At 38.2% G+C, this 72,089-nt stretch overlaps 1 protein-coding gene and 1 long non-coding RNA gene across 2 annotated transcripts; one reads left to right on the plus strand and one right to left on the minus strand.

Annotated features, from left to right (window-relative positions):
• Nucleotides 1-27,624: 27,624 nt before the first annotated feature.
• On the minus strand, nucleotides 27,625-28,236 carry LOC110880485 (trigger factor-like). The gene has a single exon (XM_022129006.1). It carries the CDS (start codon nucleotides 28,234-28,236, stop codon nucleotides 27,625-27,627), a length of 612 nt encoding a protein of 203 aa, XP_021984698.1.
• An 18,123-nt stretch (nucleotides 28,237-46,359) lies between these two features.
• Nucleotides 46,360-46,903, plus strand: LOC110880656. Its single transcript, XR_002559404.1, has 3 exons — nucleotides 46,360-46,452; nucleotides 46,565-46,634; nucleotides 46,864-46,903. It is a non-coding gene; the product is annotated as an uncharacterized LOC110880656 (long non-coding RNA).
• Nucleotides 46,904-72,089: the final 25,186 nt, after the last annotated feature.

Raw genomic sequence — 72,089 nt, forward strand, 5'->3', positions numbered from 1 at the left:
CGCGACACGAACTGAAGAGGTGCAAGGTTGATTCTTCCGCCTTATTACATAGTTTACACCAAGTGTTTTGCACCATGACGTTTCTTCTTGCTAGGGCCGCAACCGTAGGAACTTTATCTTGTATAACCCTCCATAATAGGAAATTTACCTTAACTGGAGCCCAATTATTCCATACATTCTCTATACCCAGATCTGAACATGCTTGTTTGTGAAGCAAATTTCTGATACTTCTGACTGAAAAAGAACCGAGTAAATGTATGAACCAAGTATGTATGAATTGTGACATGCGTAACCATGTAACTATAAGTATAGCATTTTTAAGGTCATGCATTCATGATGATTATTTGTAGATTAGACACGCCTTTACGAGACGCATGAATATGTACCGAATGATTATACGAATTTAAATGTATCTGCATAAATAAATATATAGGTAAGCATAACTTAGATAAGATGGTCACGTTTATTACGAATCACTTTACGAATTGTGAAACGGAAGCGGAATACAAGTATGATACGGATGTAAGTTTAAAAAAAATAGGCACCTGAATAATCTTTCTAGTTAAAGTAAGTTTTGAAAAGCGAGGCGTTACAGTCTCCCCTCCTTTAGAAAATTTCGTCCCGAAATTTATTTAAGAGAAAGATTTTGGGAAAATACTTTGGCTAAAAAGAACGATTGACTAAAATTGAGATTTTGAAGTGTGTAGCGTTTTGAAAATGTAAGAAACTTTGGGGAAGGAAAGGATAGGTTTTTAAAAAGAATTCATTTATCTAAGGTGAATTGAGGCATTAATCGTGAGTAAAACATGCAAGTATGTGTATAGACTAGGTGAGTTTGATTAAGTTTGAATAGACCGATGGGAGTAGTATTTCGAAAGATGTTTAAAGAAGAAAAGTTTTCGTATAAAATGGTTTGTATTTTGATGAAAAGTGTGGCCCCCATCGTAAGTTGTAAGAAAGTTTTATCGGTTTTGAGGAGCATTTGTAAAATCACATGTTTGTAGAAAATCGTTCATTGGTGAGAAATGGGAAAGTTAAGTATTCATTAAAAAGTTTTGAGATTAACGTGTCGTCTAAGTATGTTTGCGCGTAAATAAAGAATGGAAGATAGTTTAAAAAAAACAGGGAAGTATTTTAGGATTTGAATGTTTAAATCGATTGATTGCAATTAAGTTTTTGTATAAAAGTCAAAGTATAACTGGGAACAGTAGAGGTATGAGAGTGAACGATCGATCTAGTAGATAATTGCAAGGATAGGAATGGTATGATTATTCACGTATAATGTGAATGTTAAGTGTTGAGGATGTGGTTTCGTCATGGATAATCGGATATCGCGCGCTTTACCAATGCGTGTTTGAGTTGTTTAAAGTTTATGTATCGGGTCTAAATAGGTTCTGCAAAACACCGATTTTTTCATGGCACGTTTTACGAAATTTTGGTAATGTGGTGAAAACACTTATATATAGCAAGTACCAGCGGCGTATCCACCATGTTTTGACCCCATTACGTCCATTTCGTATTCGGTGTCATGTTACGTTCCGTGTCTGGCCGTACACAGTAGTACACTCTATGGTTTTCATACGCCTATCACTATAATCTCGTGTGCACCCGTGATTATATTGATAGTCGCATGATCCGCATAGCTTGTACTAGTTGTGTATGAATTTGGTAGGTACACAAAAAAAAATAAGAATGTGTGCATATAAGAATAAAGTATGTAAGCAAGTCCATGCTTAAGTATGTATAGGACCCACGTAAGCGAATCCCTCGGATTCCGCTCTCGTACGTGCACGAATGTATGAATCATGAGTATGTATGAAAGATAAGTATGAGTATAAGTGTAAGTTATGAATGTGCATGTGAATGTATGTATAAACATATGACGTATGAGTATGATATGAACATGAGTATAAGCATAAATGTATTGTCATGAATATGAATATTAGTGTAAACGTGAGTGTAAGTATAATTCTAAGAATATGAATATAAATTTGAATATAAGTGTAACATATGAGTACAACGTAAAATGTATAAATCACGACTATTAGTGTATGAGTTAATGATTTTATATATGGTATGAATTTAAATACGTATAAGATCAAGAGGTTTGAGTATAAAAGAAACAAAACTGAGTAGTACATGTGAAGTAGTCGTGAGGTATAAACTAGAACACGTGAAATGATGTGCATGTATAGTTGTTTGAGTTTATCGAATCAAAATAGATTGAGTTGATTGGGAAGGTAGAGTATAATTTGTAAATGTAAAGGAACATAAAGTACTTATTGGTTATGCATAACGTATTTTGTAATGATTGAAATTTGGGAAATAAAACGTTTTAAGACATGATTTAGAATCCCGTGTATATGAGTTGAGTGAAAAACAGATTGTATGATAGAAAGTACGCTTGATAAAACAATGTATTTTGAAATCGATATAAGTAGGTATTTTGAATAATGATAACAATTTATGTACAAAATATGATCGAGTTTGCATAATAAGATATTTTGAATAGGCATTTTGGTAACGATCACCTAGGTAAGGGAATCACCCCTAACTCGTTGGTGAGGTCGTTTTTAAGAAAAAAAAGGGAAGTGGAGTCAATCGTCAAGGTAAGGAAATCACTCCTATCTCGATGATATGTCTCCACTTGTCATTACAAGGAATATGGATTTTAAATTACATGAACTCATGCATATGTATAAATGTATGGAAAAGATTCAATATGTTGTGTGTGTGAAAAGAGAATATCGGAAGTGAATTTTGAATTTGAAAGTTTGCATCGTATAAGATAAATAATAGAAACACATGTTTGATTAAAATTTGGATGGTTCCAAAATGGAACTTTGACTAACCAAAGTGATCGAAAAGTCTTTCGAATTTGAGGAGCATGCTTTGGCCTAATAGGTGGAATACTCTCGCCGACAAGTCGGTTAACGGTATTTACCCTTCCAGTTACTACATGTCCCAAATCAATTGAAATTTCGAGACTTGGCGGGATTTATGAAAATGAAGGAGTGGAACTAGTCGACAAGGTGCGGGTTTCACCCCTAACTCGGCGATTTAGTATCCTAAGTGTGGTTGGTATTCGTTGGGTCAAAATTTGATTTAAACACTTTGATGAGGGTCCACTAGAATTCAAAATTTGAATTTCTCCATCAAGGTGAGGATTTCACTCCTAACTTGGTGGTGAATTTCGTGTAAGAAAAGAAAAGTAGAAGGATTGAGAGTCATTCACCAAATTGTGGGTTTCACGCCTATTTTGGTAAGGTCCTCTCGTTTGTGTATTATGAGTGGTTTGTGAATTTAGAATAGTCGAGTAAAATATATGAGGAAAAGAGTATGTTGAAGATCATATAAACAAGTATAAACATGTCAAGAATGGCACATAAAGAATGACATATTAAAACAAATGTTAACACATAATGAAACATGTATTAACACATAAGAATAGCATGTCAAGTATGTTACATAAGGATAAATGACATATATGTTTAAAAGACTCAAAGAGAACGTATAAGAAGCACATAAAGTGGCATGCATGTAGTTTCAAACAAACATAAGAATAAGGCTCTAAACTATAGACTAGGTAAAAGCATTCCTACTTTTTCCTTATTCCCTATAGTTATGGCTCTGATACCAATCTGTCACACCCCAACCAATGGCAAAAACATCGGGATGATACGAAGTGTGAAGATTGCTAGAGACATCATAACGCTATTTGTGACAATATTTAATAAACCGATTTCATTTCATAATTCATTTGTCAACATTACAAAGAAATCAAATAACACCAAGTTCAAGTAAAGACAATACAACATAATCAAAATTTATACAACGATTAAACCTAAACGTCTATATGTGTATCTAGGCATCAACGCTACTTCATTTCATAGCTTCATCATCCTCAACCTGTAACATGTTTAAAATAAAGTTCAATGCAAAAGCAAAGGCGAGTATACAAGTTTGGTACATACGTATCAAAAGATAAGTTTAAACAATTCCATGTGGCAAGCTCTTGATACGAGATAAACTATAAAATTGGCACGTGTCAAACATATCAAACCAATAATGAAACAGAATATGCTCATGACATAACCACAAGTCTATGGGCGGGTCGTTAATCCTATAGCGCTATATATGTCATGGTTTGGCTCGTACGAAGTTAATGATAAGTCTAACACATAATGTCCTCAACCCAAGTTTAAAGTATCAAGTAATCAAATAAGCATGCGTGTAATAGGAATGTTTATGTATTATGATAAAGTTTGTGTGTAAGTTTATAAACAACATGTTACACCCCAAAAAGTGGTAAACAAAAATGGGTTCAAGTATACTCACAAAGTTTGCATATGCTTTCCGATTATCCAATTGTTGACGAGTAGAGATTTAGAGTCCGAATGTATAAGGGTTAAAGTTCAATTATGCTTAGAGTCGAGATTCGGAATAAAATAACATGAAAATAACATATGAGAATAACACGTGAAAATACTCATCTAATACATATGATACTTGTTCTTGACACTATGTACTCCAAGGAGTTTATATGGTTTCATGGAACAAGGTTCCATTAGAATCGTAACAAGTTATCATACTATAGGATGATATAATCTAGTACTTTGACATATGAACACTAATTCATCATCTAAGATTCGATTATTTGGATTATGTGCTTATATAGTACATATATTTTATATATATTATTAAGTCCAATATTTCAAGCATGAGGTAGAAGATTAAGATCTTCGTTTAGGTACCTCTAAATATCATGGAAATCATGTAGGAGGTAGGAAGAACAAGCTTCCATTTAGGTACCTCTAAGTGTTCACCACTACACTTGATGTAAAAACAACCAAGGAGAGTCATGAACATACAATAAAGAATGAATAAATACAACTAATCTAATGAAAACATCAAGTAATGTGTGGATTTACAAGTAGGATAGCCCAAGCTAGTCCTATAATCACACAAACATCAAGCATTAGGCTTGTTCATTACTTGTGGGATAAAACCCAAACAAAACAGAAAGTATGTGAGGTTTACACCTCTGATTTCACTTGTCTCAACCTTGTTTTTAAGCCTAACCTACCATAAGATAGGTTGTAAGCATTAGGACATAGGTTTGAGTAAGTTAAACTCAAGTTTAAGTAAGTATTGATAAAGATTAATGAAAACAAATTTTGAACAGTGGACTTTGAAGCCTATTTGTCGAAGTTCCAGGGTTTACTCATTGAGAAACACCCATGGAATCGAAGATAAGGTCAAGCCAAGCGTTCTGGAAAAAGAATGAGCTAAAACGGATGAGAAATGAAGAAGTTATGCCCATTTTCGTAAAGCTCGATGAATCTGTCCGAACTCTGATTTGCAGCAACGTTTTTGAGTGATTGAGAGAGTTGTGAGGGTGTTTCTAAAGTGTAAAAGACTTGAGAGGCCTTGGGTATTTATAGGGGAAAGAGTTAGGTTAGGTTGGTGAGTTTTAAATATGAGTAGTTGGGTGTTGAACAATAAAAAGGAGCAACCAATAACAATAAAATGGAGCCTTCACGGCTGCGAAGAGATGTGGCGCCATTTAAATCACGTATAATGCATTTCACAGTTGAAAAATATATTGCTTTTCATATCAAAATATATATTACCAAATCTATTTAGAAAACTAAATGGCATATTATATGACAAAGAAATAAATTAATAGTCTGACAAAAGTTATTGATTGATTAACTGTGTATTCTTGATGTCATATTTCTTCCTTAATAATTATTAGGTCAACATTATTTATTTTATTGAATTAAACTAACAGAAAACTCCAAACAAAAGATCTCTCACATAAATTAAATGCATTACAAATAAATATGTACTTTCCACTCAACTAACTTAAAATAAAAATTATTTTGGTAATTAAACAAGGAACTAAGGATTCAGCTTATTAATGTTTCCAATGTTTTATAATATATCAAAATTCTACCACTTATGAAATAAATCAATATGTGTTGGCCAATTAAGGCTGCCTTGTTGGCGTGAATGTGGCATCTTTTTATATATATATATATATATATATATATATATTTTTTTTTGATTAGTCAACTACATTGGTATCACAAGTAATATTTACTAATGCTAATTTAATTAACATATAATTTAGGTAACAATTACATGACATATTTTAAGTATCAATCCTACGTAAGAAGCGAGTAAATGTATGAACCAAGTATGTATGAATTGTGACATGCGTAACCATGTAACTATAAGTATAGCATTTTTAAGGTCATGCATTCATGATGATTATTTGTAGATTAGACATGCCTTTACGAGACGCATGAATATGTACCGAATGATTATACGAATTTAAATGTATCTGCATAAATAAATATATAGGTAAGCATAATTTAGATAAGATGGTCACGTTTATTACGAATCACTTTACGAATTGTGAAACGGAATCGGAATACAAGTATGATACGGATATAAGTTTAAAAAAAATAGGCACCTGAATAATCTTTCTAGTTAAAGTAAGTTTTGAAAAGCAAGGCGTTACACAAAAAGTTTGCACCCTGATTATTGATGGAGGTAGCTGCACTAATGCTGCTTCTCAAACCCTTGTATCTAAACTAAATCTAATCACTCAACCACATCCCTCCCCTTATATGATTCAATGGCTCAACCAAGGTAAAGGAATACGTGTTTCCCAGCGAGTTCTTTTATCTTTAAGTATTGGCAGGTCATATGTGGATGAGATTTGGTGCGATGTTATTCCGATGGATGCTTGCCATGTACTCTTGGGCCGCCCTTGGTTATTCGATCGCCGGGTCATGCATGACGGCTACCAAAACACTTACTCTTTCAATTGCAAGGATCGCCGCATCGTACTCACCCCAATGCCCCCAACCACCCCCTCTACTAAACCTTCCCAGTCTTTGAACACACTGCTTAAAGCTGAACAACATGAATATTCCTCTATCAAAGACTTCCTGCTCGTGGGCTTTGATGAGGAAGAATCCAACCAACCAACCGAACCACACCCTTATGTCCAACCTCTCTTACAAACTTTTAACGGGGTTTTTCCTGTGGAGATTCCTCCTAGCTTACCCCCGCTACGCACCATCCAACATACGCACCATCCAACATAAGATCGACTTCATCCCCAGATCCGTACTACCTAACAAAGCTGTATATCGCTCAAACCCACAAGAAACAGATGAGATGAGAAGGCAAGTTGAAGGGCTGATGCAAAAGGGACTTATACGCGAGTCACTCAGCCCGTGTGCAGTCCCCACCATTCTCGTGCCAAAAAAGAATGGAGAATGGCGAATGTGTATGGATAGTAGGTCAATTAATAAAATCACTATCAAATACCGTTTCCCCATTCCCCGTTTGAATGACCTGTTGGATGAACTACATGGTGCCACTGTATTTTCTAAAGTTGATTTGAGAAGTGGATATCATCAGATTAGGATTTATGAGGGAGATGAATGGAAGACGGCTTTTAAAACGAAGAGGGGCTATATGAGTGGTTAGTCATGCCCTTCGGATTGTCGAACGCCCCAAGTACTTTCATGCGCTTGATGAATCAAGTCTTAAAACCTTTTTTGTGCAGGTTTGTTGTTGTGTATTTTGACGACATATTGGTCTTCAGCAGAACTGAGACAGATCACAAATCACACCTTCAGCAGCTGTTTGAAGTGCTGGAATATGAAAAACTCTATGGGAACTTAGAAAAATGTGAATTTTTTACTAATCAAGTGACGTTTCTTGGTTATTTAGTTTCTGGCCAGGGCATTCAAGTTGAGGAAAGGAACGTTCAAGCCATTCGGGATTGGCTGGTCCCTCAATCTATCCAGCAAGTTCGAAGTTTCCATGGTTTGGCCTCTTTTTATCGTCGTTTTGTGAAGAATTTTAGTACTCTTGTGGCACCCATGACTGAAATCACCAAGCTTAAACAGGTTGCTTGGAACCCTCAAGCACAAGCAGTGTTCGAAGAACTCAAGAAACTATTATCTTCTGCTCCTTTGTTGGCATTACCGTGTTTTGATGAAGTTTTTGAGGTTGAATGTGATGCATCATGAGTAGGAATTGGGGCTGTTATGTCACAGTTGGGTCGTCCAATTGCCTACTTTAGTGAGAAACTTAATGATGCGAAACGGCGCTACTCAACGTATGACAAAGAATTTTATGCCATCATCAGGGCTTTAAATCATTGGTAGCATTATTTGATACCTAAGGAGTTTATATTGCATTCTGATCATGAAGCACTTAAGTATATTTAGGGTCAGCACAAATTGCAACCTCGACATGCTAAATGGGTGGAATATTTGCAAGCCTTTACTTTCACCATTAAACATAAATCAGGGAAACTGAACAAGGGGGCTGATGTTTTATCACGTAAGTATGCTTTATTTAATTCCTTACAGCCGAGAGTTATTGGTCTTGAAATCCTCTAACAAGCCTATTCTTCACATCCTAATTTTGGAGAGTTATTTGCTAGCTGTCAAAATCACGCTTCTGGTGAATATCATCTATCCAATGGATTTCTTTTCAAGAGGCAACGATTATGTATTCCTCGGCATAGTATTCGATTGTTGTTGATTAAAGAGACCCATTAAGGAGGCTTAGTGTCACGACCCCCGTGCCCGGTTTAACCCGGTCTAGGAGCCGCGGGACAGAAAACCCGTGGTATTTATATTTACAGTGGAAGTCTTTAACATGATCGTTTTAAACTTGAAAATGCCCGAGTATTATTTATTTACAATTCGGGATAAACCCCGTAATTTACAGCAGAGGAATTTCATAATTCCTTTATTTTACAAAACATGTTTATTTATTTATTCAAGCCACTACTTTAAGCTTTGGGAGTGCTCCGTAGCACTTGTACTTGATTCACAATAGGTCACCTGAAACATGTTGTAAAATATTTTGTCAGCGGGGAATTACTAAGTGAATCATTCATTTTAAATAAAAAGACACATTGTTATTATTAAGGGAGATTACACTGTTTCTATCAACCAATTACCCCAAATCGGTATTAGTCACTCGACTCGTTTCAGTGACTATGGTCAGATCACCCATTGGCTAACTCGTTGTCCAATGATGACGGGAAATAAGTAATGTATACAAAACCCCACATATTGGCAGTAATTGAAGATTACATAAACTTAATCCCTGTAATTATAACTTTGGAAACAAACATGATTTTGAAAGTAAATTTTGTAAAAAGAGAATAACTCACATTGCAAGTTTAACGGGCAGAGTTTTAGCCTACTGATTAGCCTGATTAACCTAATTCAAATAACAATGCACGCGAAAACTAGGTCAGTAACTAATACATCATTTACAATAACACACGAGATACAACCCTCACAACGAATGTCAAAGTGCGATACTTAAATATCCAGCGGATTCGCAACGAATGACAGAGTATAGCCCAGATTTAGGCGACACCCAAACATCCTGTTGGAATCACGACGAATAACAAAGTATAACCCTAATGCGGGCAGCACTTAAATATCCTGTTGGATAGTTTCAATCGATCGGATATCTAATCGTAGCAGCGATCGAGTTATTACCCTGTTTGTCGCGGCAGCGTTTCGTGATCGTGTGTGTTTTTATAGTAAACAGTGTATAACTCAACGTATATTTCGAATTTTTACGTCGAACGAACAGCAGAATGCAAGTCCCAGGCCCCCCTATTTATACCCGAAATTTGCACTTCCCGCGTGTCGCGGAAGAATACGCGGCCCGTGACGCGTGTCGCCTGGGGTGTCAAAGTAGGGTAGGGTAGGTTAGTCACTGGTATAGGCCTGGTGAGTCAACGTACAACGAAATTTCGATTTAGACAGGAGTTCTGGAGATAAATATCAATTAGGGTTTAGCCCCCTTGAGTTTTAGGGGCCCTGATCCTGATTCTGAATGTTCTAATAATTTTAGGGTTTATGCAGAATTACTTGGGTGTTTCAATTACGGTTTCCTATTGGACAAATAAAATAATAATTTATAGTTTTGGTGAGAGTTGTTACATCCTCCCCACCTTAATAAAAATCTCGTCCTCGAGATTTACTGGAATAAGTGAGGATATTTCCGCTTCATTTCCGATTCCAGTTCCCAGGTGTACTCGGGTCCTCTTTTTGAATCCCATTTGACTTTAACTAACACAAGTCGTTTGCGTTTGAGAAACTTGACTTTTCTGTCCTCTATCTGTAGGGGTTTCTCTACGAATTTCAGTTTTTCATTCACCTCTACATCTTGAAGAGGTTTTACCAGGGATTCGTCAGACATACATTTCTTGAGGCTGGATACATGAAATACATCATGTACCCCAGTAATTCTTCTAGTAGTTGTAGGCGATAGGCAACTGGTCCTATTCGTTGGATTACTTTGAAAGGTCCTACATACCTTGGACTTAGCTTTCCTTTCTTTCCGAATCGTACTACTCCTTTCCAAGGAGAAACTTTCAAGAGTACTTTGTCTCCGACTTGAAATTCTAGTGGCTTGCGTCGATTGTCTGCATAACTCTTTTGGTGATCTCGAGCTATTTTTAATCTTTCCTTGATTTGAGTTATCTTGTCTGTGGTTTCTTACACAATTTCAGGTCCTGATAATTGGCTTTCTCCTATTTCTGCCCAACAAACTGGAGTTCTACACTTTCGTCCATACAGTGCTTCGAACGGGGCAGCTTCAATGCTTGCATGATAACTATTTGTGACACTTCAGGTTTCCCGAGCAACCATCTCTGTATTTAATCAACGTGTTTATATATTATATTGAATGAAAGTTTGTGATTCTAGTTGTGATTCTCCCTGACGTGCTAATTATCGATAACATGTATGTATTATATATATTTATATAGATAAAGTGTGTGAGGTGAGCCGAAACCATGACCCAACTCGAGACCCCTTGGTCTCGAGTGAACAGTAAGACATATTAGGGGCCGGTTTGGTTTGGGCCATGTGAGAGCCCAAGTCGCACCACCCGCTCGAAATCTTATATAAACCAACCCTCCCCTCCCTTAACCATTTTTACAACACTCTCCCTCACTCACTCCTTCTTCCTCACTAAAACCCTAAAAACCTAAGAACTCTAGCAACCAAAACCACCTCCTTCTCCCTCTTCCTCTCTCGGATCAAGTAGACAAACGACAAGGAGGATCGGCCGGACCAATCTTCACCCGAACACCCCCTTTCTTACACCTCGAGTTAGCCGGTTAGTGTTTTCTTTTGGCTTGAATGGGATCTTCATTATTTTGTGCTTGATTATGCTTGTTTGTTGATGATGAACATGTTTTAGCTAGTAAATGTCCATTCATGTCATCACTTTTGCCGGTTAGTTAGCCGTGTATGTTTATGTTATCCTTTACTTGGTTGAATGGTTAGTATCCATTTATGCTTAGGAACCGAGAATGATAATACCTTTTATGTCCATGTTGTGAGGTTTAATGATAAAATGTGTTCTTTTTCTCTAATATTTCTATGAGGGATTTGATGACTTTGTTATCCGAATGATATTAAAATGATTTTTGGATTGAATGTTCATAAATGATGTTTGAATGTTATTTGAATATGATGAACAGCATGAATGTCTTATAAATATTTGAAAATGCCTGTTTTGATCCGATTTAGACACAAAATGGACAAACAGACATGTTTAGTGGGAATAGTACACAATTTACATGAAAATGCAATATCATTGGTTAGTACATGTCAGGTTCTAGAAGACCTTCTGGTGCACGTAATCACGGTTGCGAGTCGCAACCTTTGGTTGCGACTCGAGACCACATCAAGTCTTGTCGAGATCTTCCAGTTGCGAGTCGCAATCAGCACGAGTCGAATCCGGTTGCGAGTCGTAATCACTGCTGTCAAGTCGGAACCGCCGGTTGCGAGTCGGAACCTCTGGTTGCGAGTCGTAAGCAAAACGTGATGAACCGAGACCTCGGTTGCGAGTCGTAACCTCGGTTGCGAGTCGCAACCACCCTTGTCTCGACTGGGCTACTTTGTTGTTATTGGGCTTTTGACTGTTGGGCTTACTGTTGACTGGACTGCATGTTTGTTACTACTGATTATATGTTAGGGCTGACCCAATAACCCAACTGTTGTGTATTCGCATGTTATACGTGTTTGCTATTGCTATATGTATTGCCATACGTGTTCGCTATGTGTTTACTTGTACCCGACTTGACCCATATCTGGTAACCATGCTAGGACGTGGTGACCAACATACTTAACCAAGTAACGTATCATACCGAGCAACCCAAGGTGAGTTCACAACTTAAAAGCATGTGTCCCGGTGGTTTGGGACACGAGACTAAAACAACCCTATCCCCTTGTAAAGGGGATACCATTTACATTCCTTCCCTAGTTATTGGGAACAAACTTACTTTTCCTTCCCTTGTCATTGGGAAACCTTTTAGTTAATTACTGTTTATACGGAATGCAACCAACGGCACTAAACGCAACTCTATCACTCAAGTCCCTACTACATAATACCGATTAGTCGCCGGGGCCAGGCGAACGGGTTATTAGTTGATAGCGCTATTTAGGTTTTACCAACCTCACACCGTGCCATGGTATGGGATCGGTCGTGAACTAATGTACTCAGGCATCCGTCAATGATGATAGAACATTGACATCGGGGCATCCTGCGGAAACGCAAACGGTTACCTAGTGTTCGGTATTGGAAAAACAGTTTAGTCGCTAACTTTTGGGGTAGCTCCCCATGGCATGTATAAACGGATAAATTAACTGGTGAAACAAGTTTTTGTTAATTAAAACTGGACAACTAGTGAACTCACTCAGCATTATTGTTGACCCCCTTACTGCATGCTTTGCAGGTGGCCAGTGACTGGAGCAGCTGCTTGGGATGTGTAGTGGTCGTCTGCCCGTGTGTTGGGCATTTATCATGCTTACCTTATGAACACCGTTTAAAACTGTTTATTTATGCTTCCGCTACTTATTACTGTTTGAACTTGAAACTTTAAACTCTGAACTTGATATTTGCTAATCTTATGGTTAGTAAGTATTACCTTTTGTTATCAATTTAATTAGTCAGTATAATTGGTGGCTGGATCCTGGTCAGTCACGCCCTCGAAGCGGGTGTTATCCGCAGGTGGAATTTGGGGGTGTGACAGATTGGTATCAGAGCCATTGGTTATAGTGAACTTGGTTTTAAAAAGGGGAAATCTTTTTGAGAAAAACCAGACTATAACCCGTGACTCGTGACGACACTACACTCCAAGTGCAAGGCTCGACTTATCTAACCTCATAGCTCGGACCCATATTTGCTTGTTTGTCTTATGCTTCTGCTTTACTATACGTACTAGTTTGCCTGATTAGATAGATACACCTTCTCTCTTCTATCTCATTCTCGCTATGTTACGACATCACGCTCATACTATGTTTTCTGGTTATGAAGACAATGAGTGGACGCGGACGAGGAAACGTCAACATGACTCAGGCTCAGTTCACTAACCTGCTCAACACGGTGGCTGCAGCTTTCGCGGCTCACCCTATAGGTAAGCTCGTTGTTTTAGGATGTTTAGATCCTACCGCCACATCGTCTTTTCGCCTCTAAACCTATTTCGCTTCACTCCTCACAACAGGTCAGCCTGCGCCTGTGCAACCACGTGTTTGTACCTTCAAGACCTTCATGGATTGCAAACCTCTTCCGTTCAGTGGCACTGAGGGTGCCATAGGTCTCCTGCACTGGATCGAGAAGGTCGAAGCTGTCTTCGCTGTCTGCGAGTGTCCCCCTGCTAATTGGGTGAAGTTTGCTACTGGTACTCTTGAGGGAAGCGCACTTTCATGGTGGAAGGCGCAAATTCAAATGCTTGGTTTGGAGACTGCAAACGCTACTGCATGGGAAGATTTCAAGGATATGATCAAGGAAGAGTACTGTCACAGGGATGACATCCACAAACTCGAGGACGAGTACTATGAACTCAAGATGGTTGGGCCCGAGATTGAGACCTACACCAAGCTGTCCAACGACTATGCTGCTCTATGTCCAAACATGTCCCGACCCATGTACCGAAGGATCGAATTGTACATCAAGGGCTTAGTCCCAGAAATCAGGAGCCATGTAACCTCGGCCAACCTCACTGCCATACAGCCTGTGGTTCGTCTTGCCCACAAACTCACTAACCAGGCTGTGGAGGAGGGCAGATTGCCCAAAAGAATCAGTGCTGCAGAAGGAACTTCTAGTGATGGCAAACGAAAGTGGGATGGAAATCAGGGCAAAGATGCTAACCCTACTCAAGCCCCAGCTCAGCAAAGGAAAACTGACAACAACAAAGGCACTCAGCAACAGGGTGGCTACCGGGGAAGCTACCCTAAGTGCAACAAGTGTAACAGGCACCACAATGGGGCATGCAACAAGGGCCAGTGTCAGCGATGCCACAAGATGGGGCACGGAGCCAAAGATTGTAGGAGTCAGTTCCCAGCAAGGCAGAATCAGCAACAACCCCAACAGCAACAGCAGCAGGGAAACAACCGGGCATGTTTTAAATGTGGGGCAACAGGGCACATGCGTAAGGATCGCCCTGAACTGAATCAGAATCGCAACAACAATCAGGGAGCTGGGAACAATGAGCAAAACAACAATGCTGGGAATGGTGCAAGGGGAAGAGCTTTCGTGATTGGAGCTGGTGAAGCAAGGAACGACCCCAACGTCGTGGCGGGTAAGTTCCTCCTTGATGATCGTTATGTTTCTGTGTTATTTGATTCCGGTGCCGATGCCAGTTACGTATCCCTTCGCATTAGTAAGAAACTTAAGCACCCGCCCGCATTATTAAGTTCTAAGCACATCGTCGAGATAGCTAATGGTAAGAACATTGAGGCCACGCACATGATCCACAACTGCACGCTAAAATTGTCTGGCCACACGTTTAGTATCGATCTTTTCCCCGTCAAACTTGGAAGCTTCGATGTTGTCATTAGTATGGATTGGTTATCCAAACATCGCGCTGAGATCCTCTGTCAAGAGAAAGCGGTTCGTATACCTCGCCGTTCTGGCCAACCCCTCATCGTCCAAGGCAACAAAGGTGGAGAAGTCACAGGCATTATCTCGCTTTTAAAAGCCCAGAAGTTTTTACAAAAAGGGCACACCGCTATCCTAGCACTCGTCACCAACACCCACGATAAGGAAAAGAGGATTGAAGATTTTCCTGTAGTACGTGATTATCCCGAGGTATTCCCTGAGGAACTACCTGGACTCCCTCCCCACCGTCAGGTCGAATTCCAAATTGAGCTAGCTCCCGGAGCAGCACCCATAGCTCGTGCACCGTACCGTTTAGCCCTTGCAGAACTGAAGGAACTCTCCACGCAACTACAAGAACTTTTGGATAAAGGATTTATCCGTCCTAGTTCATCACCCTGGGGAGCACCAGTACTCTTTGTTAAGAAGAAGGATGGCACATTCCGAATGTGCATCGACTATCGTGAGTTGAACAAGGTTACCATCAAGAATCGTTACCCTCTCCCGCGCATCGACGACTTATTCGATCAGCTGCAAGGATCGAGCTACTATTCTAAGATTGACCTACGATCAGGTTATCATCAGCTGAGAGTTCGTAATGAAGACATCTCCAAGACTGCGTTTAGGACCCGTTATGGTCACTATGAATTTCTCGTTATGCCTTTCGGAATGACCAACGCGCCGGCAGTGTTCATGGATCTTATGAACCGCGTATGTAAGCCTTACCTCGACAAATTCGTGATCGTGTTCATCGATGACATCCTGATTTATTCGAAGAGCCAAGAGGAGCATGAACAACACCTACGCCTTATTCTGGAACTCCTTCGCAACGAGCAGCTGTACGCCAAATTCTCTAAATGTGACTTCTAGCTTCGAGAAGTCCATTTCCTCGGCCATGTAGTTAATGAGAACGGAATTCATGTTGACCCAGCTAAGATCGAATCGATAAAGAACTGGCCTACGCCTAAGACTCCCACTGAAGTCCGCCAATTCTTGGGATTGGCAGGTTACTACCGCAGATTCATTCAGGGATTCTCAAAGATTGTACAACCCCTCACTATACTCACTCAGAAAGGCATCGCCTACAAGTGGAAGGAAGCACAGGAATCTGCTTTTCAGAGGCTTAAGGATAACCTCTGTAGCGCTCCTATTCTCTCGTTGCCGGAAGGTACTGACGACTTTGTGGTTTACTGCGATGCGTCTATTCATGGGCTCGGTTGCGTGTTAATGCAACGCGAGAAAGTTATTGCCTACGCCTCACGACAACTCAAGACGCATGAAAGAAACTACACTACGCACGATTTGGAACTGGGAGCAGTGATCTTTGCTCTGAAGATATGGAGACATTACCTGTACGGTACCAAGTGCACTATCTACACCGATCACAGGAGCCTCGAGCATATCTTTAGGCAAAAGGAATTGAACATGCGACAACGTCGATGGGTCGAACTCTTGAATGACTACGAATGCGCCATCAAGTACCATCCGGGCAAGGCCAATGTCGTGGCAGACGCCCTCAGCCGAAAGGACACCATACCAAAGCGCGTGCGAGCATTGCAACTTACCATCCAGTCTAACCTCCCTACCCAGATCCGAAATGCTCAAGTTGAAGCATTGAAACCGGAAAACATCAGGGCTGAGTCTCTGCGAGGGTCGAGGCAGCGGCTAGAACAGAAAGAAGATGGTGCTTACTATGTAACAGGGCGCATCTGGGTTCCACTCTTTGGAGGTTTACGTGAACTCGTGATGGACGAAGCCCACAAGTCCCGCTACTCAGTACATCCTGGTTCGGACAAGATGTACCACGACTTGAAGACTACATATTGGTGGCCTGGTATGAAGGCCCACATAGCAACATACGTCAGCAAATGTTTGACTTGCGCAAGAGTCAAGACAGAATACCAGAAGCCAGCGGGTCTACTCCAACAACCAGAAATCCCGAAATGGAAATGGGAGCAAATTTCCATGGATTTTGTTACAGGGTTACCTAGGTCCCAACGCGGAAATGATACTATTTGGGTAATAGTGGATCGACTGACCAAGTCCGCGCACTTTCTGGCTATTAAGGAAACAGACAAGTTTTCTACCTTGGCGGAGATTTACTTAAAGGAAGTAGTTTCGAGGCACGGAGTGCCAACCTCAATTATTTCCGACCGAGACGCTCGTTTTACTTCGGAATTGTGGCAAGCTATGCACAAATCCTTTGGCTCACGTTTGGACATGAGCACCGCTTATCACCCGCAAACGGATGGGCAGTCCGAACGCACCATCCAAACCCTAGAAGACATGCTTAGAGCATGTGTGATCGATTTTGGCAAGAACTGGGAGAAGCATCTACCGCTAGTAGAGTTCTCCTACAACAACAGCTACCATACTAGTATTCAGGCAGCACCTTTTGAGGCATTGTACGGTCGTAAATGTCGGTCACCTCTCTACTGGGCGGAAGTCGGTGATAGTCAAATCACGGGCCCAGAGATGGTGGTAGACACAACGGAAAAGATTGCCCAGATCAGACAACGCATGGCGGCAGCTCGTGACCGTCAGAAAAGTTACGATGACAAGCGTAGGAAACCATTGGAATTCCAGGTCGGTGACCGGGTTCTACTCAAAGTCTCACCCTGGAAGGGTGTGGTTCGCTTTGGTAAACGGGGCAAGCTTAATCCGCGATACATTGGACCATTCGAAATTACCGAGAAGATCGGTAAGGTTGCTTATAGATTGAACCTGCCTGAGGAACTGAGTGCGGTACACAACGTCTTTCATGTATCTAATCTGAAGAAGTGTCTGTCAGATGAAACACTCGTGATTCCTTTCAAGGAACTAACTATCGATGAACAGCTACACTTTACTGAGTAACCAATTGAAATCACTGATCGAGAGATCAAAACCCTCAAATGTAGCCAGATACCTCTTGTACGAGTCCGTTGGAACTCGCGACGCGGCCCAGAGTATACCTGGGAGCGGGAAGACCAGATGAAGCACAAGTATCCCCAGTTGTTCCCAAACGAAAACCCCAGCACTGAAGCCACAACTGAATTTCGGGACGAAATTCCAAACTAACGGGGGGATGATGTGACACCCCGTTGAAACGCTTTCACTTACGCTAGCTTGACAGTGGCTGCCTTAACTTTCGGGACGAAAGTTCCTAAAACTTGGGGATAATGTGACACTTCGGGTTTCCCGAGCAACCATCTCTGTATTTAATCAACGTGTTTATATATTATATTGAATGAAAGTTTGTGATTCTAGTTGTGATTCTCCGTGACGTGCTAATTATCGATAACATGTATGTATTATATATATTTATATAGACAAAATGTGTGAGGTGAGCCGAAACCATGACCCAACTCGAGACCCCTTGGTCTCGAGTGAACAGTAAGACATATTAGGGGCCGGTTTGGTTTGGGCCATGTGAGAGCCCAAGTCGCAACACCCACTCGAAATCTTATATAAACCAACCCTCCCCTCCCTTAACCATTTTTACAACACTCTCCCTCACTCACTCCTTCTTCCTCACTAAAACCCTAAAAACCTAAGAACTCTAGCAACCAAAACCACCTCCTTCTCCCTCTTCCTCTCTCGGATCAAGTAGACAAACAACAAGGAGGATCGGCCGGACCAATCTTCACCCGAACACCCCCTTTCTTACACCTCGAGTTAGCCGGTTAGTGTTTTCTTTTGGCTTGAATGGGATCTTCATTATTTTGTGCTTGATTATGCTTGTTTGTTGATGATGAACATGTTTTAGCTAGTAAATGTCCATTCATGTCATCACTTTTGCCGGTTAGTTAGCCGTGTATGTTTATGTTATCCTTTACTTGGTTGAATGGTTAGTATCCATTTATGCTTAGGAACCGAGAATGATAATACCTTTTATGTCCATGTTGTGAGGTTTAATGATAAAATGTGTTCTTTTTCTCTAATATTTCTATGAGGGATTTGATGACTTTGTTATCCGAATGATATTAAAATGATTTTTGGATTGAATGTTCATAAATGATGTTTGAATGTTATTTGAATATGATGAACAGCATGAATGTCTTATAAATATTTGAAAATGCCTGTTTTGATCCGATTTAGACACAAAATGGACAAACAGACATGTTTAGTGGGAATAGTACACAATTTACATGAAAATGCAATATCATTGGTTAGTACATGTCAGGTTCTAGAAGACCTTCTGGTGCACGTAATCACGGTTGCGAGTCGCAACCTTTGGTTGCGACTCGAGACCACATCAAGTCTTGTCGAGATCTTCCAGTTGCGAGTCGCAATCAGCACGAGTCGAATCCGGTTGCGAGTCGTAATCACTGCTGTCAAGTCGGAACCGCCGGTTGCGAGTCGGAACCTCTGGTTGCGAGTCGTAACCAAAACGTGATGAACCGAGACCTCGGTTGCGAGTCGTAACCTCGGTTGCGAGTCGCAACCACCCTTGTCTCGACTGGGCTACTTTGTTGTTATTGGGCTTTTGACTGTTGGGCTTACTGTTGACTGGACTGCATGTTTGTTACTACTGATTATATGTTAGGGCTGACCCAATAACCCAACTGTTGTGTATTCGCATGTTATACGTGTTTGCTATTGCTATATGTATTGCCATACGTGTTCGCTATGTGTTTACTTGTACCCGACTTGACCCATATCTGGTAACCATGCTAGGACGTGGTGACCAACATACTTAACCAAGTAACGTATCATACCGAGCAACCCAAGGTGAGTTCACAACTTAAAAGCATGCGTCCCGGTGGTTTGGGACACGAGACTAAAACAACCCTATCCCCTTGTAAAGGGGATACCATTTACATTCCTTCCCTAGTTATTGGGAACAAACTTACTTTTCCTTCCCTTGTCATTGGGAAACCTTTTAGTTAATTACTGTTTATACGGAATGCAACCAACGGCACTAAACGCAACTCTATCACTCAAGTCCCTACTACATAATACCGATTAGTCGCCGGGGCCAGGCGAACGGGTTATTAGTTGATAGCGCTATTTAGGTTTTACCAACCTCACACCGTGCCATGGTATGGGATCGGTCGTGAACTAATGTACTCAGGCATCCGTCAATGATGATAGAACATTGACATCGGGGCATCCTGCGGAAACGCAAACGGTTACCTAGTGTTCGGTATTGGAAAAACAGTTTAGTCGCTAACTTTTGGGGTAGCTCCCCATGGCATGTATAAACGGATAAATTAACTGGTGAAACAAGTTTTTGGTAATTAAAACTGGACAACTAGTGAACTCACTCAGCATTATTGTTGACCCCCTTACTGCATGCTTTGTAGGTGGCCAGTGACTGGAGCAGCTGCTTGGGATGTGTAGTGGTCGTCTGCCCGTGTGTTGGGCATTTATCATGCTTACCTTATGAACACCGTTTAAAACTGTTTATTTATGCTTCCGCTACTTATTACTGTTTGAACTTGAAACTTTAAACTCTGAACTTGATATTTGCTAATCTTATGGTTAGTAAGTATTACCTTTTGTTATCAATTTAATTAGTCAGTATAATTGGTGGCTGGATCCTGGTCAGTCACGCCCTCGAAGTGGGTGTTATCCGCAGGTGGAATTTGGGGGTGTGACACTATTGTTATCGGAGAATTCAATTAAGGGTAAATGATCATCCCAGTTTCCACCAAAATCTATTACACATGCCCTGAGCATGTCTTCCAAGGTTTGAATGGTTCTTTCACTTTGCCCGTCTGTTTGGGGATGATAAGCTGTACTTAAATTTAATCGTGTCCCCATGGCTTCTTGGAAACTTGTCCAGAAATGTGAGGTAAAACGACTATCCCTATCCGATACAATGGAGAGTGGAAATCCTTGTAGGGATACTACTTCATCTACGTATAATTTTGCTAATCTTGCCATGCTGAAAGTTTCTTTCATGGGTAGAAAATGAGCTGACTTGGTTAATCGATCCACAATTACCCAAATCGCATCATTACCTTTTCTAGTTTTTGGTAACTTAGTAATAAAATCCATAGTTATTAGTTCCCATTTCCAAACAAGCATTTCTAACTGTTGAAGTAACCCTGAAGGTTTCTGGTGTTCTGCCTTAACTTGTGAACAAGTAAGACACTTAGATACATAACTAGTTATGTCCTTTTTCATACCTATCCACCAGAAATTATTTCTTAAATCTTGATACATCTTATTATTTCCAGGGTGCATAGTATATCTAGATTTATGAGCTTCCTCAAAAATCTTATTCCTTAAATCTCCGTGTCTAGGTACCCAAATTCTTTTCTTATGGAATCTCCAAATTCCATCAGTCCCTTGTTCCAGTTCTTTTATTCGTCCTTTCATTTCTTCAGCATCGTCCTTGATTGCTGTTGTTTGAACATTCTTTAATTGCTCCATTAAATCTAATTGTAGATTTAATCTAAGAGCACGAACTCGCTTTTGTTTCTCATGATACTTACGACTTAAGGCATCTGCAACTACATTTGCTTTTCCTTGGTGATACTGAATATCACAGTCGTAATCACTTAGAATTTCCATTCATCTTCTTTGCCTCATGTTTAATTCTTTTTGCCCAAATATGTACTTTAACCTTTTATGATCTGTATAAACTGTAAACTTACTTCCATATAGATAATGTCTCCAAATCTTAAGGGCAAAAATTACCGCTCCAAATTCTAAGTCATGAGTCGTGTAGTTTTCTTCGTGCTTTTTCAATTGCCTTGAGGCATACGCAATTACCTTTTTGCGTTGCATTAACACACATCCTAATCCTAGCATAGAAGCATCGCAATAGACTTCAAAGTCTTCTGTTCCTTCTGGTAATGCTAAGATTGGGGCATTTGTTAACGTTTGCTTTAAAATCCTAAAGGCTTCCTCTTGTCTGGGTCCCCATTCAAATTTTACGGCTTTACAGGTTAGCTTAGTTAATGGAACTGCTATTTTAGAAAAATCCTTAATAAAGCGTCTATAGTATCCAGCTAATCCTAGGAAACTTCTAACTTCTGTAGCTGATTGCGGGGCCTTCCATTTGGTGATCGCTTCTATCTTGGAGGGATCTACGTGAATACCTTCGTGATTCACCATGTGTCCTAAAAATTGCACTTCTTGAAGCCAAAATTCACACTTTGAGAATTTTGCATAAAGCTTCTCCTTTCTTAACAGAGTTAAGAGTGCATGCAGATGCTCACAATGTTCATCCTGGCTTTTGGAATAAATAAGTATATCGTCAATGAAAACTATTACAAATTTATCCAAATACGGTTTACAGATTCTATTCATCATGTCCATAAATGCTGCTGGAGCATTTGTTAATCCGAAGGGCATGACTGTAAACTCGTAATGTCCATACCTAGTTCTGAAAGGAGTCTTAGGTATGTCTTCTTCTTGTACCTTCAATTGATGATATCCGGAGCGCAAGTCTATCTTACAAAAATACCTAGCTCCTTGCAATTGATCAAAAAGATCATCAATCCTAGGTAATGGGTATCGATTCTCAATTATAACCTTGTTTAATTCCCTATAGTCGATACATATTCTCATCAATCCGTCCTTCTTCTTTACAAACAACACTAGAGCTCCCCATGGAGAGGAACTTGGTTGTATAAATCCTTTACTTAGTAATTCATCTAACTGTTTCTTTAATTCTAGCATTTCAGTAGGTGCTAACCGATAGGGTGCCTTGGCTATCGGTATAGTTCATGGAATTAGATGAATTCTAAATTCTACCTCCCTATCGGGTGGTAATCCTGGTAGGTCTTCTGGAAAGACATCTGGGTATTCTGATACTATCGGGATGTCTTCCAGTTTCTTACTTTTGGTGTTAAAAACTACAGAAACCATATATGCTATTCCTTGTTTTCTTGAGTAATTGGCCAACTTCATTACTGAAATAAATTTCAGTGGCTTTTGTGGCTTATCTCCGGTAATTATTACTAATTCTCCTGTGGGGGTATGGATTTCTATTGAATTTGCATCACAAAGAATTCGAGCATGGTTGGCTACTAACCAATCCATTCCTAACACAACATCGAATCCGGCTAGATTCATAGGTAACAGGTTTGAAGAAAATCTATGGCCTAAGAGTTCTATCTTTCCTTCTTACAAAATCTTATTTATTTTAACAGAATTCCCATCTGCCGTTTCGACTGTGAAAGTCTGCTTAAGGTTGGTTAAAGGTAAATTAAGAGCTTGGCAGAACGAAGTATTTATAAAAATTTGGTTTGCACCAGAGTCAAATAATACTTTTGCATAAACGTCGTGAACTAAAAACGTACCAGCTATGACGGTCAGGAATTAGTTCGGCTTCCTGAGTAGTCAACTGAAAGGCTCTTGCGTTCTTCTTAGTAGTTCCTTCTGCAGGTTTAGCCTTGTTGTCTGCTGGTTTAACCAGTTTAGGGCAGTCTGGTCTAAAATGTCCAGTTTCTCCGCAATTGAAACAGACTGTTGTTTTCTTTCTGCAATTCTCTTCACGATGTCCTACAGCTTTGCAAAAGTTGCAGATTTCCTTACTCCTTCCAAAATGCTTCTTCTTACAGTTTCTGCAAAACGGCGGAACAGAAAATTGCCTTGTTCCTCTTTTCCTAAAGTTACTGCTATTACCCACACGAAATCCTTGGGTAATCTTTTGGGCTACTTCCTTCCTTCTATTTTCTTCTCGAGTGCGCACCAGTCCGTCAGTCAGGGTGTTGGCTAACTCCACCGCATCGTCAATCGTGCGGGGTCTCGCAGCTTTAACAATGTCACGAATCTCGCTAATCAAACCCCAAATATAGCGAGAGATAAGTACCGGTTCTGGCAAAGCCAGAGTAGGTACAATTCTGGCATACTCAAAGAATTTTGAAGTATACCCTCGACAATCTACATCCACCATTCGGTGGCTCAGAAACTTATTCGCCATCTGCTCTTTTTTGTATTCAGGGCAGAATTTTCTTTCTATTAAGTGCTTAAATTCTTCCCAACTCATGGCATAGGCCACGTCACTTCCCTTGGCTTGTAAGACAGTATTCCACCATTCTAACGCTTCTTCCTTGAAAAGGTGTGAAGCGTACATGACCTTATCTTCCTCGGCACATTTACTTATTTTAATCACTGCCTCGGTTTTCTCTAACCAACGCAGTACCGCAGTCGCCCCTTCATTGCCTGCGAACTCCACAGGTTTACAAGCAATGAATTCCTTATAGGTGCAACCAGGTGTTGCAGCTTTCATCCTTTTATGTATCGGGGCTTGAATTCCGTTATTATTATTAACGCCTCCGTTGATACTATTACTAGCAGTATCGTCGTGCGTAAGCTTACTAGGGTGAGCTTGCGAAGGCTCAACGGGACTTTTTACTACAGCGACGATAGCTGGAATACCATTAACTATTCCCTGAGCAACGATGTTTTCTATATCCTGTCGGTTTAGGAAGTAATCCTCATTATTGTGTTCCGATTGGTTAACTTCATTAACTGGTTCATTAACAGCGTTTTCCATCTGGATGTGTATCAATCACAAACTATTATTTAGTACAAATACTTGGGTACATTGTACAATCAATTTTATTTATTTTAACAAACACACCAAATTTATTACAACTGAAAAACATACTACTATTTTAACTACGACCGTTACATCCTGCATTTATTTTATTCCCTCGTACTTTATTTATTTACCATGATCGGTCTTGGTTTGGCCACTTATGTTAATTAAGGATCAAGATTCCCTGCAGTAGTGGCTAACATATAAAGGTCTGACCATTTTTCATCTAATTCGTCTTCCCATGGCGGGTTTTTATCTATTTCCTTATTAACTACCACTTCTTTTGATTTGGAAGTTCCTACTTTCTCTTGGATTTTTCTAATAATCCAATCTCTCTTCTTGGGAGTAAGTGGGTTTTCATAGGATGCTTTACGAATAAATATTCCTTCATTGGTATTCACTGAATATCTTGAGGAATTGGATTGAGACGAGGTTCTCTTATCCTTTTGGGCACTATCTAGTTGATGGTAAATATCCGAAAGCTTTTGCTTACCCATTCTATACATTAACAAGTAGTCAATTAACACGAAAAGACAAGTGAAGAAACAAATAATCACACAAATATGTACAACCAAAACTGTCGACTTTGCGACTATTCGATTTTATATAGTTTTAATAGTATGCCTCCGTACACACTGATTATCTTACAACGTTTTATTTTTAACTATTTTACAAGATTTATATTTTACTATTACTTATTATTATACATTACAACCACACCACCCCATGCACTCCCTGTTAACTGGTTTTTTTTAAGAAACGACGTTCCCTCTCATCGTATTTCCAGGAGATCTGCTCTCCTACCTCCCGAATCCTATTTCCGGCATCTACCAGCTCCTCGCCATAGTGGCGGAGTTTAGCTAAGTTTCCGTTACTCATTGGTGGGTTCGGTGCAGGTTCCGGGTCGAATTGAGGGAGAAAAGTGTTAGGGCTATTCATAATATTCTGAAATTGCGAGTCGGCAGTCCACCAATCTTCTAGTGTTCCTGGTAAAGGTCTAGGGTGCATAATAGGGTCTGGAATGGCTGGTTGTAGGTTAACAGGCAGTAGGGCTTCTGTTGGGTAGTTAAAGAGAGTTTCATCGGCAGGTCCGATGATATCCCCTAGTGACAGTTTACGCTCCAACTCTTCTTCCCAAGATAGTGGTTCCTAGTTTTGCCTGGAACTCTCCCCAGTTTCTATACCTTTCCCTTTGTCTTTTGGGTCGTCCTTTTTCATGGTCTTTTAAGTTGCTGGCTTCTTCCTGCGTACACGCCTCCAACCTGCCCACCTATGTCTCTTTTTCACTACTTTAGGTTTTTCTTGGGGTTGGGCTTTAAATACCATAGGCTCCTCCACATCTACCTGGTATCCAGTAGTAATACTGGTGATATCCATATCTGTACTATGGATTGAAATATTTTGTAGGGCTTCTGATAGTTCGTTCATGCTGTTAGCACACACGAAGACGCACACAATCCTAAGTTAAAATTTTATAAACTAAATTTTCACAAAATCACAGAATGGCAATCAGATAAATTGTTGGTCCCTCTGATGGGATCTTCCTGTTTGTAAACGTAGTTGAATCGTAAAGTGATCAATGCGCGGAATTCATGTAATCACATAGCAGATATACAAAGACAATATTCTACTCTGAATCACCGTCTGAGATCTTATTGAATGATGTGAAAGTATACTGGAACCAGAAAGAAACTCAGACATACAAAAGGTAGGTGGCAAGTGAACGTGTCAAAAAGGTTCTAAATAAACTAACCTACCAGCTATTTATAGGCAAGGACAGAATAAGAGAGTGCTGGCCGATCGGCTGGACTAGCCGATCGGCTGAACATCCTAACCAATCGAGTAGTCTGCTCGATCGGCCGGGCTGTCCGATCGGCTAGTCTAGCCGATCGGCTGGCATCAACAGCACATAACAAAAACTTCACCGATTCTGTCCTGCTTTACATACACACAAACATAACATATACACAACTATACAAAATACGACTACTTGTTGACGGAAGCTACAGACGTTATTGCACTAACAGACTCCCCCTCGGATGTAGCTGTAGTTCCTTCCAACATAGTCTCTATTTCCTCCTGTTGCGTCTTCTCTCCTTTGCCTTTTGTCTTCTTTGTTCAGCTCGTTCCTCTAACATTCTCCTTCTTTTATGCCTGCCCTCATTTATCCACCACTTTCGATATTCTGGGTCGCCATCACGCTTTCGATCCCATTTTGGAATTTTGTTCTCTTCAGATTCGATAGGCGTTTGATCTGTAGGCGGCACAAACCCAAGATTTCTTCTTCCCCTCTCTGCAGCTTTTCTAGCTATCTCTTTCTGTCTTTGACTTCGCTTGTATACCTTCAGAAATTCATCAACTTCAAGATCTCTCCATTTTGTCTTCCAATTTTTCCCTGAGTTGATTTCTTTTGCGAAGCAAACATCTATCACACCTTGATAATGCATGGCTATCTCTTTGTCTTTCTTATCATAGATTATCTTGTTGACAAACAAACAATCTATGTCTTTCTTCGAACAGTTGACCAACCACATAGGATCCAAGATACTTATTCTTCGTCCTTCTCCAGTTGTCTTGTCAAACAAAGAAATTACTGCTTCAGCTGTAGAGGGATTGTATAGCCAAGCTTGAAATAGATCATAGAAATCTTGTTCAATGGCTCTGAGTGGCATATTCTTCAAACATCTTGGAGGTTTCACATCTAGCGTAATGTCTTTTTCACCATTCTCCAAATAAGTAACAATCTGCTTCGGATATTGTGGCTTCCAATCTGGATAATTGTTCTTTGCTTGCCATTTAATGTAATTCCACAAATCCTGATCACGTTCTCGAACTTCTGGACCGTAGTAGAATTGCTTGATATTCTTTGTAACCACCAACTCATCTACGTCCCACCAGGGTAAAGTAGCTATATCAGCTAAGAATTCAAAGTATTGTACACCCTGCTCCCTTCTGATTGCATAGACTTTCAAATCTTCCAGATATCCCCAAGATAAAATATCTCCCCAAGAAAGGTCTTTGTTATGAGTAAAGTATTGAAGAGCCCTGAGAGTCTTTCTTTCTTTTGGCATATTCTTGAACCATCGTTTTCTTTCTTCAGCTGTTATTTCTCTAGGAACTGGTTCAGGAATATCTGTTATAGCAACCCTTTCTTCAATCCTTCTTCTTAACTCGTCTTCATTCTTTTCCTAGAATAACTCTGTGAAAGTAGGAAATGCAACATCTTCACCTTCATAATGAAAATCCACCCTATTTTCTTCTGAATCAGATGCGCTTTCAACAATCACTTCATCATAATGATCAGCTTCATGAGGGTATCTAGGCTCAAAATCTTTTGCAGGTGAGTGAGGAATTTCGTCTTCAATATCAAATTTAAATTTTCCATCCTCCAAACCCAACTCCTCTAACATTTCAGCCCGAGTTCTTTTAACCTCTACCTCTCCTTGTTGTTTACCAGATAAGAAAATGACAGTAGGGTTAGACAGAAATACCTGATCAACAGATTGTTTTCCAGACGATGATGCTTCATGGTCAACTTCATCCTCCTGCTCATTTAGCTCATTATTCATCAGCTCATCTACTCTTTCTTGAATATTTGGTTCACTGATTAATAAACCTGAAGCACCCTGATCATTGTCGTCATCACCTTTGTCATCTTTATCAGACTTATCATCAGCTTTATCATCTTTTTCATCAGAATCATCTTCATCTTCTTCTTCATCATCACCGAACAACTCTCTATCAGAATCTTCATCCACAACCTCTCCACGTGCTATTCTTCCTTTTCTTTTTAGATCCATGAACTTTAGCAACTTTGCCACTTCTTTAGAATTATATGGCACAGGGTAAGCATTTCCTACTAACACAAATTTGTCAGTTGTATACTCAAGCAGTAGTACTTCCTTGCTCTTCTTCTTCTTTGAATAATTTCCACTCTTCGAAGGACATTTTCTGCAATGAGAGGTTCAATAGGTTCACCAACAATCAAGTATTCTGGTTCATGACGCTCTTGAGCTTCTGCTTCAACCATTTCTTGATCATCGTCAACAACCTCGTGTTCTTGAATCTCAATCATTTCAATATCAGGTTGTGAAGACGAACCTCCAACCTCTGGTTGACTTGAAGATGCATCGACTATCTCAACCTCTTCAACTATTCCTTTATTCTTTAGATTTGCTTCTTCAGCCATTTGACGTTCACGCTCCAATCTTCTTTCGTTTGCTCTTATCACATCAATTTCGTCATACGCAACATGAATGTTCTTCTTCAAATGACTTTCAACCACAGCAATCAGCATCTCAAGTTGTTGATCTTTCATTACTTTATCAGCTTTCATGGCCTCCATCTCTAATTTCATGGCCTTCATTTCATTAGACGAAGCTTCACTAATCTCATCAAGAAGCTGATTTAACGTTTGATTCACATTCTCCAGATCCTTTGACTTGGCATTCAAAGAAGATATCTCTTGTGTCAATGACTCAATCACTTTAGAATTACCTTCTGCCTCATCCTTCATCTGATTCATTCTATTCTCTTTCTCAACCAACGCTGCAACTATTTTATTGTGAGCTTCCATTAATTCATCAATTTCTCCTCTCAGCATGTTACGTTCTTCCTCAGCTATTGTTTTCTCTTTTTCTAGTTCTTTAATTCTCTTAGTTAAATCTTTAACCGCTTGATCATTAAACATGTCACTTTCACCTTCAGGCATATCTTCAGAGAAAATACCAGTAGCTGACCCGATATTATCAAAATCAAAGTTAAAGTCTTCTTTCTGTCGTGATGACTGAAGAATCTCTTGTTGAGCAGGTTTTGGACTAGCAGCTCTGAATCCAGTTATCTCTACATAATCATCATCATCTGTCTTCTTTTCTGTTTCCACAATTGGAACTTCTTTCGTTTTCACCTCCCGTTCTTTTGGAACATCAATACTTGGTGATTTTTCTTTCTGAACATGTTTAGCTGCCTTTCCTTCCTTATCTTTCTGGGACTCAGCTCCTGATTTCTTTGATCTGACATTTCTGGGAATTACACCCACTGGAGCTGCCTTTCGTTTCTTTCTCTGTCTCTTTGACTTTTCAGGATCGTAAGGAGAATCTTCTTCTTCTGAACCCTTCTGTTTCTTTGAAGGTCTTTTCTTCAACTGAGCCTTACCTTTACCAACATTTTCAGGAATTAATTCGGATTCAGATAGAGTAGCTTCAGAATCTCCATCACTTGAACTCCTTAAAACTTCTGAATCTGGTTGAACCCTTGTAATCTTTTCAGCATGAGCACTTGTTCCTTGAGTTTGTTTAGCTGCAACTTCTTCATTCTTTTTCAGAAAGCTCTCCAAAGATTGCTTTAACAAATCAGCACCTTGTTCTATCACCACAGATGGCTCTAGAACTGTTTCATCCACTAGCTTCTTCTGCGGCTCTCCAGAAGACCCTACAAGACAACATAGACAATAACATTAGTAACATTTAAATCATATGTGATCTAATTGTCTTAATGCTCCCCCTTTCACTATACCCTTTTCTCCTTCTTTAGGAATAACAACCGCAGGGGATGACTTAGGTGTCCTTTTCCTTTTTCCATCTCTAACATGCCACCACCTAGTCTTTTTCTCAACCATCTCATTCATCCTTGAATCTTCATTGTCTGAGTTGCTGTCTTCATGTCTCCATCTATCATTCTCAGGAGCAACATATGTTTTATTTTTTATTCTACAAATCAACTCCTTAGTTTTCTCATCCTTATCCTTTGTAATTCTTCCTATTGTTGTCTTATTTACAACACTCATCTCCATCACATCCTCACAGTCCTTCGGAAGATCTTTGATTTTGTCATTTAGTAGCATCATGATGAATCTGGGATACATAATGTACTTATCAGCTCCAGCTTGGCAATTTTCTTTCATGTACTCAAAAATCACTTGTGAAATATTATATCTTCTGTTCAGCACCAAGCTTGTAACCATATTCATGATATAATCTGCAACCTCATCGTATGCACCCTTTCTATGTCCCATTGAGTGTATCATACAGTGCATCAAGTACCTATATGCTTTGGAGAAACTTCTCTTATACATCTTTCCATTTATATGCCCTGTGAATCCCATTCTACACCACAAACCTTTTACAAGTCGTTCAGACATGATTGTTGGATCATTGTCAGAATCTTGTAAGTCAAGAACTCTCCTCACATCTCCTACATCAAACTTAAACTCCACATCAACATCTTTTCCAGCTTGATCCTTCTTTCTTAAAACTGCATGTATCATCTTGTCTGAATCATCATATCTAGCAGTGTTCAAGAATGTCCTAACATGTGATTCATAAATCACAGTTTTATCAGACTTTGCTTTGGCTACTCTGCTTTCTCTCAAAAATGTTGCCATTCTTTCTACCACAGTACGAGTGGTTGTTCCAGAATCAATTTCACAGGAAATGTTATGACTCTTGTCTTTCTCTTTTCCTCGTCCCTGTAAAAATTATTCAGTTGAAAATTATTCAAACAAGAACATGAAAATTCTGAAAATTTTTCTAACACATTGACATTCCTATGTGACAACACTATAGAATCGACTGGTCTGGTCGATCAAAGAGCATTACTATTCCATCGGCTGAGGATGATTATAGAGACAGTTCCTGGTCGATCGGCTGGTCCAGCCGATCGGCTGAGAATGAAGAAGTGACAATGCCAGGTCGATCGGCTGGTCTAGCCGATCGGCTGACAAAATGTAACAAGGAAGTTTTTATAAATGATGTCCGATCGGCTAGCAAATGCTCTTCGATCGGCTGACAAACTTATGCACAGAAATCTAAGTATGTGAAGAATATTAATTTTTCAACAAATAATGCTACCCTATTGATTAACATATGTTTTTCAATAGGTTAACATTTCCTGTTCGATCGGCTGGTCCAGCCGATCGGCTGGCACATTGCTGTTCGATCGGCTGGTCCAGCCGATCGGCTGACAATGTTGTGACCCAAAAAAATATTCTTCAAAGAATTTCGAACACATAGATTTCATAGCAAACAGTTAGCACACTTTACAAGACAACAATATTGAACTACCAACTATCTCAACACTAACACATGATCTATATTGCTATTCGATCGGCTGGTGTAGCCGATCGGCTAGCATATTGCTATTCAATCGGCTGGTCTAGCCGATCGGCTAGCACAATGCAAAACCTCATTTCAATCACTTAACACAATCAAGGAACATTTTTCAAGACATGAACTACCTAATGCAACAAAAACTAAAACACATTATGAATGCTGTCCGATCGGCTGGTCCAGCCGATCGGCTGACATCTTTGATGAAGAACAGATCTAACAGTTTCAAAAATTTATGCTAATTATCACAAATCAAACACAGATCCATGTTCCTAATGTTGTCGCGATCAAAACCCTATGTTCATTCTTGTCTAAAACATCCTAAACAGAGTTTAATTTAACCATGAACATGCCGACAGCCGTAATACTTTAATCCTAGATCTATCAAATTTAAGCATGATTGTTAGAAATTGATCCGGTAAACTTGTAGATCCTTGCATTCCGAACAAAACCCTATAACTAGATTTCATCAAAACATCTTAAAACTTCCTAAATCTGAGTTTGAATGCACCGACAGATATGAACATGAAGAACACTTAAGAAATTTAAAGATTTTGATGTTTGAGAAACATACCTTTGGCATTTGAGATGATGAGTAAGCCAACAAATCAAAAATATTGTTGCAAAGAGATGAAGATCAATATAAAATAGTGAATCGACTGAGAAAGCTTTTGGTTCGAGCGGAGAGTGAAAAGGAACAAATGAAGCAGTTGACTCCTATTTATAGTATGTCATTGAATCGGCTAGGCACTACGATCGGTTGGTCCAGCCGATCGGCTGGCCTGTTCGATCAAAGGCACTTTGACTTTCAAATAGAATTGACATTTTGATCTTTTTCACATTATCAGTGTTCGAGAAATCCACTTAAGTATCTAGGTCCAAACTAATGACCCTAGGTAATTAATTTGTCGACCAAGTTCAACTTAATGACCTTGGTTGACTCCAAGCAAAAGCACATTGACATTTTAAACATTTTCTTGACAATTTTACAAGTTTCAACTTAATGAACTTGCATTTTAACTTTTATTTTCTTTGTTCATATCAAGATTAGCTCCCAACTTGTTTTTCAGCTCAGAACAACTTCCTGCATCTTGCATCAGACTGTGAATCTGAAGATCAATCTTCCACTTTGGTTTGTCAAAAATAAAACAGAAGAGTAAAATCTTTTTGAATTTTTAATGCAGATTCTAAACTATAAACATATAACTGAAACTGAAAGACAGAATATAAAGAAAGAAATCTATATACAAACAAATTTTTGTTGAGCGTGTCAGGGAATCATATCAGCTTTTTAGACATGTTACAAGTACCGTTAAGCTTCATTTCATATTCAGGATTAAACAATTCACCTCGATTGTCGATATACTGATCCATTTTAAGTTTTCTCACAGAATTCAATCTATTCAGGATACGATTTAGATGTCTTAATAACTTGACTCATTTATGTGTCCCACCTTTTGAATATACTCCCGTATCAAGTTCCCAATATTCAGTCTTACAGGTGAGTATACCACAGATGATATCTGTAAGGGGTTAAATGCGAGGGCCGTGAGAGCTCAGGTCGATACTTCCGTATACGCAGAGAGATGACGGCTTCGACTTTTCGGTGTGTCCCCTTTAGAGGATCTTTTGATTTCAACAGCAGCGACTATCAATTTTATTGTTTCATCAGCTTGCTGAGGGCGATGCTATGTTTCAAGCATTTTGCGTAAAGTATTATTCGGGGACTAGGTCAGAACTTCCATTCAGCAGAAGTCCCGGAATAATACCCCAGATATCACTGAGTATAAAGACCTAGTATCTCAGAATAAGGGACCTATCAAACGAGATTTCAGGGGTTACCTATATATCCAAATAGTGTTCCCCACAAATTAAGTCTCGTTTTATGTTTTTAAGTTTATATCCCGAAAAAATCTAATAACTGTGCAAAAACCTATCGACACATCATTAGTGATACTGTTTAAACCTTTTAAAACGTTACAAATTTTTAGCATACCGTAACAGTCTAGCTAATGTACTATCATTTTCCCTTTTTATACAAACTCTTTTACTCATTTTTTATTGTTTTTGGATTTTGGATTTTTATCATGTTTTTGGCTTTTTGATTTTTAATGTTTTTTGCTTTTTGATTTTTTAATGTTTTTGGATTTTCTAAAAAGTATATACAAATATATCTATCTCCCCCTAAAGACCAAAACAGGTAAAAAATCGACAAACCATTGCAGATAGATTGTCAACATCATCTACAGTGGTATCCTCATCAACGCCAACGATTCCATCCTTCACCGACAAAAGCATCATACCATTAAGTTTTAAAAGATATTTAAAACGTGTTCTATCAAATGCCTTGGTATGTAAATCAGCTTTTTGCTCGTCAGTGTGGATTTTCTCAATTCGTATCAACTTTTTCTCGAAACAATCGCGAATAAAGTGATGACGAATTTCTATATGTTTGGTTTTAGCGTGATGTACCGGATTTTTTGTTATATTAATTGCGGCCTCATTATCAACAAAAAGAGGAGTGTTAAGAAACTGCAAACCGTAATCGCGCATCTGTTGCTGTATCCACAGGATCTGAGAACAGCAACTGCTGGCAGAAATGTACTCTGCTTCACATGTGGATAGCGCCACAGACGTTTGTTTCTTACACTGCCAGGTGACCAAGCGAGGTCCAAAGAACTGGCATCCTGCAGCTGTTGATTTGGCATTGACTTTGCAGCATCCGAAATCCGAGTCGGAATACCCTTCGAGCGTAAAATCACCTTTTTCTAGGATACCACAACCCCAACGTTGGAGTTCCCTTCAGGTAGCGTAATATCCTTTTCACAATGATCAAGTGCGAAGCTCTTGGGTTAGATTGAAATCTTGCTGCGAGGCACGTCGGATACATAATGTCGGGTCTTGAAGCAGTTAGATACAACAAAGAACCAATCATGGAATGATAGAGAGTTTCATCTGCCTTATCTCCGGTGAGATCTAGGTGAATTCCATGATTTGTTGCCAATGGAGTTGCCGCAGGAGTAGAACCTGACATTCCAAATTTCTCTAGAATATCATGCACGTACTTTGTCTGGTGTATGAAAATTCCTTCATGAAGTTGATGAACTTGGAGTCCCAAAAAGAATTTCATTTCTCCCATTGATGACATTTCGAACTTTTGCTTCATCACTTGTTCAAAATCTTTGCACAAGTCCTCATTTGTTGACCCAAAAATTATGTCATCCACATAAATTTGTACTATCAGCAGATGACCGTCGACTATCTTTGTGAAGAGGGTGGCGTCTATTGTTCCCCGGATGAAGTGATTGGCTAGCAAATGCTGAGATAACGTCTCATACCAGGCTCTCGGGGCCTGGTGTAAGCCATATAACGCTTTATCCAAGAGATACACTTTATTCTTGTGGTGTGGATCGACAAAACCCGGTGGCTGTCCCACATACACTTCTTCCTTCACTTTGCCGTAGAGAAAAGCCGACTTTACATCAAGCTGGTAGACTTTAAAGTTTTTCCATGATGCAAACGCTAGGAAAATCTTGATTGCTTCTAGTCGTGCCACATGAGCGTATACTTCGGTAAAGTCAATTCCCTCCTGTTGACTGAAGCCCTGAATAACAAGTCGAGCTTTATTTCTGACCACTACACCTCTGTCGTCCCTCTTACACTTGAACACCCATTTGGTGTTGATTTTCCTGTGACCCTCTGGTAAATCTACCAATTTCCAAACACCTAGTTTCTCAAACTGGTTCAACTCTTCTTGCATCGCGTTAAAACCAAGAATCTTCAGTAAGTGCCTCTTTATACGTTCGAGGTTCAATCTGCGAGATAAAACAACATAGTGAAAATTCAGATTGTAAAGGTGCTACTAATGAATAAAAACTAGTAAGTCCTTGGTCAATTTGATGTCTGGTGCGAACTCCTGATTGAAGTTCTCCAATGATCAATTCCTCCGGATGATATGAAAGAGTTCTAGGCATTACTTCACTCGGAACATCCACATTGCTTTCCAGATTAGTGACATTTTGATTTGCACCTTCTTCACTGATAGGATCTGCTTGATCTAAGATCTGGATTTGCTCCCCCTCAGATTCAGAATCGCCATGATTGATCAAAAGTTGGACCAATATCAGATGTTGTGTCATCATTTGTTGTTGTCTGATTCTCTGGAGTATCATCTTGTTCACCAACATTACCAGGACCTGCTTCATCATCATTTGAAGTTTTCTGAGGTTTCCTAGAATATTGTGCTGGAAATCTTTCTTCTGATGACTCATAGTTTCTAAGAATGTCCAGCTCATTAAAGAAGTCTTCTTCATCTTCAGGTTCTTCCATCACATCAAAGGAATCCTACAGTGTGTCATAATGATAACGCCATGAATCTCCTGGGTTCTGAGGTGGCATCGTGTTACCTTGACATTCAACATTTGCAGCTTCAATAATCCGCTTTTCACTTGGCACAAAGACACGTCGCAGAGGACTTGCATATCCAACAAAAATACCCTCGATGCACTTCGGACCAAATTTTCCAAAAGGTTCTATCACCGTACATGGTGACCCAAACGGTTCAAGATACTTCAAGTTAGGCTTGCGGTTATTGATCAATTCAAAACATGTTTTGTTGAATTTCTTCACGGTGAGAACTCTGTTGAGAGTATAGCATGCGGCAGAAACAGCTTCAGCCTAGAAATTTGTTGGAAGTTTTGAATCTGTGAGCATAGTTCTGGCTGTCTCGATTAGCGTCCGGTTCTTGCGTTCTGCTACTCCATTTTGCTGTGGAGTGTACGGAGCACTAAACTCATGCAATATACCTCTTTCTTCACAAAATTCTTCCATCTTGTGGTTTTTTAATTTAGTACCATTATCACTTCTAATTCTTCGGATACGCCTCTGGAACAAATTTTCAATCTTTTTGAATAGCGCCATCAGACTGTCAAATGTTTCATTCTTTGTTTTCAAGAAATATACCCAAGAAAATCTAGAGTAATCATCAGTGACGACCAAGCAATAATAATCTCCTGTAATGCTTTTGACATTCACTGGACCAAATAAATCCATGTGAAGTCTTTCCAACGGCCGTGAAACTGAATTGACTTGCTTTTTGGGGTGCGACTTTTTCTTCTGTTTGCCTTTAATACAGCTTATACACTCCCCATCTAGATGAAAACCTTTTATGTGAACTCCTGTAACTAGATCATTATGCACCAAGTGATTCATTTTTCGAAGATGTATATGTCCCATCTTTCGGTGCCACAATCTTGACTCCTTCTCAGTTGCCTTTGACACGAAACAGTGAGCCTGACCTGTCGTTGTAGTAGCTATGCTCATATCAAACACATACAGATCGTTGACTCTTGGTGCTCTCATGATGACCCACTCTTCAGGAACAACAAATCCCGGTTTTAGAATCAAACATTCTTTGTCAGTGAAATGAGTGGTGTACTTTCTGTCACAGATCTGAGAAATACTTAGTAGATTGTTCTGCAACTCAGCAATATAATTTACTCTTTCAAACGTTATAATTCCATTCGACAACGTTCCTTCACCAACTATACGACCACCTTGATTGCCCGCAAATCCGACATATCCTCCATTTATATTTCTCACATCGTACAATAATGCAGTCTTCCCTGTCATATGTCTGGAAGCTCCACTGTCCATGATCCATCTTGAAACAATTTGTGGAAGATCCTGCACATACACAACCATGATTAAAACATTTCAATAAAGGATGCCGATACATGCTTCGCGATCAAGGAAGCTCCGGCAAATCAGATTGTTCAGTCAAACATCGAGTCCACCCAGGCCTCATCAGCCTTAGGTGTAACTTTGACTCTTGCAATTTGAATTTTGAAATTTCCAGCCTTGAGAGGTGGAAAATTTGCATCATAATCAACCGTAATTGATTCTTCAGACTTTTTAACCTCGGAAGTTGAAATTTTATTCTCACTTTTTGGTTTCCAAACTTGTTGAGATAATGGAATCTTTTTCTTTTCAGGAACACTCATCTTTACCGATATGGTAGAAGATGATTGTTTTTCTATTACAGAAACCTTTGATTTTGAACCACTTGCATTCATTTCTGCAACTTTTGGCTTCCATGTTTGTTGAGTTGTTGCGACCCGTTTGTAAAATTTACCATTTTTAATTTCCATCTTCTTTACAGGTTCAGTTTTGACTTTTGTGTTGTTATTTTTCAAATCCTTTTTCTCAACAATCAATGGAGCCTTTTTTATCTCATTTTTCTTCTTTTGATTTTCAACAACATCAGTCTTAGACTTCAAGTTGGTGCATTTTCGTGCAATATACCCAGCTTGATTGCATCTGAAGCATGTTCGGGTGTCAACAGCCCGACTAGTGCCTTCAGACTGAGGTTGTGAAGCTTTTTCTTCAAAGAACTCTTTGTTCGATTTTGAAAAGATTTTAGGTTCTTCATTAGAAAATGAATTCGAACTGTTCACAAAAATTTTATTTTCAACAAATTTCTTGTTTTGAACATTTTTCTTCTGATAATACTTACCTCCCTGAAATCCACTCGACCAATTGTTTCGATTGTTATTAGAAAAACGTGGAGGAATAACGGGTTTCTTGTAGTAAGCTTTATCTTTTTCAAAGTTCATTTGACTTTTTATTTGGTTCAAACTCTTCACTTCTGTCAGCTCAACTTTGATTAATTTGTAAACATTTTTCAATTTGTTGACATTTACATTCTCAATTGGAAACTCAGTATCCGAAAACAACTTATCTGAACCCAACATCTTGTACATGACAAGATTTGGTTCTTCATTTAAGTTGTTCTTGGATTTTTGTTTCGGAATGTATTTATCCAAGTAACAACCATCATCTTCATTTGAATCAGACTCTAAGACACTTTCTGCCATGCTTTTGACAATATCAATCTGAACACTATCATCAGATGATGATGCTGAGAATGTAACATCAATCGACTCTGGAAGTTTTATTTCATCTGAATTTTCATCATCATTAACCAGTCCGGACTTTTTCTTTGAGAAATTGTTTAAAACAGGTGGTGGGACTTGATGATATCCCACTCCAGTTCCGTCCGAAAATACATCTTCGCTAGCTTTGTTTTTCCCGATTGGTTTGGGAACAATGTGCTGCAGAACAAAGCTCGCGGAGTTGTAACTGGTTAATTTTAATTGGATGCGTTCATTTTAGATTTTTGCTTCTTGGTATTGAAGCTTCAGATTAGCAATTTCATCCAATTGTTTGTTTATTAACTCTTCTTTAAACCTTAACACACCCGTCAGTTGAACATTTTCTTTTGTTGTTTTCCCATTTCGATCATCCGAATCTTTAACCGTTCGCTTAAGCTTCTCAAAATTTTCAGTGATGTGACGATTTTCAAGAATGAGTTTCTCATTTTCTTTCTTAGTTCTTTCTATGTCACTTTTATCACTTTCAGTTTTTTCTGTTAATTCTTTTGCATGATCATTTGAAGCTTTTAGCAATTTATCTCGGTTTAAGATTTGGTTTTCAACCTCTCTGACTCTTTTAGTCAGATCTTCAACCTTTTTGTTGTTGAGATAAGCGATAGTACTACAATCTTTGCAATTTTTCATGCAATTCTTGCCGTTACTTTCGCTTTTGTCTTTCTTACCTGACACTACATTCATGCTTATCTGACTGACCTTGGCGTTTGACTCAGTTCCAGAACTAGAATCTACCTCCAGTTCTTTCGCAGCTAGAACTTTGTCTGCCATCTTCATCAGATTTTCGGCTGTAAGCTCCTGGGATGTATATCACTCCATCATCAATCTTCTTTTCTGCCGATTTCGCCTTTTCTTCTTTCTCTTTCACTTTCTTTTCACCTTCACCCCACCATTCTCTTTGTCTAGCTTCCTCTTCTTCAGCATATTGCTGAATGATTCCATCAATACTGAGTGAACTTGGATCGATTGCGATATTACCTTGAGGATCAAGGTAACATTCCCTGTCTGGATCCCACCTTTTAGCCCTTTTTGCTTCTTTGTAAATGGTATAGATTCTGCTTACTTTCGTTTGGGCCTTTATTCTTCTGTTCACAAACTTTTCTTCTTCTATTCTTGTATCTTTGAACGGAACAATCTTTCCTGCTGTGAATGCGTAACCAACCGCATCTTCTTCCGGCAATAACTCACTCCAGTCGTATCCCTCATCATCATGAATGACCGCTAGAGCTCTTGACTTTTCTTTTTCTTTTTCTTCGATCTGCTTCAGCCTTGGAGGTTCCGATTTGTTCTGATGATAAACGGCTTTCTTATAATAATCTTCTCGAAACGGATTAGCCGATTCATCAACATACTCATTTCTGCATTCTCGTTTAACGTGACCTTTTTGTTTGCATTTGAAACATGTCACTTTAGACTTATCGAAACCCAATTTGGTAGATGGACCACCAATTGTTTTCCTGCCAGTTATTTCCATGAAGCGTTGTGCTCGACGAACAGCACTGGCCATAGCCCAACGAATATCAATTAGCTCCATTTCTTCAGGATCTATTTGATCGTAGTCTTCCTTCGTCAGGTTGGTGTTACCTATATTCCCAGCAACTAACCCCTCATATGACTCCAATACAGATGCCAAGAAAATCATCTGTTGTTTCGCCGACTCCTCACTAAAATTCTGACCATTTTTCAAGTCAACTGCAATGTTACATTGAAAAACATTCTTTGGTGCAGTTTGCTGTTGGCTTGATGTGCTTGAAGAAGGTCCTTGACTTGTGGTGTTAGAAGACATTCCTCCATGAAAACCACTGTGTGAGGTTTCTTGAGTTGTGGGTTGTGAACTTTCTGCAGTGAAGGCTGTTTTTGGGGATCCTGTCTTTTGAATCAAGCTCTTTGGATAATAGAGTTCCACATTTTGATGATATAACGAGTGATTGACTTTATGTGTTTTCTTTATTTCGAGCTCATGGCTCTCAAGTTTCTCTATCAGCAAATCAACTGTCAGATCACTTGGTTGGATTGTATTCTTGATCATCATTGCGAAATATTGCCAATCCATCTCGTCTGGTAAAGAATCAAATAACTTGTCTACAAGCTCCTCTTGAGTAAAAACAATTCCATGCCTGGCCAACTCTAGCTTTAGATGCCCGAAACGTTCAATCATTTTTGGAACAGACTCATTTTTAAGACAACCAAACAGATCAAATTCCTTTTTTAGCAGTTTCTTTTTGTTTTTAATGATTTCTGCAGTACCGACACATTTCTTTTGTAGCTTATCCCAGAGATCTTTTGCATTTGAATAATCAATTAGTGAGATAATATCTTCTCTCACTGATTGATTAATCAAAGCTAAACATTTTTGTTCAGCCACAAAATATTCAATCTCTTCACTTTTTGACATATTCTCAAAGTCTTCTCTTCCATTGTTAAAACCATTTTTTAAGCTTTTCCAACTGGGGTACGCGAAGGCTTTCAACCATTCCTCGAATCTCTTTGCCCAATGGTTATAATCTTCAATTGCTAACAGCTTTGGTGGCTTATTGTAGGTTCCATAAGCACTTTCCACACTAACTGCTTCTGTCAACGTCTTTCTCGTACTTGAAGTATTCTCATTTGTTCGGTTTGTTGAATCATCTCCACCATTTCCAGCAAACGCATACATTTCACTGAATGGGTTCATGAACTCTTCCATTGTTAAGTACCTGAAATTATTATCAAACACTTGGTAAAATTTTGAATTTCAAAGATGTAAACACAAAGACACTTGGATCGAATGGTTCGCTCGATCGACTGGCACACTCACAATCGGCTGACTCGTTCGATCGAGTGACTCGTTCGATCGGCTGACAAACACAACAATGTAGTAAGAACACAATTGTTGTCCGATCGAGTGGCGTATTCGATCGGCTAACAATATGATATCAGTAACAATGTCAAAAATCAACAATGCTGTCCGTTCGAACTGCTCTTTCGATCGGCTAACACTGATGATGTCAGCAACACTTGAAAATATCTGAGCGGTTATGCAACTGGAATGATGACGTCAGCAAGTACGTGAATCGGCTAGGTCATTCGACCGGCTGACATCAGGAAACATGAACAGTTTTCCATGGATTTTGATCAATTTGAACAAGTTTTAGATTGAATTTGATTGTGAAACTTTGTAGGATTGTAATTCTAATGATTTCGATTCGATTGATATCAAATTTGTCAGTTTTTAACCGTAAAATCTCACTGAATTTTAAGTTTTTCTAGTTTTATGATGTAAAAGTGAAAGATAAAGCTAGATCTGAGAAGAATATAGAAGAATCGGTCAAATTTCCGGTGAAATTTGAGTCGGAGTGAGAGAAATAACAAATTTCCGGTGAAATTTGTTTCTGTCACAGTAAACACGACTTGAATTCCGGTGAATTCGTCTCTAAATCAACAAGAACGGCTTTGAATTCCGGTGAATTCGTCTCTGTAGATCTCGATTCAGCTTCCTACTGCTCCGATACCACTTGTTGGTCCCTCTGATGGGATCTTCCTGTTTGTAAACGTAGTTGAATCGTAAAGTGATCAATGCGCGGAATTCATGTAATCACATAGCAGATATACAAAGACAATATTCTACTCTGAATCACCGTCTGAAATCTTATTGAATGATGTGAAAGTATACTGGAACCAGAAAGAAACTCAGACATACAAAAGGTAGGTGGCAAGTGAACGTGTCAAAAAGGTTCTAAATAAACTAACCTACCAGCTATTTATAGGCAAGGACAGAATAAGAGAGTGCTGGCCGATCGGCTGGACTAGCCGATCGGCTGAACATCCTAACCAATCGAGTAGTCTGCTCGATCGGCCGGGCTGTCCGATCGGCTAGTCTAGCCGATCGGCTGGCATCAACAGCACATAACAAAAACTTCACCGATTCTGTCCTGCTTTACATACACACAAACATAACATATACACAACTATATAAAATACGACTACTTGTTTACGGAAGCTACAGACGTTATTGCACTAACATAAATTAAGTATTTCTAAATACTTAATTGGCTTAAATCAGTGGCTCTGATACCACCTTTTTCTGTCATGACCCCCGTGCCCGGTTTGACCCGGTCCAGGAGCCGCGGGACAGAAAACCCGTGGTATTTATATTTACAGCGGAAGTCTTTAACAGGATCGTTTTAAACTTGAAAATGCCCGAGTATTATTTATTTACAATTCGGGATAAACCCCGTAATTTACAGCAGAGGAATTTCATAATTCCTTTATTTTACAAAACATGTTTATTTATTTATTCAAGCCACTACTTTAAGCTTTGGGAGTGCTCCGTAGCACTTGTACTTGATTCACAGTAGGTCACCTGAAACATGTTGTAAAATATTTTGTCAGCGGGGAATTACTGAGTGAATCATTCATTTTAAATAAAAAGACACATTGTTATAATTCACATTATTAAGGGAGATTACAATGTTTCTATCAACCAATTACCCCAAATCGGTATTTGTCACTCGACTCGTTTCTGTGACTATGGTCAGGTCACCCATTGGCTAACTCGTTGTCCAATGGTGACAGGAAATAAGTAATGTATACAAAACCCCACATACCGGCATTAATTGAAGATTACATAAACTTAATCCCTGTAATTATAACTTTGGAAACAAACATGATTTTGAAAGTAAATTTTGTAAAAAGAGAATGACTCACATTTACGATAACCTAAGTTTTAGCCTACTGATTAGCCTGATTAACCTAATTCAAATAACAATGCACACGAAAACTAGGTCAGTAACTAATACAGCATTTACGATAACTCACGAGATACAACCCTCACAACGAATGTCAAAGTGCGATACTTAACTATCAAGCGGATTCGCAACGAATGACAGAGTATAGGTCGGATTTGGGCGACACCCAAACATCCTGTCGGAATCACGACGAATAACAAAGTATAACCCTAATGCGGGCAGCACTTAAACATCCTGTTGGATAGTTTCAATCGATCGGATATTTAATCGTAGCAGCGATCGAGTTATTACCCTGTTTGTCGCGGCAGCGTTTCGTGAACGTGTGTGTTTTTATATTAAACAGTGTATAACTCAACGTATATTTCGAATTTTTACGTCGAACGAACATCAGAATGCAAGTCCCAGGCCCCCCCTATTTATACCCGAAATTTGCACCTCCCGCGTGTAGCGGAAGAATACGCGGCTTGTCCCGCGTGTCGCCTGGGGTGTCAAAGTAGGGTAGGGTAGGTTAGTCACTGGTATAGGCCTGGTGAGTCAACGTACAACGAAATTTCGATTTAGACAGCGAGTTTCGGAGATAAATATCAATTAGGGTTTAGCCCCCTTGAGTTTTAGGGGCCCTGATCCTGATTCTGAATGTTCTAATAATTTTAGGGTTTATGCATAATTACTTGGGTGTTTCAATTAAGGTTTCCTATTGGACAAATAAAATAATAATTTATAGTTTTGGTGAGAGTTGTTACACTTAGCAGGGCACTTGGGTATAGACAAGACTCTATCAATGCTGTAGAATCATTTTTTTGGCCCAAAATGTCTCGTGATGTGGAACATTTTGTTCGTCATTGCTTACCATGCCACCGAGCCAAAGGTCACTCTTTTCCCCATGGATTATACATGCTATTACCTGTACCTATTGTCCCTTGGGAAGACATTAGTCTAGACTTCATCATCGGTTGACCCCGCATGCAACGCCAAAAGGATTCAATTATGGTAGTTAGGGGTGTTTGTGGGTCGGTTTGGATCGGTTTTGACCAAAAACTATAACCATAACCGTGACGTCGGTTATTGGATAACCATAACCATAACCGATCGGTTATGGTGGTTGTGGTTATTTGGTTTTGATGATTATACCGGGTCGGTTATGGGTGGTTAACCGTGTATTTAGCTTAGCTAAAAATAGCTTAATTTTTTAAGATGGAATAAATTGTTATTGCATATTTGTATATATTAGTATATTACATAGTATTAAAAAATACATATAATCTATAATGTTAATACCAATTATTATCGGATATTCAAATAACATGATATGATACATTCCATAAATTCAAATAAACATTCAACCAAAACCACAAAATCATATGAAAAACCAATAACTACAAAAAATCTTCAGTCAAAAACCTCAAATATTAAAAAGATGGTGAAAAGTCCTAAATTCTACAAAGATTTATTACATGTCGGTTCGGTTCGGTTATGGTGGGTATGGAAAAAATGATAACCATAACCGACCCGCTACATTCGGTTTTCAAAAAAAACATTAACTGACCCACCAGTTTTTTATTTGGTTCGGTTTTTCCGGTTCGGTTTTATCGGTTAATTCAGTTATGATTCGGTTAATTCGGTTTTTTGCACACCCCTAATGGTAGTGGTAGACCGTTTCTCAAAGATGGCTCATTGCATTGCTTGTCATACCACATATGATGCTGTCCAGGTGGCTAACATCTATTTCAAAGAAATTGTTCGTCTTCATGGAATTCCACGCTCTATGGTTAGTGACCGGGACGTCAAATTTCTAAGTCACCTTTGGATAACTTTATGGCGAAAAATGGGTACCAAGCTAAAATTTAGTACCTCTAGTCACCCACAGACTGATGGGCAGACAGAGGTTACCAACCGCACCCTTGGGTCCTTACTTCGAGCTCTTGTCACTACTAATTTGAAACAGTGGGAAGAATTATTACCTCAGGCTGAATTTGCTTATAACAGGGCTCCCAACAAGACTACCGGTATTAGTCCGTTTATGGTTGTTTATGGTTTGATTCCGAAGACACCGTTTGATCTAGCCGTCCTCGACACATCTACCAAGTTTAACCAGGAAGCCAGTGATCGTGCTGCTGACATCAAAACTCTGCATCAGCAAGTACACGATAAAATCACAAAGTCCAATGAGCTCCTCAAGTACCATCGTGACAAAGGGCGCAAGCACATTTTTTTTCAACCTGGTGACCGCGTTTGGGTCCATTTTCGTAAGGATCGTTTTCCAGCCAAACGCCGATCCAAGCTTAGTCCAAGGTCTGACGGTCCATTTACAATTTTGGCAAAGGTTAACGACAACGCTTACAAGGTCAGCCTACCGGGAACTCCTAAAGAAGCATCCACATTCAACATAGCTGATCTTGAACCCTACTATGATCCTGATGAACCGATTCCAAGTTTGAGGGCAAACTTCTTTGTAGCTGGAGAGGATAATAAGCAGGCTCCTGAAGACCCGACAACTCGATACCCGACTCGACGCCTGACCCGATACCCAACCGGAGTCACATGGGTCAATTGGATTCAGTCAATTTCAGCCAACACTTGATCACAAGCAGTACCCACGTTTTCTACATATCAGTCAAAAGTTATTTGATTTTAATTCCATGTCAATTTTAATTTCTTTCTTATTTTTGTTTATTTTGAATTATTCTAGAACAGTTATTTATGTTTCCCTAAATGTAGCTATGTGGGTGGTTGTATCCCCTTTCTTCCATATGTATTGAACAGTTCATGAATGAGAAAGGCAGTTGTTGATTTCCTAAAATTCTCTCTCTGTGTTTTAGAGATTGTTTCCCATTGCTATCCTAGTTTGTGGCAGAATTAGGAGGTAATCTTCGAGGCTAATTCGGTACCGCGTGGTGTGACTGTATCGTGGATATCGGGTTGGAATTGCCCAATGAGTACTTTCGAGTGGTGAATCTGTATCTCGAAGGAATTTGCTACTTATTTCTATTTTATTTTCGGGTTCAATCAGATCCATTATTAACCCTCTGGCTATCACTAGGTACTTTGCGTTTTAGTTGATTTATATTTTGATTATTTGATGATTATTGTGAATATATTACGAATTTCAGTTGATTTATTTATGTTTTTTTGGAAGAATCAAATCCATGTTTACTCGACCTCCATATTTGGAGGGTAAAAGTAAAGATGACTTCTCTGACCGGACTTAAAGCAAGTTGAAGTTTGCACCAGATAAGGTAGATTATGTTTGAGATGCGGTTTTTGACCTTTATTTAAACAGTTTACTGTGGTTTCTACATGCCAATATTTGATGTATAATTACAAGTGATGCAAGTGTTGTTTTATTAGGGGATGCGTTTAGATGGTTGGCTGGAAATCCTTCCCACAAACTGGATATAATGGCTCAGTATGGTTAACAGTAAGTCCTGCTAACCCTTCAGGTTCCACATAATCTTGATGTCTTATAAGTGAGTCGTTACAGTATTATGAATGTATCCCGGTGACTCTTGCATGCTCTCTTTTGATTTCTTGTTACACATGAGATCTGTGTGCTTCTGGGTTTTGACGGAGCTTTAATTGGGAACCGGACTGATTATTGTGCTTATGCATTTTATCTGAGATTTGCGATGGGCGCTTGTTTATTACAGTGATTGTGCTTGCCGGATTTTTGATAATTGTTGCTCGGATCTAAAATTGGTTCACATCATGTGCTTCTAAGATTTTTTTTGCCTATGTAGCATGTGTCAAAAAAATTGTTGAAAGGTCCTACCAATTTTCGTTGATCATGTTGTCCCATATATACTATATATACTGGATGATACTTATGTTACATTGCTCATATGAAAATGTGTAGGCTGACGTTGAAATTATGAGAGGTCCTCATGAAGATTTGGAGAGTTATTTAGAAGCAGTGAATCAACTGAAAAAAGTTGTTCGGTTTTTCAGCACTAATAAAAACCTTAAGAGCAGAGCATTAGAGTGAAAACTCATCCTACAACTTTGCTTCAAAAGGAATCGTTAATGCTCGAGGAAGAGTTTAGGCAGCAATTACACGCTTGCAGGTCTGATTCCAATATATGTTGGTTAAACATTCGTACTGTTTTGGTTAATAAGTTGTGTGTTTGCTTATATTTTAGTAAACCAGTGGAATCCGATCGCCTTTTGGACTGCCTGCCTGCTTCCCTTAGACCGTCATCGGCTAATGGTGACGCTAGGAAGAAAACGCATGCAGATCATAATAAAGATTTAGAAGATGTTGTTTATCGTCCACCAACTCATGTACCAGCTAAAGTTGTCCCGTTGTTGCATGATCTCGCTCATTAAATGCTTCAACCGGGCCAGCAACAACAAGTGTCTATTATTTACAGGTGACGCTTTATATTATGAAGTTACTTTTTTTAGTAAACATCAATTTGCACCTGCCCCATTGACGTTTGCATAGTTCATCACTGTACACACTTCCGTCCAATAATACCCTCATGGGTGTTAACAACATACCGGTCAAACAATCGGTCAACTGACAGAAGGGTGTAAATTGACGAGAAATGCAAACGTCAATGGGGCTAATACGAAATCGCGGGTTTGGATTTAGCCTAAACGGGGTCGGGTCAGTTTCGAGTTAAACCCGCGAACCCGTTTAGCTAAACGGGTCATGTTTGGGTCGACTCGGTCGGGTTGGTGGGATGACCCGTTTAACCCATTGTATTATATTATATTTTTTTACGATATGATTTATATCATTAATTAAATTGGGTGTGTATTATATATCATAATTATAACTTAAAATGAGAAATTAAAATAAGATTTCTTAATTTAAATGTAATTTAATTATATACATTCGTGTTTTTTAGTGAAATTTAATATATTAATTTACGGAAAAAAATTTAGAAAGTAAAAAAAAAATCGAGTTGAAAGGGTTGTGTTTTGGTCAACCCGCGAATATGGGTCGTGTTCGGGTTCATATGTATGACATGATTTTCGGGTACGGGTTCGTCTAAAATTTTCAGGTTTAGGTTGGGTTGAACATACCAACCTGCATATGTATGACACAATTTCATTTAAGCTAAGGTTCTATTAGTAAATCTCTATTTTGCCATCAAGTCTCAATAATATGTTGTTAAATCACATTATATTACTATTTTCTCTTAGTTACTTAATGGTGTTTCTTCTTGAATAGTCACTGACTCACCGTTACATGGAGGTAATCGAGAAAAGATACAAAAAAGACAGTGAAGGATAAACTAAATCTACCTGCATTTTTTGACAAGCGAAGCACGCTTCCTGGTGAATGGGGTTGGTATACTTTATATATATATATATATATATATATATATATATATATATATATATATATATATATATATATATAGGGTAGGGTTCTAGAGTGAACAAGAGGTAAGTTGTGAACAAAGTGAACAGATCCTGTCCGTTGATTTGTTAGATCTTGAGATTTAATGTTAATTCCAATTTAGTAATTATTTATTAAAATATAATAGGTATAATTAATCAGTAGGGATAGTATTGTCAAATTGCACCTTTTTATTTATGGGAAACAGGAGGAAACGTATTTGTGTGATTGGATTGTTTGAAATCTTTTTCTCCATAATAATTGCTATCTATTGTTTTCAAAACAAACTTCCCTTGAAGATAGTAACCAGAATCATCTCACTCGTATACACATCCCTAACCTGCAATTCAACCAATGGCGATGGAGAAACATTCCTGCGACGGTGGAGAAGTGAAGCTTAACGACGGTAAGTATATGTTCACTACATTGATTATTGATGTATATAGTGTTAATTTTGTTATTTTTATAGAATGAAAAAGTTAGGGTTTGTTCAATCGGAGCGTATGGAATCAGTCTGTAGGTCTGTTAGATGTTTAATCAAAGTATGATGGTATGATTACGTGTTTTTGCTGAGTTTCATTCGATAACATGAGCACCTTGTTTTATCGGACTTTGGTTTGTGTTAAAGATGTCCGACGGTGCTATGTGTTGCCGGAAATCCCAAGTATAGCCATGGGTTGTAGGTTACTTGTTTTCTACATAATTTGGTGTAATGTTATACTTGTACACTTGTGTATTGTCTGTACAGTAGTTATAGTCATCTTGATTTACACATGAGTAAAAAAACTGAAGTAAATGTGTGCCTGAATTGTGTGTGGGTACAGAAAGTACACATGTGTATGTTCGTGTTGTTAATGTGTACACCAATTTAATTTCTATGTAAATGTGTCTTTCAAGTTTCTGTTCATTTGTATGGGTTGTACTATAGTTGCTAGATGTTGTGGAAAAGCTATTTTGTGATTGCGGGTATGTATATTTGTAGTGTGAATGTGTGTAAATATGCTTGGTGTGTACATTAGTTACAACTTTAATGGCGAACAATGTTGTTACACGTATGTACATGATTATTGTAAAAGTTGACAAATATGTACATCAATGTAGTGTATGGTAGATTTAGATAAAAAAACAGTATTTACTCTACACATAAAGGAAATAATGATTTTAAGATACAAGGGTTTAGTATGTTAAACATGTTTGTGTATATAATAGCACCTTGTTTGTATGCCCCTGTGTTATTTTGTTTTAAGGTTTTTTATTGAAACATATATTGAGGTGGCGGATGTTAAAATACATAAGAAAGGGTCGGGTACTGATGGAGCGAATGTGTGTGATAGTCTTGACGGTGAAAAGAAGACAACAACAGAAGACAGAAGATTAATGGGCGACGACGAAGAACACTCTTTACCGTCATCATCTTCGTCGGAACGACGAGTAACCAAGGTACACCAATGTAATCCCTCGTTTTTGTTTGATTAGACACCGTCATTGTTCAATTCGTCAGAATAGGGAGTGAACTGGAAATTAGTAATTTTTTTTGTTTTCCGGATCTACTGGAGAATTAGGGTTCAGATTTAAGTTGTTTGGAGTTTAATTTTTGGAAACCGGGGTTGGTTTTACAAGATATTGGATTTTACTCTGTTTTTATGCGGTGTACACATGTGTACACGACGATATACACATGTGTATATTGTTATGAAGATTTGTTAATACACTGGTCGTACACATATGTACAGGGTATTTTTTTTATTTGTCTGCAAACCTGGGTTTTACACTATGTACACATGTGTTTAAGGAGTCGATACACAGGTGTCTTTGATTAAAGAATTAACTTCGATTGTTATGAATCTCAAACTTGCCCCCGTACGGTTTTCTCCTTGATATATTTAAAGTTATTTGTAATGTGATTTTTTGTTTATGTGACTTTATGTATGTAATTGGTATTATTTCTCTTGTGCAGGTAGTAGATGCCATAAAGAAGATCTTGTATGTTGATGAAGTGGATGCATCTATAGTGGAAGAAGGTCAGGCTATGCTTCTTCACCAGGAGAAACCAATTGTGGATGTGGAAGAATACAAGACTCAAAAGAGGAAAAGTATTATCAATCTTGATGTTGATGTGGCTGCAAGTGACACAGATGTATATATATATGTACACAGATGTAGTTTCAGCTTTTTATTGTACTTGAACAGTGTATGTAAAGAGTTAATTGTGTTTATACAAATGTACAAATTTGAAAGAATACAAAATTCAGTTGTGGTTATGTAATTGCTATATAACTGTTAATAATTGCTTCTCAATTGTACATTAAGTTATATTAATTATAACTGTTAAAGATGTGTATTTTCGGCCCATATTCTTTAGCGTAATACACTACTGAACGGATTTTTCATATTAGGTACACAGGTTTCGTATTTTTCCAATAAAAAGGATGTTGTTTGGTTTGAACTTTAAACCGAATTAGGTCCTATCTAAAAAACATGAAACACTTTTAATTGGATCAAACATGGGTCATTTGAAGGTCATTACACTAAATGCGAAAATATAGTCAACATTAAAAAAAGTCAAATCTCTTAGTCATGATGCCAATTCCTAAAAAATAAATAAGAAATACAAATCTATAATAAAGAAAGATGCTCATAAGTAGTAGCACCCTTTCCTTTCTTCTTCTGCAGCTTCTTCATGTAGAATTCTAGCTCTTTTCCTTCCAATATGTATCTGAAAATATTTAAAAACCATTTTCACATTAGAATTTACATATGTATACTTGTATGTTATACCAACACGATATGAATGATAAATCATGCAAGCATTATTCACTTTAAATCATATGATAAATCATGCAAGCATTTTTTCTAGAAAATCCCCAACGAATGAAACAACGTAAAAGTCATAAACAATTTTAGTCGGTTTGAAACTCCCTTATACCAAATTAAAATATAACATCAAACAAAATTTATAACTCAAACTGTGGTAATCCATATGCTCCTATAGTTGTTATACACATATCTGTCCTACACATAAACCACATTTGACTTTTGACTAAAAGGATCTACCAACTTCTAACTTAACACCAGCTATCTTCTAACAGGAAGTTAATAAACACACACATTAAAAAAAAATACCAAAACCCAACTTCAACAATAATTAAATCACCAAAGTACACACACAAGAAACTACAAATGCAAGTAAATTAACATCATTTCAACAAATTATCATATAAAAATCCACTCAAAACTTCTGATCGCTATGGGTTATCAATAAATTAATAGATTCAACACGAATTGCATCCAAACACATACCCATAATCCAAAAAACGGCCAAGAACAACGAAAATATCATGGATGTTTCAGATTGAGACATATAAAGGGATTAATTACAGAAAATAAATTAATATAAAAACAAAATCGTACAAATATATCGATTCAGAAGCTTACCAGAAAGATTGAGAGGGAAAATATGGAGTTTCTGAACAGGGGATTTGCGTGTGAAATTGGGGAAAATTGGTGTGCAGGTAATTGGTGTTCCAAACCGAATTATACTAGGTTCCAGGGAAAAAGAAAGAAGTAAGCTATGAGATATGGTTGAGGAACGATGATCTGGGATCTGGGGAAGAAAAACTTGTTAGTTGTATGGATTATGATTAGAATCTATGAAAAAAATAAAAGATATTTCAAATTCACAACAAAATAGGAGATGTAACTGATTATGAATTAATAAAGAAAAATGAGTTAATATTAATCTAAATGTTAAATTACAATCCTGTCCTTTACAACTAAAAAACAAATGAAGGGCTAGGATTAGTTCACTAAGTTCACAAGCAAGGGGGTTGTTCACTCATGATCCTAACCCTATATATATATATATATAGAGAGAGAGAGAGAGAGAAAGTATAATGTACTTCAAGGCTTAACCTACATTAACATACATGACAAAAAATATAACGTGCGTTATTATCATAGAACGTGCGTGATTATAGTCCCATGCGTGATTATGTGGTCCCATGAGTGATTATGTGGTCCCATGCGTAATTATGTGGTCCCATGCGTGATTATACCCCTGATCCAACGGTTACCATTGTCTCCTACGTGATGTATGATAAGGCTTTTTGTATGTTAACCTTACTCTATATATATATATATATATATAGGGTCGGGATTTAGAGAAAACGATCAAAAGTGTGAGAACGGTGAGAACGCTTAACGATCGTCCGATCAAAACAATCTATGGACTAGATTGGCGCGGTGACGTTTTCGTAAATAACATCAATTTTATTACGTGGACGCGCTTCATTAAGGGTAAAAGGTTCTTTTGACTACTCCACATAAAACGCCAAATCATAAAATAAAACCCCAAAAAACAAAAATCACAGACTATTCTAAGTAAAACGCCATTAAATATAAAACGCCAAACTTAATTATAGTAAAATCCCGCCTTAAAAAACCGCCAAAAAAATCCTATATATACAACATCTCAGACCTTCGGTTAAAAACACACACAAAAACCCAAATGCCATATTTCATATAACCCATTCGCCTTAGAAACTGTAACGCCCTAACACATTTTAACCTAAGATTCGCAGCAGAAAACACATATGTAAAATTTCTTCATGATACTCTTCATTTCACTTAAATACATTAATCTCTTTTTATAAATTAATGAAAACTAACATACATATATCAAATTAATTGACCACATACACACCCACGTACAATCCATGACTTGACTCGATCTTCGACCGCGTACACTTCTTGATGAAATATCCATAACCCTGTACAGCCTGCAGTCACCACATTCAATCACATCATTAGCAACCGGTGACATAATACAAATAATCTTAACACAAGCATAATAAAGCGTCAACATATCCTGCTTTCTCATATACTATCCCCATCATCCATCCATTCGATCACTCGCATCGGATTGCGGAGTCAACCTTCTCTTCATAGTTACGTGCCTATACTTCACATTAATTCTCAATAGAAAAACGGTTAGTATCATTAGCTTCCCTTCATATGAACATGTCCTCAATTATCCATAACTCGACTTATTCATTCAAGCATATAAATAAATACCCACTCAAACATGTATTCAATTTCTATTCATACCCGTACTTACAATTTACATCCTACATGTATAACTCTTTAATTCGCCTTTATGCATAATTCATTATGTAAGTTCCCCTTTTTTACCGAAACTTAATCGAATCCCTTTCTTAACCACTTCAAACCCATTTCCACTAAATCTTAACTTAGTAATAATCATTAATTCATATCTTCTTACAGTACATTCAATAATTACCGTATTTCATAAATACCTTATCAAACAAAAAGGGTAAGTTCAAAGTTCACTTACCTCGTGCGTCCGAGTTCAAGCATAGCTTCCGTGTTTATCCTTGGCCCGTTGCCCTTCCATGCTTGTGTCCATGTTGACATGTCTCCAATCCGTACATGTCATCACATTCATTATAACATGATTAGCATACATGAGCATACATACCTTTTAATGAAGGTTTCTTGCCATATCATCTTATCAAACTAATTTCCCACTTGTAATTCATTTAAAACACATTCCTTATACAAATCTATTATCTAATACATCATCATCACATTCTACCTACATTTATTCATTAATAGCATACAATCTCACTTATTATGTTCTCCTAAGCATTTCATCAAACACTTGGTGCGCATATCACTTTCTAATCATAATGTACAAGTGCTTTAAGCATGTCCTTCCTTATTTCATCTTATGAACCATCACATTCAAGCAAAATCTAATAATCATAAATTTCACTTCAAGTTTATCTATCTTAGTCTATCATACAACACCTTATACAACACAAGATTACACTATAACATCTACAAGTTCATCATGATCATCATCTTCACACTCATGCAATGGGTTTCATTCTAAATCACCCAATTACTTGAAATTATTCATAATACAAGTTCTATTTGGTGTTTCTAACACCTCTACATGCTTAATTTCATACAATTTCATGGATTGATCATAACCCACTTCAAACAAGATCACCAAATCTAAGTTTTAAGACATACCTTATGATCCCCTTATGAAGGTGATCGTTAATTCATGTTCGGTTGTGAATTTGGGCTTCGTTTAGCCTTTCAATTTGGAGGATTTGATGAAGTTTAGGGTTTTGGCTCCATGGGAGCCTTCCCTGCTCGTTCATGAACACACACACACACACACACGATGTGTGTGTGTTGTTTTCTTTTAACACAACAACTTTCAAGTTGTTCACTTTGGTCCCTCATGTTTCGTTTTAATTAAACAAGGCTACAACCCTTCGTTTAATACCAACGATACTAATATTCAACTAGGTTAATTATCCCTAGTTAATATTTATTTACGGGTTCACTTTTACCCCTAACGGTATTTTTACCCGTTCCTTTTTATTAACCGGATTTAAATTACCAAACCCATTTTTGGGGTGTTACAGAAACGCCAAAAAACCCAAACATCAAATATCTTCAATCCCAAAAACGTTTGTTTTTTTTTTTTTTTTTGAAATTCAGTTTGGCTGTCAGTAAGATTTCGCTCAATGAAATAGACAAAATCCTAAAGTGATGATATAGTCCATTTCATTTAGTAAAATCTCATTGACTTATCCTAAACTTCCATCAAATTTATAACGCCAAAAACATTATTGAGGTTTGTTGTCAATAAAGTTTAGCTGTATGGGGTGGACAACATTGTCAGTTATCTTTCTTAACCGAGGATTAACAATGTTGTCCATCTCATACAGCAAAACATTATTGATTTTAGCATGATCAAAATTTGAAGTTTAAGGTGATCTTATTTCATGGCGTTCCTTTTATCGGTAAAACGCCAAAAAAGTTAAAAAATCAAACATCGTTGATTGTAAAAATTCAAGATTGTTGGCTGAAGGATATAAACTCAATAACATTTTGCTGCATGAGATGGACAAATATTCAAGAAAAAGATGCTGATGTCAGACTGTGTGCTTCCAAACAGCAACACAAAAAACTACTTGAAAAACAAAAAAAACAAAATGAATCATACGAAAGTCGAACCAGCCAGTTAACATGATTCAAAAAAGAGAAAGAAAGAGACTAGAGACAGAGAAGATTTGGAAGATCAATTGTTTATGTATTCTTTTTTTTTATTTTCCTTTTCAGTTAATTGTTACATAATAAAAACGCCATATATAATAAAAACGCCAAAATAGCCAAAATGCTTGTTTAAAACGATATCATCCAGTTAAACGCCACCAAAAAACTGCCAAACTATAATAAAATTACTTTGAAAAATTATTATAAAAAAACCCAAATAAAAAAAATAAAAATAAGAAAATAAAATAAAAAGCAAACTTGAAAATCTAACTAGAAACAGTAAATACAAAATCATTAAATACTGAAGAATCTAAAACGCCAAACTTGAAAGATGGGACATGATACAGACTTCAGAGATAAAAGCTTATCAAAAACATTAATTACAAAACAGTAACTGAAAAGACAAAATACTTTATTATAATAATGCACCGCCTAATTTAGGCGCCAAAAAGACATCCTATAAAATGAAACATCTCAGCAACTTCCATTTGATCAAACCAAAAAAACAAACGCCAAATACTACTAAATACCACCCACTGTAAAACGCCAACAAATAACAAATAAACTGAATGAATTGTTATCAGAGTGAAGTACCTCAGAAAAGATTTTGCTGCATGAGATGGACAAAATTTCAGGAAAAAGATACCGATGCCAGTCATATGTCATTTTGTATTTTTTGTTCTTGAAGAAGGTTTGGATGAGGAGAAGAGGTCAATGACACTGAAGAGTGGGTTCACTATAAAAGATGAAGATCCAGATAAAGAAAAAGCGAAAAACCACTCACACGCCATAGATCTATGTCCCCAAACATCCACACAAAAACACAGTTCTACAGACGAGCAGGCAAAAAAAAAAAAAAATCAAACCCATGGGTTTGTTAAGTTCTACATAAAACGCCATTAGGGGTGTGCAAAAAACCGAATTAACCGACCCATAACCAAAATAACCGAAAAAACCGAACCGAAAAAACCGAACCGAATGGAAAACCGATGGGTCGGTTTTTAATTTTTTGAAAACCGACAATCATGGGTCGGTTATGGTTTTCTACGTTTCCATAACCGCCATAACCGAACCGACCCGCTAGTTAATCTTTAGCTTTAGTAAGGTGCTGTAATATTCGATTTGATATGGTAACACTTCTATATTAGAAACAATTATATCAACCTCTTGTGCCAGCAATTTTACTTTATGTACTTGTGATCACATTTGAAAGAAGGTGAAAACTATATGGAAAAGAATGTTTTATAAGTGTTTACACTTTCAGAAAGTCAAATCCAGTTTACAAAATTCTGTTAGAAGTCTAATAAACTGATTGTTTCTGTTAGAAATATTACAGAAATATTGCAAAGTTGTGTAGCATATGCTTTTTTGGATTTGTCACCGGAAAAGAGAACAATTGAAGACTCTTTCATTGGAGATGAAGATTAGGATTAAACTTCCACCACATAGTATTTGGTGTTTTCGGTTAAAACTTTGTTTGAGTTTATGGATTATGTCATTTTGGTTGAACATTCGTTTGAATTTATGGATATCATTTTGGTTGAACATTTGTTTGAATTTATTATATATCGTTTTATTCGGTGATTAAAAGTATTAATATTTATAGATAATATTGTTTTGAGCTAAATTTAGCTAGACCCAAGTTTATGGTTAACCGACCCATAACCGACCACCATAACCATCAAAACCGCCATAACCGAAACCGCCAAAACCGAGCGGTTATGGTTATGACTTTTCAATAACCGACATCTCGGTTATGGTTATGGTTATGACCCAAAACCGACCCAAACCGACCCATGCACACCCCTAAACGCCATATATTTGATGACAGTTCTTGTACTATTAAAGAAGAGAGAGACTGATGACACTGAAGATTGGGAAAAAAGATCCGATTAGGATTTTTAATTTATTTCTTCCCTTGTATTTTTTTTCCTGTGGTTGAAATATAATTTAACAATAGTAAAACGCCAAGATACCACAAACGCCAAAATGTTTATAAAAAATAACACATCAATAGGCCAACTTTTTTAAACGCCTTGGAAAACGCCATTCAAATAGATTTCCTGCCCCCTGGGTTCCATTGGCATACGCTGTGAATAACGCCATAAACGCCAAAATGTTGATACAATGGAACCATTAAAACGCCATTAATTATTGAATTTGGTTAACGCAAAAATCTCAAAAACAAAAAATTAAAACAACATTGGGAAAAAGCGGAACAGGAAAAGCAGAAGATGAAAGGACAAAAAAGCCCCTCCGCTCTTTTCTAAGCAGCGTGACACGTGTTGGTCCAGGAAGCGTTCTCACCGTTCTCACACTTTTGATCGTTTTCTCCCGATCCCGTCTCTCTCTCTCTCTCTCTCTCTCTCTATATATATATATATATATATATATATATATATATATATAGAATTGCGCTAAAATAAGAACCATCTCGAGTTGTAAAAACCGTGAGAACTTTTTGATCCGGGGCGAGGTGGACCAAATTTTTTTTTTCATAAACGTAGATGCGTGTATTATAAACACATTTGTAAAAAAAATTAAAAATAATGTCGTGTGTGTAGTTTTGAGCACCACAAGTTTGTGTTTACGGGTACCGTAAATTTTCCGGTAAGATTTACGGTACCGGTAAGATTTACGGTACCCGTAAACACAAACTTGTGGCGCTCAAAACTACACACACGACACTTTTTTTTTTTTGAATTTTTTTTTACAAATGTGTTTATAATACACACATCTACGTTTATGAAAAAAAAATTGGTCCACCTCGCCCCTTACGGTGTAGTTCTCACGGTTCTTACAACTCAAGGTGGTTCTCATTTTAGCGGTCCCATATATATATATATATATATATATATATATATATATATATATATATATATATATTATCATTTCACTAATACATTAAGGTTAAATAGTTTTAGCTTTTAATTAGTTTGACCACCAAAGTCAAGATACGTCTCTCTGTAGTTGCTGCAAAAAGGATCCAACCAAGCAAGAGACTTTGGAATGGGTTGATGGGAACTAGGAAGTAATGAGATAAAGCATCACAAGTGGTTCAAGCTAATAAACTAGAAACGATTAGATGCTTGAAAAATCCAGCTCACTTTTTTACCTAAAGTGAAGTTGTTGGAAGCCAATGCATTGCTAATTTTGATTTAAAAGTCAGAAAAATGAGGGCAAAAAGGTTAAACAGTTACTTTAGTATTGCAAGTTAGATTAAATTCAAAGGTTGCATCATGCTTAATAGCTTTCATGAAAAAATTGCATACTATCTTAGCACTGCATCATCTTTGACTTGTCCAAGGCTCACCTTCTGTGCCTTGCACCAATAACAATTATGCCAATGATAATGATGTTTTGATTGAACTATAGTGGGGCAGCAGGGGAGATGATGTAATCCGAAGCGTCTGTCGACTTTGGAAAAAGACCTTTGAAGAAAAAGTATAAGCATAAAACATTTGCTCCAGTGGTTCTCAACTTCTCTTCGTATGTATCAAGGGTTTTGGTATGGAATGTAAGATTTTCGGTATGATAAATATGGAAATTTCGGTATCAAGTTTCTGTAATCCAGATCTGTTTGAGATTTCAATATCAAGTTTCGTTATGATTGTTTATATACAAAATGAAACTAACATCGACTGTGATTTGTTGTAGTGAGAAAGCGTGTTGGTGTTCTACGCTTACAAAACAAAAGCGATTTAGTTACTGACATGTTTCTTCATTAGATAAATTTTGTATACATTAGTCATTAATTGTTTTGGCAAACGGGTTGGGTCGGGTCGGGTCGGGTCATGGGTCGAAATGGGTTCGGGTCAGAACGGGTTTCGGGTCGGGTTAGTAAAAAATGTTTTTTTAACGAGATTGTACATCAAGGGCAATTTTGTTCGGTTCGAAACGGTACTGGTCGAAACGGTTCGAGTCGAAACAGTTCACGTCGAAACGGTTTGATTCTAAACGGTACGGGATGAAACGGTTCGCGTCGGTTCGAAACGGTACGGTACAGCTCATTGATGGCTTTTGTCTTGCCAAAGCGTACACAAAGAGCAGCGCAAGTAATCATCCTAGACATTTCAGTACACTCGTAATTATTTTGCAATTTTGCATCTGCTAATGAGATATAATCGCCATCCTCCAACATTTGGGTCACTAATGGCCTTGCCAAAATATGATAAGTGTCATTAGTAATATCTGGAAACAGAGATTCTAGGTAAAATAAATGTTATTATCATGGATGCTGAAAAAGTGTCACTTCAGCTATGTATAGAAATGGTGTTTAATAATTAACGGAACAAAGGATTATCACTAATATAAAAGCATAACTAACCCAATCAACGATATTATCATCCAAGAATTGAGCTTTATCAATGGGTCGATGTCCAGTAATCAATTCAAAAAGCACGACACCAAAGGAAAAGACATCTGATTTATTGGTCAACTTCCCGGTAAGAGCATACTCTGCGGTCCGCAACCCGTCCCATGCAAAAGGCCGTGTCGGCCCCCGTTCCGATCCAAAACCTGCGTCGTGCCGAAACCCGTCTCGGCCCGAAACTCAATTTGAACCTAACCCGTTCCGATCCAAAACCCGTTTCGTGCCGTAACCTGTCTCATGCGGATACTTGTGCCGGCTTGAAACCCATTCCGATCCGAAACCTGCCCCGTTCCTTTAAGACACTAACCCACATCGACCAATTTCTTTAATGTTGTCGATGCGATTTGACCCGAAAATAAAAAGATGGAATTTCAAGCGACTCATTGTGACCCATTTAGTTATAATATCTTACCCAAACCAACCCACATAATTTTAAAAGCAACCCAAACTGACCCACTTGGAAGGCTTTGGGTCAAGATTGCCTGTGTTTGGATAACAACTGTGTAAGTTATCTTCTGAATAAGGAAATGGAGAGAGTGTTCAGTGGCCAGCTACGAAAGACATGATCCACTTTGATATGTATCAGATTTCAATTCCTAAATGGCCAGAAAATAGAAGGGATTCTTGAGAGAAAACAAGAGGGAATTTAGACTTAATTTCTCAGCTTTCATAAATTGTAGAACAAAGCCCTTTAAATAGGGTTTTCAAGGAAATAACTACTACTGGAACACTACTAAAACATGGATAAAAATGGCATCCCATTCACCCTTGTTTTGCTACCCACGATCCCATTAAAAGGAATTAAACACATGCTGAATTGAAACAAACAAATGCTGAGAATTTTCCGGTGGACGTGTTGACCATATCATTCCACCCCGCTTGAGTTCACCTTGTCCTCAAGGTGAAGATTGGGTTCGTCTGTAGGATCGACTATCATAAACAGTTGTGGTTTATCACACTTGTGTCCCGGTCGGTACCTTTCATCACAATAATCGCATAGCCCTTTAGCATGCCGGTCTCGTAACTCAGCACTTGAGGGTCACCTGATCGGATTAGGGGCTGGAAGGGCTAACGGAGGAGCAGGATTTGGACCTAAGAGGCCAGTACCATTAGTGGAAGGTAGCTGGGTCAAAGATGGACTGCCCATTTGTCTATGGTGCTTCTCCTCAATCAAGCGTGCGAGCCCGATTGCTTCCGGCAAATTCCGATGTTTCTTAAGTTTAACCTCGAATCTGATTTCATCCTTCAAACCTGCAACATAGCAAACAATTAAATAAAATTCCGATAGGCCATCGATTCGGTTGGAAATCTGCTCAAACGACTCAGTATAAGCCGCCACTGTTGACGATTGCTTCAAAAGGGATAGGGATTCAGACGGGTTGTCAAAATCCGTCGGCCCGAATCTTTGCAGAACCGCTTGAGTGAGTTCCTCCCACGCGGTCGGACCCTTCAACTTGGTATACGAACAATACCACTGAAGAGCAATTCCCTCTAAATGAAACAAAGCCAATGAAACTTGATGTTCGGCCGAAATCTTCGCGAACTCAAAGTACTGCTCACATAAATAAATCCATCCAATTGGGTCAGTTCCGGTGAATTTGGAGAAGAAAAGTTTGGTTTGGGGCTGATTAATACCGAAAGGGGAAGTCCTGTCTTTTTTTGATGAACCAGAGGAACCGTCGGAGGACCCACTGGTGCGGTTGGTCTCCAAAGATTGCAAGCGGGCCTCCATGGATTGTAGTTTGGTGAGAATGGTTTCAAAAACGGTGTCATGACGGTCCAAGGCGGCTTGCTGGCGGGTCATGAAAGTCTCCATATCTTGACGGAATTCAGCATTTGATTTGGTGCGGGTATCCATAGGAAAGTCGGCTCTGATACCAAATTGATATGTATTAGATTTCAATTCCTAAATGGCCAGAAAATAGAAGGGATTCTTGAGAGAAAACTAGAGGGAATTTAGACTTAATTTCTCAGCTTCCATAAATTGTAGAACAAAGCCCTTTAAATAGGTTTACAAGGGAATAACTACTACTGGAACACTACTAGAAATTGGATGAAAATGGCATCCCATTCACCCTTGTTTTGCTACCCACGATCCTAACATTAAAAGGAATTAAACACATGCTGAATTGAAACAAACAAATGCTGAGAATTATACGGTGGACGTGTTGACCGTATCACACTTCGGTGTGTGTTATGTTTCTTTATATCACAAGTTTGTAGCTTATGCTATTTAGTACTTACATCAAAATAGTTTGGTAAATCAGTATAGTCTTTCTTCATGATGTTCCTGATAATTGATATGATTATCCGATAATTTAGACATCTAAGACTAGGTTGTAAGTATTAAGAAAGTCAATTTAAACGGTATATGAGTACAAATTGGTTCATAAAATTATCATCTACATAGTGAAACTGAAACATAAAAAGGTATGAAGTCGATGCATTAAAGCTTACAGATTTGTAGTTAATTCTAATAATAATTCTATGTATATTAACAGATCGCGGAAAAGTGGATTAACTTCCTACTATCAAAATCTATGGAAGATGTGTTTGGTAGGAACATGTAAGGTACAAAATATATCCATGTATGAAATATATTTTAACACCTTAGCATCGCCATTTTGCTTTTTGAGCTTCTGATAAGCTATTTGAACTCCACGACTTGGTATTTCAGTTATGTTATTATATTATTATCCACGATCATTCTCACTACTTGACTTACAAAGCTGAAATTTATGACATGGCCTTAGTATAGATTAGATTACCATCTGTCCGTGATGTGACTGATTAACATGTCGTCGCTATATATAGCAGTACTTTTTTTTTTCCGTGTCTCCGTAGCTCTAATTCTTTGGAGCGGTTAGGTTAATATTCAGTTTATCATATTGTCATGAAGAGTAAATGAAGCCTTGGGTTGCTTTAAATATGTGCTTCTTTGTACATTGGCTGACATACCATTTCTTGGTGTTTTACGGGTGATGGACACCATGATTCCATATGGATATTATTACCATGAATTATGGTTATAAGTATAGATAAACATAAAAGCGTAAATGAGCCGAGCTAGAAAATCTAGAAATAAGCCAAGCTTGAATGAGCTTGAGCTCGAGTTCAAGCCTAAAAATAAGCTTGTTTAGGAAACGAGCCTTAACTTGAACTGACTCACGAGCCTAAACGACACTAGACGAGCCACTAGGTATATATTTTTAATTAATATATTAAATACATATAGAAATAACAATAATAAATACTATTTATAATATTATGAAATAATAATTAGATTAAATAAATAATACAATTTAATTAATACATATCAAACGAGAAAAGTTCGAGCTAACCTTGAGCTTGGAAAAAAACTATCTTCGACCCGAATTTATTCCTCAATTTCATGTATTTTTAAGCAAAAGTTTTAGCTCAACTCTTGTTTTACTAATAACCAAAATTAAAATAACTGAGCAAAAAATGTCAATCTAACCGAAAACCAAACTGATTAACCGAAAACCAATTGGTTAATAAAATAGACTAACCAATGGCTTTGGTTCAGGAAAATAGCCGAACCGACCGAACTATGCACACCTTAATGACCATACGGGCTCGTAGATTGGTTTGATTAGTTTTGAGCTTATGGTTGTGCTTGTGTTTGTTTCGGTTTGTTTACATCCTTTTAAAACTCTTTAAACTGTTTTTCGTTGCATCGCGAATTTGGTTTTAGTTATGGCTCAAAACTAAACCGCCCCGTACATAGTCCTAAACTCACCAACCTAAGTGATATGTTTCCCGCCGCATCGCGTGGGTAAACAACTAGTATATGTATATGTGTGTGTGTATATATATATACACACGTTTTAAGATTTTCGCAATTTGAACGATTTTATTGGTGACTCTTTATGTGACAACTGGCAAATAACTGATAATTCCGTACAATCTAATCACTATTTATATTTCTATATCTCATGCATTTAGCGTAACTTAATTACGTAACTGTGTCGTATACTGGATGACAGTGTTTGGACAAGAAAATAAAGCTAAAACATATGTTGGTTTTCGTCATATTGCGAAACCAAGCAAACAATGTCCTAAAAGTGTTGGTAGAAAGTGTTGCGTGCACTATTCACGGTTACACTATTCATGCCAGCAAAACCGTGAAAATAGAACCAAACACTCAAAAACGACACACGGATAACATAATTGAGTCCATTATTATAAGAAAATACTAATACGAAAGCATATCTTGCAAATATACAAGACTTTCCGGTATAACGCCCTAATTGCAAAAATGTCCGTTTCGACCAAAAATATGACATTTTAACTCGTCCGAAACCATATTTAGCATTTCCGGAACTCTGGAATTATGGCAAATGATATCAAGCATATGAAAACAATATATGTATGATAACGGGGTGTCTAAAATCATAAGCTTCCGATATTATATCGCTATGCATTAAACTAGTTCGTTAGCGAACCGACGAACTAGCAAGCGATATTTCCGCCACTATAACAACCAAATGACAACTCTAGTGAGCTAGTTAAGCCATATTTGGAACTTGGAATTGCTTCATACATCACTTAGACGTGAAATAACAACTTCCGACAACGTCCGTCGGTACGCCACAAAAGTGCCGTAAACCCACCGACGACCGAACGAAAGGCATCCAAGGCATCAAAACATGAATTTTTACTAGTTTGGTGAACTAGTTAATATTAATTTTGGTTTCGAAACACTAATTACCCCCTAATGGTGAAAGATTAACCCTAATCACCATACTTAGCCTAATTACGAAAATATCTTCATTTTTAATAACTTTTATAAAAAGTTACACTTTACCCCCCCCCCCATTTATATGAAATGGGTCAAGTGGGTCCCACCCACTTTAATTTTGTTGAAAATTGCAAGATTTCAAGTATGGTGTTAAATATATGAAGCATGGTCTTGGAAAATATGATGGCCATTAAAAATAAACAAGTAACCAACACCATTTCCATAACTTTTCACCATAACTTTCAAGCTTCAAAACCCCCATCCATGCTTCCTTATTCACGGTTCAAAGACACCACCATTTACAACACCATAAATCACCATTAAACACCATAAATTACCCACATTCAAGGCATTTTAAAGTCATTAATGCAAGGGTTAAGCATGGAGCTTCATTAAGGACTTTCTTTGGAGCTAAATCACTTCTTAATCACATTGTTTAGCTTGCGCAAAGTTGTAAGCCATCTTTTACCAATTTTAAGCTTCTTATTATGTGTTGATTTAAGAAGTACAAGTTGATTATCTTGAAAATTAAGAAAAACATAACCAAAAACCCTAATCCCAAACTTATTAATCTACTAATCATGATTGGTTATATGATTATTTGTGTAGATTAGTGTAGTTAGTTGATGTAATCTTGATGATTATGTTAATTTCGTATAGATTAGTGGTTTAAAGTTTACATTTATGATGATCTTGTGATTAACTTTATGTAGTATTTTAGATTAGTGATAATCTAGTCATGTTAGACTTAAAAATGTGATTTAAACATATGAATGTTTAAATCACACAAGATCATCAACTTCAAATATTATGAGCATGTATATGTAAATATGATTAAGTAAATTTTAAACCAAGAATAACCATGTGACCAAGTCTTAAAAACACTAATGAACTTGATTTTTACATGAAGCAAGCTTATGGAAATTTCTAGTTTACAAAGTGTAGCATAAAAGGTCTTGAGAATTTTTTTTACAAAAGAATGTGGATTTTTAAGAATGAAAAATAATGAGAATCAAGTTTATATAACAATGAATTTGAAAAATGGTTAATTAAAAATCTAATCGCGATTAAAAACAGGGTTAAAGGGTGATTAACAAAGTTAATCGCGATTAGTGGTCTTAAACGTCATTATGGAAACTTTGATGGGAATATTTAAAGTTTAAATATTCAAGAAGTTCTTATGAACTTAAATTTATTCTTAAAAAAATAAATGGGTAAAAATATAACAATGTGTAAATATAATTTTTGGTAAGAAAAATTATATATTTTCGGAAACTTGCTAAGTGCTTGCAATGTGTGCTATGTATGTGTATGTATTAGATACCTATAGGGTGATCAAAATAAATACACGTACATGTTCCTACATGGTCCAAGAAATGCTAGTAAAATCAAATCGGACAATTAAATAAAATGGCCGAAATGGAAATACATAACTCTTGATGACGACAATTTGGGCGTATCGACATCATAAACAAGTTACTACAATGTCGAGTCTAAAATAACATATTTTTAGACACTAAAGCGAACGCATAACTAAGTGGTCAAAAACAAGAATCCGGAAAGTCGAAAACTATAAAAATTACCAAGCATTTTTCATGTGAAAAACGAACTTATTAAGTTACATGCTTGGTGAATTTTTGGTAAAAATTGCAAGAGTATATTTAATGGACTCACTAGGATTAGATTTGGGCTAGACCCAAATTACTAAAACTAGGGCTAGGCCCAATGACATTAAAAACTAGGGCTAGGCCCAATGACATTAAAAACTAGGGCTAGGCCCAATGACAGTAAAACTATGGCTAGGCCCAATGACATTAAAAACTAGGGCTAGGCCCAATAACAAGAAAACTAGGGCTAGGCCCAATGACATTAAAAACTAGGGCTAGGCCCAGTAACAAGAAAACTAGGGCTAGGCCCAATAACAATGAAACGTGGGATAAGCCCAATGACATAGGTACGAAGCCGTTCACATATAATTCAATACGTATAGAATACATGAATACACATAACAATCGAGCGAGTAAACTATCAACGCTCTAAAATACAAAGTTGTTCCAAAGATGACAAACGAGAACATAATAAAGAATTCAAGATGAACAACTTGTACGAGGTCCAAAAGACCTAGTGTCTAACGAGATTAGTACACATGTAGGTTATTGACACGTACGGACGCTCACTTCGATATCATAGTACGCGGAATGCAAACCTGTGAGTTCATGTCCCCCTTTTCTCTTAACTGTTTTCGAATTTATAACTCTCGGGGGTGAAATACATGTTACATATGTTTCAGTGGTATGTTTTGGCTATGAAATGAACTATTAGATCATGTGAGCATAGGCTGAAACTGAAATGCCAATAACTCTCATAAGAAACATGGACAAAGGTTAGATCTAACGGGTACGGCCGAGCCCCACTCATGGTCCATTTATGACTACTTAGAGTGCTTTTGTGTCCCAGTCGAGGTGATTCGACAACGGTCAAGGGGATTTGACACAGTCAAGGTGATTTGACACAGTCGAGGTGATTCGACACAGTCGAGGGGATTCGACACAGTCGAGGGGATTCGACACAGTCGAGGGGATTCGACACTAATAATAGCCCACTTGGGTTGGGTACTCCCTATGTCTTCACATATATTAATGTCCTTGCAAAACATTAATTGATCTGTTCATAGACGCTTTACATACCTATTTTCAAAGGAATCTCTCAAATGTTTACAAGTTTATTGGAACTCATACAAAACGCATGAACTCGCTCAACTTTTGTTGACTTTTTAAAACTACATGTATTTCAGGAAACAAGTCTTGAGCCGGTGATACATGATTGGATGCAATGATTACCTTTCTTACGTCACACGCAACACGCTTCCGCAACTAGCAGGGTGTGACAGATTGGTATCAGAGCTCCGATTGTAGTGAACCGGCGACAAACTTTTATAAAGTTTGGTCTACAATCACCAAGGGCTCTCACATGAAAACAAAGTTGATAACATTACAAAGATGATTTCAAAAAGTATGACAAAATGACAAAAGGTTTTCATTGTGTCACGATAACATGAGGATCTATCACGCGGGCTCAATCATAAGTAACTGATATGGTTCAATACATGTTTAGTCTATAAGGAATAGACTTGAAAACACTAAGGCTTACATGTGAAACATGAGAACAAAAACCGCATGAGATTTAGTGATTAATTATATATATATATATATATATAATATTTATATATGTGTTGTATGGAATATTTTGCCATGAACAAAAATACCCTCGACTATGAATTCTACTATTACACCTGACTCACGTGATGAGAATGATGACCTCGCGTCTATTACGAAGCTTATGGCGGACGTGGTCCCTAAGCGAGACCCTAAAGCATTGATCCCGTGGAAGATGGTTGTTCTCCCTCGGATGGCTACAAGTCTGGCTTCAGTAGTGGCGATGAGGAGGAGGTGGCAGCCTTAGACAACAACTCTACTAGTGGGACGAGGCCCCTGAGGCTCATACTAATCGTGATTGATGACACTCTCGTCCAGACATGGAAGATGAAGTACTCATCTTAAAGGTGCCCCTCCAATTGTATTGTAGCGGATTCCCTCTTCTTCTATTTCGGCTAACATTGTGCCCTTTCACGAATAATGACAATGGGCGTTAGCACGTGGACCATCACGAAGGTCCCTTCTATGTTAAGGGTATATAGACAATAGTGTCCTCTCTTTGACTGATTGGCGGCTTGAACGAGAGAATGCTAGGGTGACCATACAAGGCAATTTATTATTACGGGGGCCCACGTAATAACAACTTGTAGTGTATGGAAATCCTGGTGGGCTCTGCGGGTCAAGCTAATGATCACTAATCCATTCGAAATTCTTAAGTTGTTCAAATTTTTTATCTAGTAGAACGCTAACCGGAATGGTTACTATAACATTCTATGATACATGAAGACCACATGTATTGTTCGCACATAACATTCGATCTATAATACGAGTCATTTGAGACTAGTCGTCAAAAGCAAACAAAATTTGTTGTCCACTCACGTAGGATTTTCCTCAACATTCTTGGAATTCTTGTACATGGGCTGGTTCTTTGTTGTCTATGACACCCTACCCTATCTTAGTTATCGGAAATGATTACATTAAACTCCGTCGTTTGACATTTATCTTATTCTAAGGAATGATATGGCATGAGCCATGCTACAACCCCTTCCTTGCATTTTATCCGACGTCTATGGAAGTCATAACAATTTTGTCAAAGCTCGTGGAGCTCAAGGAGTATCAACGTATTCGTCACACGGGCTAGTGCGGCGAAGGATTTTTCCTACTTTGGGCGATCGAGATCCAGGAAGTATGGGATACACGTTGTAAAAATTGGAGACGACCGTTTGGTTTCTCCTCCTCAACGAATTACTTCTTTTCCCATTTTGGCATATGGCTAATACACTCAAGAGGTACTATGCATTTTGGAATGCATTTATTCATGAATATCATTGTTCAAACATACCGGAGCAACGCTGTCTTGAGGTTTCCATGACCAAGTACATTCTTAATTCTTAGGCGCATGATAGGCTATATCTGTCCAAATAAAAGCCTACACCCAATGATACTATGTATCGGAAACAACGTGGCGTCGATAAGAAAATCTACGCCTAGAAGAGGGTCAGTTAATCAGCGCCCTACTATTAAAGTTGAACTAGAGGTCATATGGAACAACATGAGGTTGTCGAGTCGACACTAGTGCTGGTACTGATGGTACCAGTAGTTCAAGTGGTTCAAATCCCAATGGGATGAGAATGAGTGGCAATGCCACACTTGGGATGCAATCACGCCAGATTTTAATTCTAAGGCTTTCACGGATTATAAGCCGCGAGACCTCATTGATACGGGAGGTGCGGTAAGTCATGAACCCTAGATAAAGACAATGAAGTCAGTTAACCATGCTAGTAAATGTACTCCTAAGTAAATGATTTGGTAAACGAATAGTCATTTGTTGAGGGAGACGATAACTTGGTGGAATCTCCAAGTGCAAACTATAGCGAGTAATACAACAAAGAGGTTATTGTGGGAAGACCTCAAGGATCTTACACGAGAATAGTATTGCTCGCTACTGGTAAATTCCAAGGTTGGAAACCGAACTCTAGAACTCGATTATGATCAGGGCGAACGTAGCTGGTTACCTCCGACGCCTCTACGATCTCTAAAAGATTGTTTCAGACTAGATAACACCTGAATCCAAAACGTGTTGAGTGCTACGCTTGGGGTTTAGCCCTGAGATATGAAGCTGGCATCAAGGAGTACACTAATAACTTGCCAAAAATTCTGAGTGAGATAAGTGAAACTCTCACCATAAGGGCACTTGCAAAAGTGCTAAGAGTAACAGTGTGGTGAGACTGGGCACAAAACGGAAACTAATGAGTTAGTTATACTCAAGAAAGAAAAAGGAGGTTTGAACTGTGGCAAAGAGACCACTACAAGCATGGACGTCTAAGGACGAATCAAGAAGGTGAATATGTGTGCATATGGGTAGAGCTATGAATACTCCCCAAAATCCCTATGTTGCCATGGGTACGATGTACTCTGCAACCAACGTGTATCAATTCTTTGGATACCAACGTCGGCTTAACTTAGTGTCTTTAGATACTAAGCATATACATGAAATAGAGTCATGTAGGTTAAACATGTCTTGCTCTATCAAGTTAGCTAATGAGGAATTAGCGAAGTTATGTGAAGTCATTAAGGGTCACTGATACGTTCCTATCAACTGACCCGTTGCATCTGTGTTGTTTAACACCGTTGTCGGTATTAGCTTCATCCCCATAAAATTCAAAGTATGCTTGGCCGAGTCAAGTAAACAAGACGTCCTCCCATTCAATAGGATTGACCAATGGTAAATTAGTCAAGTCAGGAAAGACATCAAAGGATGCACACTCGAACTTGGAGCACGAAAATTCAGTAACGACTTTTCACTCATTCAATTAGGTTGTTACGACTTAACTTTTGGCATAGACTGGTTGGCCGACAACCGAGCAGAAGTAGTTGTGCTGCGAAAACTATTATTCTTTTTCCCCATGTCTGACGAGAGAACATCTTTTGGTGCACGCAGAGTAACACGCCACACGACTGTTGACCAACAACTGTATGAAGGCTCGTAAGAGTCTGAGAACTGGATGCATCGCCTTTCTTGTCCATGTGGTCGACAAGAAGGCCGAGTAGCGCAAAGTGGAGGACATCCCTGTGGTAAGGGAATACCCTGAAGTCTTTCCAAAAGACTTGTCGGGACTACCTCCGTAGTGACAAGTCGAATTCAGTATCGATCTTGTGCCAGGAGCTGCACCGGTGGCGAAAGCTTCACATAGACTCGCACCCTCGGAGATGCAGGAATTATCTACTCAGCTTCAGGAATTGTTTGACAAAGGATTCAATAGACCGAGTTTCTCACCTTGGGGAGCTCCAGTGCTATTTGTTTGTCAAGGAGAAAGACGGAACCTTTCGGATGTGTATAGATTACCGAGAACTGAACAAGTTAACCATAAAGAATCGGTATCCTTTACCAAGGATTGACGACTTGTTCGATCAATTACAAGGTTCTAGCTTCTATTCCAAAATTGATCTAAGATCCGGACATCATCAGCTGAGGATCCAAGAGGAAAGCATTCCTATGACAGCGTCCAGGACTCTCTATGGGCATTATGAGTTCCTTGTTACGCCTTTCAGCCTACCAAACGCTTCCGCCGTATTCACGGATTTGATGAATCGGGTATATAAGCCATATCTCGACAAGTTCGTGATCGTATTCATTGATGACATTTTAATATACTCACGAACCAAGGCGGAACATGAACAACACTTGAGTACTATTCTGGAGCTATTTAAGAAAGAACAATTGTATGCCGAATTCTCAAAATGCGAATTTTGGATTCGCGAGGTCCAATTTCTCGGCCACGTTGTGAATGAGAATGGAATACATGTGGACCCAGCTAATATAGAAGCCATAAAGAACTGAAACGCTCCCAAGACCCCAGCGGAAGTATGACAATTTCTAGGCTAGCGGGATACTATCGAAGATTCATTGAGAATTTTTCTAAAATTTCTCCACCGCTAACCTCACTCACTCAAAAGGATAAAAAGTTCGATTGGGGTGAAAGAAAAGAAATGGCATTCCAATTACTTAAAGATAAACTATGCAAGCGCCAATCTTATCACTCCCTGATAGTACCGATGACTTTGTGGTGTATCGTGATGCATCGCATCAAGGCTTGGGTTACGTGTTAATGCAACGCGAAAAAGTCATCGCGTACGTGTCA

This window comes from Helianthus annuus, chromosome 8 (assembly GCF_002127325.2).
Source record: "Helianthus annuus cultivar XRQ/B chromosome 8, HanXRQr2.0-SUNRISE, whole genome shotgun sequence".
NCBI lineage: Eukaryota > Viridiplantae > Streptophyta > Magnoliopsida > Asterales > Asteraceae > Helianthus > Helianthus annuus.

Coding starts and splice junctions, on each gene's coding strand:
- LOC110880485 (XM_022129006.1), bottom strand. CDS start 28,236: ATGGATCTAAAAAGAAAAGGAAGAATAGCACGTGGAGAGGTTGTGGAT.